The sequence below is a fragment of the Drosophila sechellia genome, chromosome 2R (genome assembly GCF_004382195.2).
Source record: "Drosophila sechellia strain sech25 chromosome 2R, ASM438219v1, whole genome shotgun sequence".
NCBI lineage: Eukaryota > Metazoa > Arthropoda > Insecta > Diptera > Drosophilidae > Drosophila > Drosophila sechellia.
This window is the reverse complement of record NC_045950.1, coordinates 2,012,003-2,072,950: the sequence shown is the minus strand read 5'-3', so window position 1 is coordinate 2,072,950 and position 60,948 is coordinate 2,012,003. Positions and strand designations below refer to the sequence as shown.

Sequence of the window (60,948 nt, the reverse complement as noted above, 5' to 3'; positions counted from 1 at the left end):
TTTGATTAATTTAAACTCGATTTAATTTAATTTTAATGTCCACTTCCTCAGGAACTTCCGCAGCATTCGGGACTACCAATCACGCTAAATTTTCAATAACTTTAACCTCACTTTGGGGTACTACTTAGTTGTTGATTTTTCTTATTAATTTAAATAACCCTCCTGGGGTCCCGGCTTATTGCCGGTTGCGGTCCCGCTGCTGCTGCTTGTCCTTCTCTGCCCCTCGCTAGGAAGGCGCTCCACTAGACGGCCTGGCTTAGTTATCGCCTCTCCTTCTGCACGCCTGTGGCGGCCCCAGTCGAACCTTGTGGTCAGGGCAGTGATGCGGATGCGTAAAAGCTGCCAAGCGAAGACTCTCCTGCCTTTAATTTCTGCTATAATGATATTTACTGTAACAACCAACAGTTCACCTTTTCTCCGAAGTTTACTGATCTGCTGTTGCCCCAGGTGAAACTTGGGGTCTGGCGGCAAGGCTGCTGCGCGATGGCTGCGCCAAGCGACGATCTTTCCGGCTTAAAATTTCTTTTTTTGATGGGAAAACACACGCCGGACTTATCTCGCGCACCGATAATGTCGAAGAAAACTCAGTCCGATAATATTTCTCGCGACAAGAAAATCCTCACGCCCGCAGGTTACGACTTTTCGAAACCCACTTTTCACAACTAGACTCGTCGACTGTTTTATTCGAAAGAAAGCAAACAGGAAACACAAGCCGAGGTGTAGGCCATCGGCGAAAATCACGATCAGCTGAAACCCACTTTTTTCCCGATAACCAAATTATCCCAAACTTTCCGGGTGCAGCTGATAAGGGTTGCATCCCGTCTGGTATATTCCAGCTACTTCATACTGCATCTAGTATGACCTTAAATTGGTGTGTCACAGCTGACCGTAAGCCCCCTATCCATTATTTATCGAGAACTTTATTATCCACTGCTTCAGTCGCCTCTACAAAACCCCCGCTACACTCAGACTAGAGTACTCATGAAGACACCCTAGGCTGAGACCGACTGAAGGCACCTTACTGCCGAATGTCCTTGGCATGATAGGCTCCCACAACTCGTCCTTGGAGGTCTTCCAGCTCGTAATACACGATGCCGATCTTCTTACGAACTCGATATTTTACGAACGTAGTTCCGAACTTGGCGTTATAACCAGTTTGAAAGCAGCTTGGCTTGAAATTACGTCGATTAACTTCTTGTCCCTCGACAAACGATACCAAAAGATTTAATCGTCTAATCAACGAGTACATCAACCCTGTAGTGATCATGTGTTGCCCAAATACCATATAATAAGGACTGGTACCAATGCTAGAATGCACCGCCGATCTCAATGCACAACATATTCGGCTGAGGAATTCATCCCAATCCTTCTGGTAGAGGCGTAGATATGGCCTAATTGCAGCAATTACCGACCGGTTTACACGCTCAGAAGCATTTGGCTGAGGCGAGTGAACAGCGGGCAACGTGTGCCTAACACCTTACTGCTCCATCAGATTCTGGAACGTTCCAGCTCGAAATTGAGTACCGTTGTCTGACAGTATCACTTCGGGGACTCCGAACGTCATAAACAATTCGTTTGCCAGATACTTTATGACGACACTAGAATCGATCTTTTTTACAGGTTTTAAGAACACGTACTTTGAAAAATGATCCAGGACAATGAAGATACCTATGTCGCCGCTCCTTGACATAGGATACGGTCCGAGAGTGAAATTTGGTGATTTAGTACTCTTACAAACCTCACTTGCACTAATATAAGCCCTGTCGTATGAAACGAGACCGGGCCAGAAATAATATCGTCGTATTCTTTCTATGGTTTTGTGAATGCCACCATGCGCAGCCAAAGGACTATCGTGCGCGCGAGCCAGAATCTTCGACACTAATTCTTTGGGGACCCAAAGTTTCCAGGCGTATTCGTCATACATTTGTTCTCCAGTCAGGTGCTCAGCTTTTCTGTATAAAAACCCGTTCTCCACTTAAAGATCAGGAAAATTTGCGGTACTTTCCTTCACGGTCTCTACTAATTTCACGTACTCACTAGACTTGAAAATTTCTGAATCTAAATCAACAATCAAGTTGTCTTGCAAATCCGCAGCGTCCACAATCTCTTCGTTTGCACGAGACAATGTTTTCCGGACGACATTTAAAGAACCCTTACGGTGTTCAATTTCAAACTTGAATCTTTGCAAAGCTAATGCCCATCGCGCCAGTCGCGAAATTAAATCATGAACCCTTACGGTGTTCAATTTCAAACTTGAATCTTTGCAAAGCTAATGCCCATCGCGCCAGTCGCGAATTTAAATCATGATTGGACATTAACCACTTAAGCGACGCATTATATATTATTATTATCTTGAATGGAAGTCCTTCCACGTAAGCTCTGAAGTTCTTGTGAGATACTATAGCGGCCAAGCATTCCTGCTCTATGACTGTGTAATTGCGCTGAGCTGTGTTCAGTTTCTTTGAGACGAAGGCGATAGGACGCTCGTCACCATCTTCAGATACTTGCACCAGCACTGCCCCTACGCCTGACTTACTAGCGTCGCAATGTATTGCAAACGGCTTCGCGAAATCCGTACTACACAGGACCGGAGTTTTACTGAGACACTCTTTGAGCTTGTTGAACGCTTCAATTGCCTCATTCGTTAAAACAAACTTCCGCTTCGTAGTCATTAAGTCAGTCAGTGGTGCAGAAAGTGTAGCGAAGTTTGCGACGAATTTCCGGTACCATCCACACAATCCCATGAAACTGCGCAAACTTTTCAAACTCTTCGGCAATGGAAAATCGCGACTACTTTTCAGGGTCCATCAATCGAGTGAGAGACTAAATGCGTCTTACCTTACCCCTTTCTGACTAAATGAGGGAAAACAATTGATTACATTCGCCAACTTAGCCTTGTCACCTTCGCATAATTCGTGCTGATCCACCACAGTTTGCAGGTTGGGTTCAGGCGACAATATCTCAGCTATTTTCAAATTAGCGGGGAGAAGGGCTTATAATTTCCAAAAGTCTATTCCCAAATAGATATCCTGTTTCAGTGATGGCACGACATAGAATTTCAAAAGTTTTTTGACGTCACCGTATTCCACGTCTATTTTAAGCAGTCTTATTTTTCGTTGAGAACTACCGTCTGCTTCGCAGCTTCTCCTCTTAACGACTTGAACTCCTCGCTTTCCATCGCAGCTTGTATCAACTCTCCTCCAATACAACTAATCGACGCGCCTGAATCCAACAATCCATAAACCAGGCGATTCAATAAGCCAATCGGTAAGAACGGTCGAGGGTCTCGAGGTCCTGTCGGGATAGAACTAATGTAATCCAAACTGGCTTTACGCATTTTTGAGGTTCTTCCAAAACAATTTCAATCGATGATAACTGCTTCTTAGAAAAAATAATAATATAGAAGAAAACTCAGTCCGATAATATTTCTCGCGACAAGAAACTCCTCACGCCCGCAGGTTACGACTTTTTCGACACGCACTTTTCACAACTAGACTCGTCGACTGTTTTATTCGAAAGAAAGCAAACAGGAAACACAAGCCGAGGTGTAGGCCATCGGCGGAAATCACGATCAGCTGAAACCCACTTTTTTTTTCGATAACCGAATAATCCCAAAACATTCCGGGTGCAGCTGATTAGGGTTGCATCCCGTCTGGTATAGTCCAGCTACTTCATACTGCATCTAGTATGACCTTAAATTGGTGTGTCACATCTGACCGCAAGCCCCCTATCGATTATTTATCGAGAACTTTTTTATCCACTGCTTCAGTCGCCTCTACAATTTCGTTTTCCACTTTCATCATCGCTATTGTTGTTACTTTCTCCATCTATTTCTTCACATAGTTTGCGCTTTTTGGCTGAAAAGCCAAACAATAAAAGTTTTAAGAACTTTGTAAAATTAATTCCGCTATTGTAAAATAATAGAGCCAAAACACAAACATTGACTCATACCAACGGCATTAACCATTTACTTATCATAATCGGGGCTGCCTTATTTCAACGCTACATACTTACCAAAAAATTTGCTTATGTCTATTGCTTGTATGTGCTGGGCTTATACAACAAAATGTTTTTATTTCCAGAAATCTTGTCACAATTGACTTGATTTTCAAACACTTTAAGGCTAGCTACGCGGCACTTTTCCAGTCAACGCGCACAAACTCAATACCCAGTAGAAAATTTGCTGCACATTCATCTTCCAACACTGGAAACTCTTAGTGAAAGAACCTAGCAAACAGCTTATTCATCATCCAACACTGGAAACTCTTAGTGAAAGAACCTAGCAAACAGCTTATGTATGGGAAGCAGATCGATAGAAGTGGTGGCAGATTGACTAAGAGATTAAGAACAGTACATAGTGTAAATAAACAACGGGAACTTACGTGATAGGCAGCAAATGATGGACATTCCTTTTAGGTCCAGGGGGTCCCCCCGCCACCCCCTGGTGACATCTTTGCTAAGTGCGCTGCATTTAATGGTCGAACAAGTGATGACCTAGCAAAGGGTCAAAATCCAAATTACTGTGATGCTTGCCTTGTGGTGAGACGAGATGAAATCGTTTATGCGCCAAACTAAAAGTGGCTTGAAAGAACTGATCAAGAGATTTGGCGTACCTAGATTTAGTCAACCCAATGACCTTCTTTCCGCGCTAAAATAACAGTTTAAGCTGCCTAAGGCGAACGCCTCGCAACCACGGGCAAATGATAAACAGGACTCCACACCTGATCAGCTGTCAATCGCAGCAAATCCGCATATGTTGTTAAGATCGGCAGCTAAAAAAGATTCGGAGCAATCCGATTAATCCGCTGTGGTGAAATCCACTGTGATTGCTAAAGATTCCGATTTGTCTGCACTGGTCTCTGTGATTCTACCTGTCCCGATTAGTTTACCACCACAAGTTGGCACTTCCGAAATACAATCTGTAGGGCCAAAACCCCTTACGGGGGTTCCACTAAAGAAACAAATTTTCGTTTCTCGGCTTTCCCCTGAACAAACATAATCTTATGTATTGTCTTATATACAAGACAAAACAAAAGCCGATAATATAATAGTGGAAAAATTTAACTTCTCTTACCATAGGGACATTTAATCTATCAAGAAAACTGTCCCTAATAAGCTTTTTTCGTCCATATGTTCTGGTGATTTTTGGCCGGATAGTATGGTGGTAAAGAGTTCAAAGCTATGATGAAAAATAGGAAAAATGCGCGAATCTTACTATTTCCTATCAAAATGCTAAAGGCTTGCGTAGCAAACTAACCAAATTGTATTTTTATAGCCTTTGCTTTGCATCCCATATAAAGTGTTCACAGAGACTTGGTTAAAGCCGGAGAAACTTAACTCCGAAGTCTTCCCAGGTATGTACACTATATATAGGTATGACCGTCCCTCCAGACGGGGAGGTGGAGTCTTAATTGCGGTTAGATCTACCCTCGTGTCGAAGGAGTTACTTTTTGACGAGCTATCCAATCCATCTTAAATAAACTGTCTGACAGGGACCAATTGGTTTTTCTGGGTGATTTTAATATACCTGAACCAACGTGGTCCCCAGAGAAAAATTTGAATATCCTTCTCCCTTTAGCACAACATGAATTTATTGACGGTTTGCTCGACTTATCGTTATTATATTCAAAACTCTCTTGGTCGACTGTTGGATCTATGTCTTGTAAGAAGTCCTGAAAGTGTATTTCTGTCCAGGGTAGCATTTCTTACTCAACCTGAAGATCCATATCATCCTACTTTCGAGGTGGAAATCGACATAGGTACGGTATTAAAAGTAAATTCAGAGAAATCAACAAATTGTATTTGCAAGGCAAATTTTCGGAGGCTTTGCAATTTTATTGCTGGCTTTAATTGGTCCGAACTTTACTCCTGCAACATAATGCCGGATGCCATTAATATGTTTTATACCGCAATTAAATCATTTTTTGACTCTTGTGTTCCGATTGACTATCCGTAAATCTCTAAACATCCTTGGTTTATTAAAGAGTTTACACACAGATGAGTTTGTTCTTCATGTGAGGTTGGAGGTGATCGTTGAGCTGCAACAAATATTTAAGAAAATACTCAACGAGCTTGATTTTGAGAAAATCGAAAGTGATTCGGCTGAGAAATTACATTCTCATAACGCTTAGGTCCTATATTCAGGGGGAAGATCGCTGCCCTCTTTTGAGTTTCCTTAATTTGCTGGAGGCTATGCTAACTGGTTCAACATGGGTCCACCCAAACGCTTCAAGACGGCCAAGGTAAGGGACAGGGTGCTAGTGGCGCAGCGGAAAGCGGTGTACCGGACCAAATACCGCTGGACAACAGAATAAGCTCATCCGGACCGCGCCAGCAGAATAGGATGCCAAGCATGCCCGGCCACCAGCAGCAGTAGCAATAACAAGGAGAAGTCCTGCACCCACCGCCGCAACAGGCATCCCAAAGCGGCGTTCAATTTCCAGGATTGCCACAAGTAGGACCCGTTGGAATGGTTAAGCCCCCTTACGCCATGCCACAGCCACCTTCACATGTTGTGGGTCAACAAGTGGGCCAGGGGCCACTAAGCGGCATGATGTTTCATATGCCACCGCCGATCCCGGGACAGGCAATGCAATAGCCTTCCATGCATCAACACCCATATCCCCATCAGCAAGCGTAGCACCAGCATCCACGTGGAATCCACCATGCTTGTATTGTACCGAAGAAAGCGGCTCACGAAAGCAGCGGACGCATGGACCGAGTGCACTTGGGTGCTATTGCACCTACACCTTTGTCTTGTACATATCGGATCGATGCAAAATATCCTTCGCTAAACCCATTAAAAACATATCGTTCGAAATCGCTTTATAAACCTCGTCTTTTTATTGCTTTGAAATAGCTAATTAAAATGCTTATCAGCTTAACAAATAATTTCTCATTAGATTAAACTGCCTAGATGGTAGTAGTTCCTATAAATAAACCTTTCCATCTAAAGATTAAAAAACAAATTATAAAAAATTATATCCCTTATTTATAGGAATTCATTTTTCTTAGCTCTAAGTATTTTTTGGCTTTGTTATTTGCGATTTCTTAGATCGAATATAGCGTACAAGAAATGGCACAGAACCTAACGTGATACTTATTCTAGCAGGGGCAAAGACTTTGTGTACAGCATAGGCGACAACAAAGGTGCTCCCCGTTGCCACTTTTTCTAAAATGGCGGATGATGAAATTCCAATCCACTCCAGAGCTGGGACCAAGTTTATCCCACTGTGAAATAGAGCAAGAATAGCATAAAACATGTAATTTAAAATTAGGGTTCCAATTGATTATATTCAGAAAAAGAAAACATAAGGCCAACCAATTTATATGTTAATTATTCTCGATATTCTCTGTTAACTTGTAGAGTAGAAGGGTATACTAAAGGTTATTTGTTGAAAACTATGTAGGTAAAGCTATGTGACCATTTAAAATACGTATAAACTGTATCAAAATCGTTACTTCCCAGCAAAGCTCGGGAATTATACGCCCCATAAAGTCGAGAATAAGCCTGCAGATTACAGTCATTTTCCATTTCCGCGTGCACAGGAATAACCAAACATGTTGAACATGAACCGCCCCTTGATTAGGACACATCTGTTTTTTCGTAGTTAATTATAAGGTTGATTAGCATATTGAGAAGCTAGCCACTCAGCTCCAAAGATAATCGTACCCATAAGTACATATACCTTGCATTTAGAATATCTTTAAACCATTCAAGGTGCGATTTGAAGAATTTTTGGTACACCCGTAGATGTCGACTTAATAAAAAATTACCACTCAATTTAGTGATACCCAAATATTAATTATTCAAGAGCGTAGGCGTGCAAATTTTTGCAGTTTGTGGAAGAGGGCATTTTTTTGAGCATACTTTCGATGCGTTGGCCTCGCAAAAAGTAATCTTTGTTTTTATACGCTTTGTTTAGAGTAAAAGGGTAAAGATTTGTTGAAAAGTATGTAACAGGCAAAAGGAAACTTTTCCGACAATATAAAATATATATATTCTAGATCAGGATCGATAGCCGAGTCGATCTGACCCTGCCCACAAACTGCCCAGAACTGCCTCGACCACACTTTTGCATGTGATGTTTTGTGATATTTTCATATTGTGATATGTCATACTTTTCTTAGTCTTGTAAATTTCTATCGATCTGCCAAAAAGCTTGTATTTTAGCATTCTCTCTTGTTTTTCAGTTTATTGTAGGTGCCTGAATAACGTATAAAAAAACGCTTCCTTTAGTCTTTTAGATATCCCCTTTTGCTCTAAGGTAGATAAAGTAAAGCTTGGAAAACCAGTATTGTAATTTGGACAGCAGTCAAATTGTAGTGCCGCCTTACCTTGATACAAGCACATAGAAACCGCCAAGAGAAATCAGCGAAATTCCTACGTGAAAGGCCACAATAGGCGCTCCATATTCCTTAAATGCCTTCTTCAGCTGCTCACTTTTACTTAGTTTTGCACCTGTACTTGCATTTGTGGAAGAGTTTTGCATAGGCGATTGCGTGCTATAATTTCTTCGATTAAAAAACCCTGTAAAATTAGTTTAAAATATGTGTAGGTGAATGTATGTTTTAAGAATGCATATTGGAAAAACAATAAACACCATTTCATACAAAATATATCTATTTTATTTCAAAATTGTATACCAATTACTCGAATTTAAATGAGGTTCTGTATATTCCATGAAAAGTATCTTACAGATAAAAGAAAAGTGTTTTCGACTTGAATCTCTATCAGGATCGATCTGTCCATGTCCGTCCATATGAAAGTCCGAATATTTATACCTCAAAAAGCTAAAAAAGATGGTATTCGAAAAATACGTTGGGCACGTACGTTCGGTTTTCTTTCAATTTAATAAATTCCTTTGTCCATTTCAATCTTCAGCCCTGAAAGCTTCTATAATAGGATTCCTGAACACTGAAAACCAATCCTTAGAATGAATTCCTGATATATGCAGACATGTAGATGGATTTCTACTTACAATGTTATATATATGCATGTATACATGAAAATATCCATATACGAAAAAATGCTTCGAGTTACATATTTTTATTTTACTCGTTACTTTTTGAACGAAGCTTCTCACCTTGGTCATTCGTTTTAAGAGTAGCATTTTGATCGTAAGTCGCCCAATCCGCTCGCAAGCTATCGCGAAGAGCGCTGTAGTGAGAGCACTGCATGTTTTGCGCTGTAAATTTAAATTCCTGGGACCATTGTCCGCCAGGCATGTTCAGATGAGAAAATTTGTTGAGCCCCCCAAACGGTGTCGGTACATTGCTTTGCATCGCGGAATTAAGACTGATCGACCCGAAACAATCATAGGACTGTACATGTGGATCGTTACAAATATTTGAGTCGCTTGGGACTGCGTGAAAACTGTTGTCAATTGTGATATCAATGCTTGAGATTGGTGCTTGTGCATTAATCACTGTAGACGAAATGTCACGCGAGCGCTGGGGGGAGAATCGAGTTGTTTCCGCAGAGTCCACATTGATTGGAAGGGGAATTGAGGCTTCATTCACATAATTTCCCATTGCGACACTTAAGTGCAATTGTTGAACAGCTTTGTGTGTATGGAAGAGATTAAAATATACAAACATTAATACGAATTCGTATGAATGTACATACATACATATGTACATACTTATAACTATTGCGCATTTAATAACAAGTGTGTGCATATGTATAAATGTACTATATAGGTACAGATATATACATTATCTGTGTACCTGCCTATTTTTGAAGGCGACAAAAAAGGGTACGTTACCTGGACATCTCCTACTATGAAAAAGACAATCACGGAAAGGTCCTTTCAGCAGCGCAAATGTCTTGCCCGTTGTGATGTGCATTTTTGGCAAAGGCAAAATAAAAGTTTATTCCGGTTAAACTAATCAAGCCGAAGAACCCAACTATTATAAGCAATTGCTCTAGACCAATTGGAATTGGGTGCAATAAAAAATATATCGATATTTTTCTTGGAAAAATATTTTTCTATCGGTTTAAATTAATAACGTTTTTTTCGATTTTAAAATTATTTTATTATAACTAACTTCTTAAACATTTATTGTTCGTCTGCACATTTTCTAACTATTCCTGCAAAATAAGTACATTTTTTTAATTTACAAGTTCATATCAGGTCTTTTATGATTTCAGGGCACTCGTTACTTCCCGTGCCAGATGCGTGGCTATCGTATTCATTCATTTCCAAAACAAGATTGTAGTAAAAAATTTTAATATTTTCGGTTTATCTCCCTACAACAAAAGAGTATTTAAAAATATGAAATGTTTTTCCTTTTAAAAGAATATTCAAATGCTTTCATATTTTTGATGAAAACTATATAAATTCACAACGGTTTAGTCCTCTAAAGTCTTTTAAGTTCAAGACCCGGTCGGCGTGGTCAAGAGTGTAGTTCTAATGTACGATGGACCTCCAAAAATCGTTATGGTCTGTACGATATTATTAAGGTGGCTGTTCTCAGCAACGCCGTATATCTCTAGGCCGTATAACAGGCTGGGCGTATATGGACTTGACATTCAAAATGTGTGGCAATTTCGAATACCCAATTGAGGACAATAAAAAGTGTGTCGAAAAGATTTCGGTAGCGAAATTTTAGACTCTTTTTACCGCAGCTTCCCAAAAGTTTAGAGCTACGAAAGTTATGGTTGGTTAATTTTTATCGCTAAGAAAACAGTTCCTTTAATTCTAGTAGTTTGTTCGACGATCCAGTGAAATTCGTTGAGCTGCCGTGGTTTTCCTGCTTCCATATTTTGCATGCTCCTTGAGCAACAGTCTACTTAAGACTTCTAAATTTTTTGTCATCTTTAACTTAATTCTGCTTGTTCTCAACGGTCCTAAGGATATCAAGCAGGACAATTTCGGTCTTATGCGCAGAGATTAGCAAACCGACATTCTCCACCCAGTCGATGCACGAACTAATCACCGTTCCTGGTTTCTTTTTATCCGTTATTGTTCCGGTAACTGTTGTTGGGCTTGCTGGTGCGCTTTAATCCATCGTACTGACAATAGCAATCCAGAGGTATCCAGGTATGCTTTAACCAGCTTGATGATTGCGCATTACTTCTTACTGTCTCATTTTCAGATCTTTTAAAAACAAGTCCGTCCGACAACCTTGCATACTGCGTTGGAGCACGGAGGGGTTCACACAGTTCAAAATTGTACCAGCAATGCCCGCTGATATATTTATACACTTTCCGCGCAACGGCGGAAAAAACATGTCCTCCAAAATCCGGTTTCCAGCTCCTGTTGATAGATCCACCAAAACTTCATTGTGTCCTTTTAAATATTTATTTTCGCTATGGTGGGGACGTGAGAGGCTTACGAAGATCAAACCAATGAAATACGACGAGCTTATGGTATCATATATTATATATAGGCATATTTAGGCTACGTAAAAAATTGAAATCTATGTCTTGTAACAAGGGTGGGCGCAAATATGTTTCTAAAACAAGGTATTCGTTTGATTTTTTTTGTTTGTGATTTTCTATTTAGAATTATATCATGACGAAATAAATTTTAAGTCGAGGTAGATAGAAGAAACGATATTGATAGGACAATATATGCTTAAACTCAACTTGCTCGTTTTTTTAGTTCCTTAGATCACAGCGTTCATAGATAGATGATAGACCGACTTTCAAACGGACATGACAGGATCGACTCGTCTAGTTCTGCTGATCAAGATTATATATACTTTATGGGGTCAGAAATGCTTCCTCTTCATTGTACTTTATGTTACATACTTTTCAAGGAGTTCAATCTTTGGAAAAGGTTATAAAACTAATCACATAGTAGTGCCCTTTCTGCGGCTATCACAAATATAAAAAATTTTACTTTATATAAAAAATTAACTCCATATTAATACAAATGCTAATTTTGTTAATATCTACAGTGCCAAAAGTGTGTAAACTTGGAATTTGTTGTTTATTTTTTTGTATATTTAATATTTTTAATTTGTTTTTTGATTTATAAGTAAAATAAATATTGTTTAATTATATTTCATAAAAAATCCACCTTGGCCGGGATGAATACCGGGGGACCGCTTACTTAGCGCCTCGTGCGCGTTGTATTCCCGTATCCCTCAGAGACTCAGGTTTTATTTATTCCTTTAGACTGCTAATAAAGAATGATCTGTATGAAATTGTATCTCAGTCGTGCCCAAGGAACCTATACAAGAAAAGAAATTTATTGGTTCAAAGAGGAGAAGTGTATATGCAGTAAGCTATGAAAAATGTGGTGGATGTACACTGTGGAACACGTTATTTTCTACTCTATGCCCCGAACGCTCATTTGTTAGTACAGTATGGTTGATTATAGAATTTACTCAGTGTTTACTGTTTTTAATTATAAGCAATTCAAGTTTTGCTCTTGCGTAAGTGCAATTTTTTAAACTGGCTCGTCCAATTGTAGATAAGCCGTTTTATCAGCAAGCAACAGAGAACTTTCCAGGTTATCGAGAACGGTTACAGAACTTATAGCGTACTTTGCAAAGCAGAAAATGAATTCGCGTATTTCATAAGCAACACTATCACGAATTGCTTTCCCTCCTCATTTCAATGTCGCTCCAGACGACTAGGACAGCTCCATCTCCCCTTACAGTGAATCAGGTAGACGTCGATGACTTACTACCTGATCCAACAACATTAAGTCGGAAGGCCAAATCGGATGCAGAAGAGAAGAGGAGTTAAATCTTGTACGAGATAAAAAAAAAAGCTGTGGATAGGTTCATATTAAATCTAATAATAATAATGGTAATAGCCGAATCTATGTACATAATGTCACATAATTCATTTCAAAAATGACTTTATGTAAGAATATTTTTCATTAGAGTATTCAGCTAGCGACGTGTGAATAAGGCAATGATTCGAAACGGGTGGCACCCATTGAGTCCATCAAAAAGCAAAGAAATTTTTCTTTATTTACCTTTTACCCTTTATTTCTCAGACCCGTCACGCTTCCACCCATACAGATTTTAGGCGTACGGGTATAACAACCTCCAAAAATACCTATAAAATAGGATAAAAAGAGCCAAAGATGTTAACATTTTTTTCTTAAAAACTGTAAGTAAAAAATTATTTTCTTGTTGCTCATGATGCTCATTGTTACAAAAAATATTTAGAAATGAAGCTTCACCAAGAAATTTTTAGATGTGAGGGATCATCATAAAAAAAAGGTTCTGCTAACATTTCAAAACATCATCTGATCTTCAATGCTTGATTTGGTGATGTTATTCTGTATTTCTTTTTGATTGAAATGTCTCAATATCAAAATTGATAAGTATAAAATTTAAAATTTTATAAAATTTAACTATAGTAGTAACAATCTTGCGTGAATTTGCTAAACTTCTTAAAACTCCAATCATAAATGTTTTTTGTCTGAATTAAAAATACATTCTATTTACGGAGTACCCCTGATTAATTCTTCTCAGTGGCAATCGAATATAACAAGGGGCACTAAAAATGTGAAGGAAGTCGTTCTTTGGGAATTGTGTATAAGCTATACGCCTAAGCTTATATTTTTAGAATGAACGGTTACTCTTGGCGTAAAATTCTCTGTATATAATTTATTTATTTGCTAACAACATCTAAAAACAATGGAGGATCTTTTAAACGAAGTTGTACCACAAGAAGATTTAGAAGTAAATAGTATAATTTTAGTCTTGATTGTTATAAAATAAATATTTTGCATTTGCTCCAGAGATTCGAAAAAAAGTATCATCACGAACTTGAGTTGGATGGTGAAGTTACCACAGACACAAAGTTTGAGTACGCATTCCTAAATCCAAAAACTTTAAAATATCTCTCAATTCTGAATTTTTAATGACACAATAGGTACGCATTCTGTCTGGTCCGAAGTCGTTACACAAATGACATTAGAAAGGTGACTCACTTATAAAGCGGTTAAAATGTAAATATAATATTTTATTTATAATCCAGGGTATTATGATTTTGGAGGAATTGGCTCGTACGCATCCAGATGGAAGGCGTGACTATATATATTACCTTGCGTTTGGTAATGCTCGTATCAAGGAATATACGTCTGGCTTAAAATACTGCCGAGCTTTCCTTGACATCGAGTCAAATGATCAAGTTCGCTCCCTTGAGGTTAGTAAGATGTACAAACATGTCACACACCTTACACTGAGGAAAGCAGCAATTTCTATATAATGTCCCATAGATTCAAATAATTTTTTGCTCCACTTTTTTGATCACTTATGTATGTACATGATGGTGGTTCCAAGAAACACAATAACAAATGATGAAGCGTGTTAAATGTACACATATAAGAATGAAAAACATATTCGTGTGATCCTCTCTAATGAACAAAAAGTATTAAGAATAATTACTAATTAACTTTACATATTTCAGGAATATATTAAAAAAGAAATCGATAAGGAAGTTGCAAAGGGTATGGTGGTTGCAGGCGGAGCAGCTTTAGTACTTGGCGGAATATTGGGACTTGGCATTGCTATGGCTAGAAAGTAATATATTATACAAAAACGTTTTTAACCGAACAATGTTCTTTTAAAAACAAGCAGTTGATAATTAAATATTTATCATTTAAATTAAATCTACAGTCACTAAATTATTAATGCTATGTGTACATTGTTTATTTTATAGTAAACAAAAACGGGAGAAATAGTAACGTCACCACTATTTACGGAAAATAAAACCTTCTCGAAGGGAGCACATCAAAGATGTTATGAAGTTTAATACTTGAGATACGTTAATTTACTACATCAACATTCTATTTAATCTTTATGTACGGTTAAATCAATAAATTATTCAATTGTTGCTTGTAGATCGATGTGTGCGTTAATTACATATGTTACGGTATAGTGCTATGCCGACTCAGCTAATTTAATTTAACTTGAACAATGTTTAAATCATTTCGTCCGTGGGTTCAATAATTGTTTATTATTATTTTTTTTTTAAATAAGAAAGGACTTTTAAGGTAACTGGCCGTAGTAAATATAATGATCATCGGACTTCCTTTAAGGTGAATCCTATTGTTGTTTTTCGTCTATACATAAAAGAACTTCAAAGGGTTAGTAAATACCGTTTCTTCGTCCCGGTTGGGTACAAAATAATATGATCTCCGTGGGCCCAGAAGACTCTTAACTCCAGTAATCCAAACTGCTCTACTATTTTTAAAGTGAAATTGGGTATTTCGGATATTATTTAAGGCTCGGGATTGCTTTTTTTTTTTTTTTTTAATTCGTTTATTGAACCATTAAGATTAACTATTTACAAAATAACATTATAACATTAAGGAGGGCAAATCCAGGACTCCCCGCAGTATGGCCGTGAAGAATTGCTTCGCGAGGACGATCAGGATTTGCTCACTCGTTGACCCTCCTGGCTCCAGCCTCCACTTCCAGCTGCTGATCAGCTGCGTTAGGTGGAACGTTATTTCGCCATGCTTCCGTACTAGCCACGGCTTGAGGTTGGGTATCAGCTGCTGCGTCCAGCGACCCTTAAGCTCGTTGTTCCACCTGTGCTGCCATGTCTCCAAGGTGTGCTGCCTTGTTTCAGCTCGTATTGCCCTCTTGACGCAGGGGGAGAGGCTTCGACCGTGGGTTTGGTTGAAGACCACTTTGTTTTCCTGCGCTAACAGGTCTAGAGGCGGTATTCCTGCGATCACCAATGCCGCCGCATTGGACACTGTTCTGAAGGCCGACAGTCTGTGGGTAGCATTTAGGCCCTGGGCGTAGCTTTCGGTTCCAAGCGCTTTTGCCCACACGGGGGCGGCATATAGCATGGTCGCTCGGGTGACGCTCGTCAGCAGCCTTCTACTATATATCGCCCCATTTACTCCTGATGCTTTCGAGCTTTCCCGGAACGAAAGCTTGGTGTCTATCATGACTCCCAGGTACTTAATTGCCCGAGAGGAGGACACCGGATGCGGATGATCCTGACTAGGTAGGCTTGGACGCTGAAGCCAATTAGTGCTTCTAGGATCCGGTCCCATCTCGCTGTGTTGAAGGCGTTCCTGATGTCTAGTGTGACCATGAGGCAGTACTCTTTGCTACCCCCCTTCCATCTGGTGCCCTCGATTGCTTGGACCGCTACTTCGACCACTCTGTTGACCGCGTCGACGGTGGACCGCGCTTTCCTGAATCCAAACTGGGACCGTAAGAGGTCACCCGCGTCGGCGATAGCCCTCTCTAGCCGAATGCACTCTAGTTTCTTCAGGAGCTTGCCAGTTCCATCGATGAGGCATATTGGCCGGAACGAAGAAGGCTCCTCGGGTGGCTTTCCTGGTTTTGAGAGGAGCAGCAGCTTTTGAACTTTCCAGCAACTCGGGAAGACTCATTCCGTCAGGCACTTGGTGAATGCCTTCGCAAATAAGTCTGGCTGGAGGTAGAGAGCAAGCCGAAGCGCCCAGATCGGGATGCCTTCGGGCCCGGGGGCCTTGCCGTCCTTTAGCAGTTTTGCCAGATCCAGGATCTCTTCACTGCTGACCGTGGCGTTGGTTTCGACGTGGTCCCCTGTGGCTGGGTCGGCGGGGCGTAACCCATCCATCACAGGGAACAGATGTTCCGCTACACTGCGGAGCATCGGGTCCAGTAGCTTGGCAGTCCTTGAGTACGCCTTCTTGACCACCACCTTGTAGGCACTTCCCCATGGGTCGCTGTCGGCAGAATCGCATAGGTCGAGGAAGCATTTGCGCTTGCTCTCCCTTATAGCTATCTTGAGAGCTTTTCTGCGGGCTCTGTACTCGGATTTACGTTCGGCAAAGGACTCCGCACCTCTCGCGCGTTGGTAGCGACGTCTGGCGGAGAGGCACTCTCGACGAGCCGTCTCTATCTCCTGGTTCCACCAGTAGACAGGGGCTCTTTGTCGACTATGCGTCCTGCTCGTTTACATGCTGACATCGCACGCGGCCTTCAGCCGCCTCATCAGCTCCACTGCCGTCAGCTCGGCTCCTTGTCTGATCGCCGTGGGTAGGAACTGCTCTCGAAATACCTGCGCGTCCAGAGTGTCCGTCTTGTATTTAATCCTGGCTTGGGCTGTTGTCTGGGCTTGGGACGAGGGAGGGCCTGCCCCAAGAGGGCATGGCCAAGTGGTCACTGCCAGTGTAATCCTCGCTGAGTCTCCACCTCGTTATCCTGTACGACGAGCCGCTAGTGAAGGTGAGGTCTATCACAGCCCAGTCTGGCGCGCCTGAACGTGTGCCGGTTTCCATGGTTAAGAAGAGCCAGGTCCAACATCGCGAATGCCTCCAGCACCATCCTGCCTCTCGCGTTGGTGGTTGAGCTGCCCCAGCTCTCTGGCCATGCGTTGAAGTCGCCCGCTATGAGGAACTGGGTGCGGCCTCTAGCATCCGCTGCCAGTCTATCTAGTGCCCGGCTGAATGCGATTAGGGTCAGACTGGGAGCTAGGTATACGCTGTACACCCACCATCTGCCTACCCTAGCCCTAACAAATCCGATGTCCGAAAGAACATCGGTTAATTGCTGGGCTTCTCAGCTGCACCTCCAGATCGCTGCTTTCTTGGTGCGGTCGAAAGCCCAGTCTGGGTTATCCGCCGTCCGGTAGGGCTCGCTGAGTAGCGCAAGCTCCACTCTGCGTTCACGCACCGTCTGCACTAGCAGGTCTTGGGCTGCCGTGCAGTGATTCAGGTTTAGCTGAATCAGACGCATCATTGCAGTGCCTTTGGTGCTCCTTTGCCCGCCAATGGGCACTTCCGGGTGTCTATTTGGTGGTTGGTCGCTTGGCTTCCTCTGCTTGCGCACAAGAAGCACTTAGCTTCGTTATGGCACTCAGCGGCCTTGTGTCCCGCGGTCCCACATCTGAAGCAGCACTGGCTTCTGTCAACGGTGCTTCTGCAGTGGGCCGCTATGTAGCCTTCATACAGACATCTGAAGCATCTTTGGCGTGGCTCCAGCTCCTTGATCAGCTATTGGGACCATCCTACCCTCAGCTTGCCACGCTTGATCAGCGGGTCCGCCAGATTGGCTGGGACTGATATTGAGCAGGGGAAAAAAAGTTGCGACGATGGGAGATATACCGCTCCAGCTCGGTCGCCAGAGCCCCGAGATTATAGTGTGCCGCCTACGCGGGGGGGTTGGCTATTGGTCTGCTCCTTGACTTTTTACACTCTTCTTCTGCCTCTCCTGCTCGATTTATGGATCTGTCTCCGGGTTTCCATGGAATGTTGCCAAGGATAACCGTTGGCCGCCCATTTATGTTTGCTACGCCCGGAGAACAGATCGTTAGGTGATTTCCGTAGCTGCTAGCTTTTGTCAGTGAGAGCACTGAGAAGAAAGCGCCACCTATGCCAGGGAACTCGTGCAGCCGAGCAGCGCTGCCAGACCTAGGAGCTTTTGCGGTTTGCCAGCACTGCTATCCCAGCTGACTGCGTTGTCAGCTGGCGTGACTGGCAAGTGGCAGCCACCACAACAACACACGGGACGAAGAGAAAATAGCGAAGAGAAAGTTGTTTGCTACTCTCACCCTGTCCTGCCCCATGGCCCTGAAGATCGTCGTCGGCGGCCGATCCCTGGACCCTTGGAGCTGTGCCTACTGCTGGTGAGTACGGCCCAAACATTGTGCGTTAGGGACAGCCGCTCCTGTCTCTGTCGGGCCGGCGCGACCCGGAAAATTTAGAGATTTTCCAGGAGCGCAAGCTCGATGCACTTCGGCTCGGGATTGGTGGCTTCTGTCAACGGTGCTTCTGCAGTGGGCCGCTATGTGGCCTTTTTCCAGACATCTGTAGCATCTTTGGCGTGGCTGCAGCTCCTTGATCAGGGATTGGGACCATCCTACCCTCAGCTTGCCACGCTTGACCCGCGGGTTCGCCAGGTTGGCTGGGACTGCTATTACCGCAGTCTTCCCTCTGTACTGCGTTTGCCGGAGGCTCTTGATAGCCACCACTGCTGCAGGGATCTCTGCCTTGGCCTCCAGGGCCCTCTTCAACTCGTCTTCCGTAGTGAGCTCGTCGAGGTCGCGAATCAAGAATATCTTGGATTGAGTTACCGCGCGAAGGCTGGCGCGGTCTCCTAGCACCGCTCCCATGTCCATCTTGAGCTTCTGCGTCAAGTCTTGGGCAGAGGCACGTAGCTCGAGGAGCAGTTTGCCTTTGGCCGTCCTCTTTACCCTTGATATGTTCTCCCTGATGGCCCTGAGCCTAGCGTCCTTGTGACCAGGGACAGCACTTCGCTGTAAGGTAAGCCAGCTGAGGGGGTGATAACCAGCGCATCTGGTCTCTCCCTCGGCGGTCTCTTCTTGCGCGGTCCGGGCGGTTGCTGCAAGCTTGGTTGCGACTTCTTTCCCGCTACAGTGGCTTGGGGCGGAGGCCTTGGTAGGCGCTTGGGTCCCGCAGCCTTCTGGTGGTCTGGTTGCTGGGCTCTCTTCGCAGACAGCGCCGTGCGATCCTTTGGCTTAGGGCTGCCCTTAACGTTGCACGGTTCTTCGAGGCCGGATGGGAGCTTGGGGGTGGTCTGTTGACTAGCATCTGCTTTTGCCGTACGTCCGACCTGCGTTTTCTCCGCTTCCGGCAGCCTAGTGCGCAGCTTTAATTGGAGCTCCTTCAATCTGGCGAATGAGTTCTTCATTGCCAGATTAAGGCTCCTCACCCCGTTATGGTTGACCTTCGACAGAAGGTCGTCCAGGATTGCTCCCATCTCCTCGATTTCTAGCTGGGGGGTCTTGACCCGCTTTGCTAGTTGAGCTCTGGTAGGGGGTGATGTCGCTTCCAATGGTCTCTTGGGGGTGCCATCGCTCAGGTTTTGGGGTGGGGTCCTTAGTACCTTTGACCTTTCCCAAACGCCAAGCTTTCTTTTTCTTTACTTGCACTTGTTGCATTGCTTGGTCCGACGGCCAAGTGTGCCGCCGTCGGGTCGGGGATGGGGGGAATATTGGGTAGGGCCTCCAGAATCCGTGCCCTAGCCTCGGGATTAGCCGAGGGAGTATTTCCACATGTGTGATTACTTGAAGAGTAATCAAGTTGTTTCCAGACATTCTAGTTAATTGTTGCATTTTATACCTCCTGCCAGGTTTGCGGCTTAATACCTATCGCCAGGTTTTAGATTTACTGCCGGCCGATACGTCGCAGACGCAAACCATTCTGCCGGCCAACTTGTCTCAGACGTTGAAGGGTTTTTAATTATGCTGATGCTCGGCTGACAAGAGTACAGGAACAGGACACGTAGCCGCCCACTTTGGGTCAGACGCGCCGTAGGCTTTGGGTGGTGGTGGGGGAGTGAGCAGGGGAAAAAAAGTTGCGACGGTGGGAGATATACCGCTCCAGCTCGGTCGCCAGACCGATGTTAAAACGAATAATTCTGTGATCTGACATTGACTCCTCAGGAGATACGTGCCAGTCGCTTATATGCGAAGCCACTGATCTGCTGGAAAGTGTAATGTCCAGAACCTCAGATCTTACCCTGGTAACTAATGTCGGAACATTGCCGACATTTAGGATTTCTAGATTGTTATTCAAGATAAATTGTAAGAGTGACTCACCTCTTTGATTTACGTCGCTGCTGCCCCATATCACGTGATGTGCATTTGCATCACATCCGATGATGATGGGTGAGTGTGTCCTCTTGCAGTATTCTGCCAGTGCAGTGATTTCGGGCGGTGGGCACGCCTCGTCACCGGCAAAGTATACCGATGCCACCACAGTCTTCTTCGCTGCTCCCACATCTTCTACCACGATCGGTACACAGTCCCGCGTGAGAAATTCTGTAAGTATATACTAATTAATACTTCTACATGCCAGGATACAGGCTCTAGGGCTAGAGGCCCGTTGATCCCAAATTACCTTGGCGTTCTTCACGTACAGTCCTTTTATTCCCTGGTTATACCAGGGTTCCTGTACCAGGGCTAGCCCAAGATGTTGTTTGGTGAACATCCTTGCCAGCACAGCCGAGGCCGCCTTGGCGTGATGGATGTTCACCTGAGTTATCCCTGTACTTCCGGCCATTAGATGATCGGCTCCATCGTCGGCGTTGCTGATCTGGAGATACACAGATCACCATCCACCGGTATCGCTTCTTCCTTACTTAGCAGGTCTAGTTCCATGCCTAGCTCCTGAGAGGATAACGGGGTCTGATCCCCCATCTCGATGATGGTCGCATCAAGATCCTCATCATCCGCCAGATCCTCGCTGGATTCGGAGAGCTTATTGGGCTTCTCCTTCTCCGCGGAGACTGGTGGATTTCGAGGAGTCTCGACCTGTCTTGTGCCGGATTTGATCGCTTTGGCCTTCTTTAGACCACAAACTGAGATGTCTCCAAAACTGAAGCTCAGCTTGTAGTCACTAGAGATAATCTTGGCGCATGAGTTGTCATCAATGCCAAGGCTGAGGAGCGAGCCACCACCCTCATTCTTCCTTGATATGAGACGCCAGTTCTCAGTGTCCAAGTCATTCTGTTTCTTGATCAATTCCATGATCCACTTTGTTGTGTTGTCCCCTGTCCTGGGGCAGAAGATGGTGATGTTGTGTGACGATGGCAGGTCGTCGCCCATCCTTACCTCCAGGGAGACACCGCTCCACTTACTGAGGCTGGGGACTGCTGATTGCAGCCACTCAGCAGTGGTTGCGTTGCGGCAGTCCACTATCAGGTGGCCCACCCTGAAGTGGATTCCTACAAACTTCATTGGAGAATCCCAACCGGAGAGGACTATTTCCTCCAGTAGTGCGTCCTCGAAGAGAGGTTCTCACTGCTGAGGATGACTTTGGGGTACCCCTCTGGTACGACCGCAACCTTAATGGCCCCAGTTTCGGTCGCATATGATGGCTTGCGTACCTCAGTTGCCTTTGCAGCCCTTGAGGTACTTGGGCCATCGAAGGGAGCAGTCAGTGGCCTGCTCTTCTCCACCTTCTGCGGTGTCTTTGCCAGAGACAAAGCTTCCGTAGGTGACTTGCCCTGTTGAAGGTAACGAAGATACCACTTCGTTCTGGCCCCGCTCAGCCCCTTACGGTTAGGGTCACCCCGGGCCCCAGGCTGACCAAGTTGCGGTAAAGGGTTTTTAGCACGTCCCGCTTGGCCGGCTTGGACCACATTCGAGTGACTCGGTGTGGTTGCCCGATACTTCCGTCCCGAAACTGGGCGTGCTTGTGCCGTTGGCGCACTCCGTTTACCACCGAAGTAAGCCACTCTCCGTCAAGGAGACGGTCCGCGTAGTTTCTTGCGACATTTCCCGTAGTCCACGCCTGCGGTATTTTAAAATTATTTGGTCTATTCCTCATAGTACCCACAAGTTGCCGAGAAATAAAAGGTCCGCCCGGGCAGAGATCCGCAGTACCCGGGTAAGGCTAACTAGACCGGGCGGACGCCACTTGCCCGGACTCTCCGTTATCGACTGGGCTAGTTATGTCGGGTCGAATGACACCTTAGTCCGGCCCGGAGGTGTGGAAATTTTTGAGAGTTACCAGCTCCAGCCCAACTACGATTAGCCAGCACTCTTAGCAGAGACATAACCTAACTAAGAGCCCGTTTCCAGCCGCCCTCGCGTGGAGAGTGTAGTTGCACTTCCAGTAGTGTGTCACAATTACGGCGCGTACCACCGTTGGTGGCGCGTTCATCCCCTTGTGATACCTACTGGTGTGGCGGCTCTTTTATGGAACTCTCTTTTATATAGGTAAGACTTTAGAAGCTTATATATGTTTTGAGGCACCAGCCATACTCTATCGAATGCTTGTGCAACGTCTAAGAAGAGAACTGTGCAATATTCACGGTGTTCAAAGGCAGTGCGAATTTCTGTTTTGATGCGGTTAACCTGTTCAATGGCTTGTGAATTGTTGGTGTGATACGATCTCGAACTGAATCCACTCGTTTGTTTAGGCGACTCTTGAGTTCCTTGTAAACAATGCATCCTCGCCAGTTGGTTGTGTGTTTTTTGCCACTTAATTGAACTGTCGTTTTAATTCTTAGGACAGTTTACAGTTGCAAACGACGCAGATGGATTTTAGGATGCAGTACGCTTTGGTGTGGCCATATTCTTGGCAGTTGGTGCACTGCACAGGCTGCCTGCGCTTGTGTGGCTCTTCTACGGTTATTCTTCGGTGCAGTAAACTGTAGCTTATGTATAGGATTTACTTCATTTTTCTTGTTGGCTGACTCGATGGTTCCACTTCGATTTTAAAACGTGGCTGCGGCTCTTTGTTCCTGTTGAGAATGTTAATCAGCGTTTTGGAGTTGAAGTTCTTCTCCTTTAGTGCCGCGATAATTTCGGATGAGTTCACTTATGACTCTATTTCTTTAATGACAACCTGCAATCCTTTGGCACTTTTCAGCTGGTAGGTATAGTAACTCTTCCCAGCTTCGTCCAGGTACTTGGTCACTGATCGGTGGCTAGACTCATCCTGAGTCTGCACTTTCGTTTCTTGTATGTTACCCTTAGTAAGAGGTAAAACATGGAACTTGTTTTCTCCGATAATTGCAGCTAGTTTGTTAACCAGCGCACTTGATGTTTTCTCACGTATATATATATCTGGCGGCTGTATCTTCTTCTGCCCCTGCTCCTGGACTTCGCAGTCAACCAATACTGCAAACCTATTTTATCTTGAGTCGTTGGAGGTGTTGGCTCGATTTATTTTCGGCTGATTACCAGCCTGCTTGTGTTGTGGGCTTAGCTTTCGCTTTATTTGGATGTAGCAATCCAGCCCTGTTTGACAAAGTTTTTTTTTTTGTTTTGGTTCTTGTCCGCTTCTGCTTTCAAGAGTCGATGTGAGTGCTCTTGCTTTCGTTGTTGTTGGTACAGCGGAATTGTACACCGCTGTCGGTTTTGAGCATAGAGTTGATGTTGATGCTGTTGCAGTTGTTATTTATCGCTTATTTTAAAACGATCGATTTGTTCGTTGTCTATTTGTTTTTTAGTTTTACTTTATTATTCCACACACAGAAAATTTTATAGTATATCAATTTAACATTGCCAATAGCGTCTCTTTCGCTTTCGATTTATTTATATATTTTATGTTATTAACTATTTACTTCACTGAACTAAGTGATTTTATACGGAGCTCGATGAAAACACGTCCAGATTTCAAATAATAGATTTCAATTAATATTTAAAAGCTTACTTCATCAGTATATTTATTAGAATTTATCCAAATCATCTTAAAGCAAAGTTCTAAATTACAAAACTCAAGGCCATCAGCGGAAATCATGATCAGCTAAAAGTCACTGCATTTACGATAAACTAGAATCCCAAAGCTAAGATCAAGCTTTGTAATGTTTGTTTATTAGGAGCTTTCAGAGTGTTCTAACATAACAGCTTTAGTCGCCAATACACTCTTCTCTTTCCAACGGACGCACCCAATCAACCTAGCGAGGGATCACTTGTGTTGCCACTGCCACTCTGACGCCCACAAGCCGCCCAAAACTGCCGCGCCCACAATTTTAAAATATGCTCTGATATTTTTCCATAAATTTATTAGTCTTGTAAATTTCTATCGATTTGCCAAAAAAACTTTTTGACACGCCCACTCAAACGCCCTAAAGCAGCCGAACCGGTTAACCCTACACTTTGAATCAATCTTTAAATTTTTTCTCATTTTATTCCCTAATATCTATCAATATCCCACCAGCATGTAACGGGAATCTGACTGAGGTACTATCCGTTACCGCATATCCGTTAACCGCAAGTGGATCTCCGTTGGAATTAGTCTAGGACGACCCAGCACCTCAATCAAGGTCCATCGCAGCGATGAAGATGTCATAAGGTTCGCATAAACCCAGAAAGTTTCTACTTCACTTTCTAATCCATTTCTGATCGGAACACCCATGTCGCACATCGTAAGTCGGCAGCCAATAGTTGTGCAAGTGTCTTAGTTTGTGTATCGAGTATTTATTTATTAGTATTTTATTGTATCGAGTTTAATTGCTAGCCCATAACCATTGAAGTCGAAGATGTCCGTTCATAAAGATGATAGTTATGAAGATTTTAGATTAAAATTTAAATATTTTATATCTAAATTAAATATTAATATCTAAATTAAAGTATGAAATTCGAACTAAGAAACATAGGCGTAACGTAACTTCAGAAGTCATAAAGAAATAAGGTCAAGTCATAGATTAGAGTCAACAGAAGAATAGAATACAATGGAAGAGAATAGAATAGAATTGCATAGAATAGAGTAACCAGAATGCAAGAAGTGTAAGAATTAGTGAAACATTAAAATGTGCAGTTACAGTTTTCTGCGTACGAACGAATAAGTAAGTCTATAAGGTGAAGCGCTTTCATAACCTTTCATAACCAATTTATTAACTGTCTGGCAGTTCAATGTGTAACCAAACTTATGATCAAAGTTTTCACATTTGCAGTCACATTTTGCTATTTAAATTCAACTCTAATGAAGTGAAATAAACCAAATTTTAGTGTTTTATGTATAATGTATAGATAATTAAGAGCAAAGAAAGTCTTACTTTTAATTAACGTAATGTTTTCGCGTATCATATGTAGTAAATAATAAGAGAAAATAATAAAAAAAAATCGTACGGAAGTCGACAACAATTTTAACTCCATGCTAATCCGAGAACTTCCGTAGACCAATTGGATAAAAGAATTGCATAATTAATTTGGAATCGCGATGGCCATGGCAGGGTGAGAAACTATCACCCCCCACTTACATTTTGGGGTGTGCTCTGAGAGAAACTCCCTATATACCCTTTTGCATAGCTATCATTTTAATTTATGTAGATATGAATGCGCACCCAAATGCTGTAACCTCAAAAGAACACCACGACAGTCGCTGACGAGATAGATTCGGATTGAAAGGCGTGCGGGTTTAGCGGCAGGAAAATACAACCAGCTCAACGTTGTTCGTTGCAACTTTGGAGACACAATTAAGCTCTACGGCACGTCAGCTGTGCAATTATATATTGTTATCTATTGTTACCTCTATCGCGCTCGCTATCTATTTTGTACTCTCGCGATTGCAGTGCTTAGATATCTGTTTATGCTGTACAATTTAGTCGCTTATAACTCGATTTCGTACTTTACACATATGCACATCGATTCAGAATCTCGTTCGAGCATACAAAATCAATACACACTAACTCGGTCTGAGTCCATCATTTCTGACTTTTTCTAAGTTCAAAAACTGTAAATACATTTTTCTTATTAGTTAAGGGAATATATGGCTGTTTCCATTCCTAGACTTCTGATTATTATGTAATTTATTTCTTGATATCCCCTCTCAACGTCCAAATATTATAGCTAGTCTCCGAATTAAATTCAGTATAAAACTGCGCTACACCCATAACTTTGATTCAAGGTTCTCTGCTGTTTCTTGTTTTACGATTTTGATAAAGTCGTACGTACCAGTACCAGCCCTTGACTCACAAAAATAAGCGACATGAAGAAATAATTTTTTTAGATGGGAACACTTATCTAATCCTAACAATCCCGAGCCGAGTCGAAAAAAAGTTGCGCTCCTGGAAAATCTCTAAATTTTCCGGGTCGCGCCGGCCCGACAGAGACAGGAGCGGCTGTCCCTAACGCACAATGTTTGGGCCGTACTCACCAGCAGTAGGCACAGCTTCAAGGGTCCAGGGATCGGCCGCCGACGACGATCTTCAGGGCCATGGGGCAGGACAGGGTGAGAGTAGCAAACAACTTTCTCTTCGCTATTTTCTCTTCGTCCCGTGTGTTGTTGTGGTGGCTGCCACTTGCCAGTCACGCCAGCTGACAACGCAGTCAGCTGGGATAGCAGTGCTGGCAAACCGCAAAAGCTCCTAGGTCTGGCAGCGCTGCTCGGCTGCACGAGTTCCCTGGCATAGGTGGCGCTTTCTTCTCAGTGCTCTCACTGACAAAAGCTAGCAGCTACGGAAATCACCTAACGATCTGTTCTCCGGGCGTAGCAAACATAAATGGGCGGCCAACGGTTATCCTTGGCAACATTCCATGGAAACCCGGAGACAGATCCATAAATCGAGCAGGAGAGGCAGAAGAAGAGTGTAAAAAGTCAAGGAGCAGACCAATAGCCAACCCCCCCGCGTAGGCGGCACACTATAATCTCGGGGCTCTGGCGACCGAGCTGGAGCGGTATATCTCCCATCGTCGCAACTTTTTTTCCCCTGCTCAATATCAGTCCCAGCCAATCTGGCGGACCCGCTGATCAAGCGTGGCAAGCTGAGGGTAGGATGGTCCCAATAGCTGATCAAGGAGCTGGAGCCACGCCAAAGATGCTTCAGATGTCTGTATGAAGGCTACATAGCGGCCCACTGCAGAAGCACCGTTGACAGAAGCCAGTGCTGCTTCAGATGTGGGACCGCGGGACACAAGGCCGCTGAGTGCCATAACGAAGCTAAGTGCTTCTTGTGCGCAAGCAGAGGAAGCCAAGCGACCAACCACCAAATAGACACCCGGAAGTGCCCATTGGCGGGCAAAGGAGCACCAAAGGCACTGCAATGATGCGTCTGATTCAGCTAAGCCTGAATCACTGCACGGCAGCCCAAGACCTGCTAGTGCAGACGGTGCGTGAACGCAGAGTGGAGCTTGCGCTACTCAGCGAGCCCTACCGGACGGCGGATAACCCAGACTGGGCTTTCGACCGCACCAAGAAAGCAGCGATCTGGAGGTGCAGCTGAGAAGCCCAGCAATTAACCGATGTTCTTTCGGACATCGGATTTGTTAGGGCTAGGGTAGGCAGATGGTGGGTGTACAGCGTATACCTAGCTCCCAGTCTGACCCTAATCGCATTCAGCCGGGCACTAGATAGACTGGCAGCGGATGCTAGAGGCCGCACCCAGTTCCTCATAGCGGGCGACTTCAACGCATGGCCAGAGAGCTGGGGCAGCTCAACCACCAACGCGAGAGGCAGGATGGTGCTGGAGGCATTCGCGATGTTGGACCTGGCTCTTCTTAACCATGGAAACCGGCACACGTTCAGGCGCGCCAGACTGGGCTGTGATAGACCTCACCTTCACTAGCGGCTCGTCGTACAGGATAACGAGGTGGAGACTCAGCGAGGATTACACTGGCAGTGACCACTTGGCCATGCCCTCTTGGGGCAGGCCCTCCCTCGTCCCAAGCCCAGACAACAGCCCAAGCCAGGATTAAATACAAGACGGACACTCTGGACGCGCAGGTATTTCGAGAGCAGTTCCTACCCACGGCGATCAGACAAGGAGCCGAGCTGACGGCAGTGGAGCTGATGAGGCGGCTGAAGGCCGCGTGCGATGTCAGCATGTAAACGAGCAGGACGCATAGTCGACAAAGAGCCCCTGTCTACTGGTGGAACCAGGAGATAGAGACGGCTCGTCGAGAGTGCCTCTCCGCCAGACGTCGCTACCAACGCGCGAGAGGTGCGGAGTCCTTTGCCGAACGTAAATCCGAGTACAGAGCCCGCAGAAAAGCTCTCAAGATAGCTATAAGGGAGAGCAAGCGCAAATGCTTCCTCGACCTATGCGATTCTGCCGACAGCGACCCATGGGGAAGTGCCTACAAGGTGGTGGTCAAGAAGGCGTACTCAAGGACTGCCAAGCTACTGGACCCGATGCTCCGCAGTGTAGCGGAACATCTGTTCCCTGTGATGGATGGGTTACGCCCCGCCGACCCAGCCACAGGGGACCACGTCGAAACCAACGCCACGGTCAGCAGTGAAGAGATCCTGGATCTGGCAAAACTGCTAAAGGACGGCAAGGCCCCCGGGGCCCGAAGGCATCCCGATCTGGGCGCTTCGGCTTGCTCTCTACCTCCAGCCAGACTTATTTGCGAAGGCATTCACCAAGTGCCTGACGGAATGAGTCTTCGCGAGTTGCTGGAAAGTTCAAAAGCTGCTGCTCCTCTCAAAACCAGGAAAGCCACCCGAGGAGCCTTCTTCGTTCCGGCCAATATGCCTCATCGATGGAACTGGCAAGCTCCTGAAGAAACTAGAGTGCATTCGGCTAGAGAGGGCTATCGCCGACGCGGGTGACCTCTTACGGTCCCAGTTTGGATTCAGGAAAGCGCGGTCCACCGTCGACGCGGTCAACAGAGTGGTCGAAGTAGCGGTCCAAGCAATCGAGGGCACCAGATGGAAGGGGGGTAGCAAAGAGTACTGCCTCATGGTCACACTAGACATCAGGAACGCCTTCAACACAGCGAGATGGGACCGGATCCTAGAAGCACTAATTGGCTTCAGCGTCCCAACCTACCTAGTCAGGATCATCTATTTTTCTGAACACTGTGGAACACCATGTACGACGGGATACTTCGCCTACCGCTGGTCGGGCGGAGCGAGATCGTAGGCTTCGCGGACGACGTGGCCTTGTTCGTTGTTGACAAGCATCCCGGCAAGGCCGAGGAAAGGTGTAACCAAAACATCAGTGCCATTGAACATTGGCTCAGTTCAATGGGGCTAGAACTGGCGCCGGAGAAGACTGAGGCTGTCCTGATTAGCTCAAGGAATGCAGTGGAGACGGCCACTGTCGAAGTAGGTGTCCTCCTCTCGGGCAATTAAGTACCTGGGAGTCATGATAGCCACCAAGCTTTCGTTCCGGGAACACCTAGCCTACGCTAGCTCGAAAGCAGCAGGAGTAAATCGGGCGCTATCAACCATAATGTTGAACATCCGAGGCCTAAAACAGGCGAGTAGAAGGCTGCTGAAGAGCCGCCCCCGTGTGGGCAAAAGCGCTTGGAACCGAAAGCTACGCTCAGGGCCTAAATGCTACCCACAGACTGTCGGCCTTCAGAACAGTGTCCAACGCGGCGGCATTGGTGATCGCAGGAATACCGCCTCTAGACCTGTTAGCGCAGGAAAACAAAGTGGTCTTCAACCAAACCCACGGTCGAAGCCTCTCCCCCTGCCCTGAGGGCAATACGAGCTGAAGCAAGGCAGCACACACTGGAGACATGGCAGCACAGGTGGAACCACGAGCTTAACGGTCGCTGGACGCAGCAGCTGATACCCAACCTCAAGCCGTGGCTAGTACGGAAGCATGGCGAAATAACGTTCCACCTAACGCAGCTGATCAGCGGGCACGGTTGCTTTCGCAGCTACCTGAAGCGCTTTGGATACGAGGAGGCGGATGATTGCCCATGGTGTGGAAGTGGACGGAGCGAAACAGCTGAGCACGTTCTCTTCTCGTGCGATAAATACGCTAGGAAACGGAGCTCTCTGGAAACCGTACTTGGCAGCAGACTGAATGCGGACAACCTAGTCCCATTCATGCTGCAGGGGGAGGCGGAATGGCAAGAGGTCAACAGCTTCGCCGCAGCGATAACCACCGAGCTCAGAAGAGCCGAGAGATCCTGGAGGGTCCACGAGTGACCAAATCCTGATCGTCCTCGCGAAGCAATGCTTCACGGCCATACCGCGGGGAGTCCTGGATTTGCCCTCCCTAATGTTATATTGAAAATAGTTAAATAGTTAATCTTAATGGTTCAATAAACGAATTAAAAAAAAAAAAAACCCTTGGTAATGAACCACACGCGCATCACACAATCCGATAACGTAACATACTTAGGTATTCATCTGGACAAGCGGCTCACCTGGCGGAAACACATGGAGGCCAAGAAGACGCACTTTAGACTAAAAGCAAGTGATTTACAGTGGCTTATAAATGTTCGCTCTCCCCTAAGCTTGGAGTACAAAGTCCTTTTATATAACTCCGTTTTAAAACTCATATGGACCTATGGCTCCGAGCTATGGGGCAACGCATCGAGAAGCAACATCGACATAGTACAGCGAGCACAGTCTAGGATTCTGAGAATCATTACTGGAGCTCCATGGTATCTTCGAAACGAGAATATATACAGAGACTTACAAATAAAACAATAGCAGAGAAGAAAGTAAAATACAATGTAAAACTAGCCTCACATCCAAATCCTCTTGCAAGAAAACTTATTCGAGTATGCAGCCAAAGCCGACTGCACCGGAACGACCAACCAGCCCTGCGTTAAATTTGTTAGGCCACATAGCACAAATCATTTAAAAAAATTATATTTAGTTAGTTTCAAATAAGATTTCAAAACTTATTGTTAGTCTCTTAAGTAAAAGGAAAGATTCAATAAATAAGCAAATCATGGAAAAAAAAATTGAAATCTAGCCAAATTTACTCGCAACATAACATATAAATATAATAATAAAAAAGATAAAGTGCTCCCCACGTTTGGGGCCTTAGTGAGTTTTTCTTCTTTAAGACTCGCGAATTATTATTTTCAATCCTTTCTCTAAAATTTTCCGTTTCAGTTTCATACATCCGAAATTTTTGTGTTCAGAATTAGTTGTGGAGTCCATGTCAAGTTAATACAGGTATTGCTGACTGGCCGTTTAAGTTTATTAAATGAAATTAGATATATGAAATATTAAATGAATTAAATATGATCACGCGAACAGACGCTGCGCGACGGCTTGCTCTTCGACGACGACTGAGCGAACACACATTAGCATGGCCATCTGTTCTCCCGGGTTACCACCGTACTTGACAGGCAGTCGGCTTCCTGACATATCGTAGCGACCTCGCACGAATCGTTAAGATATTTATCTGCTGGGTTGTCCTCATCATCGGTGTCATCTAATGGTATCTTGCACCACGGCTTGAGTTTATCGGACGCATACACGGATTTATAGTGTCGCTGAGTTCGTTGGGCCAAATATTGGCCAAATATTCGACCAAATATTGATCATGTGGTAGTTTCTTTGCGATGATAAACGGGCCTTTATAACGAGGCTCGAGTTTACGTGAAGTGCCTGTACTACCTGGTTCTTTTTCGGCCAAAACTAAATCTCATTCGCTGTAAACCGTCGGCTTGGCGTGTTTGGCATCGTAACGTTTCTTAGCTTCTGCTCGATATTCGTCAATTCGTGTTGCAGTATCGGTACGAAGCTATTGCAACTCTTCGGTAGTCAGCACTTGGTCATCAGTACATTGCAACGCTTTTACTACGGAGTTCTTCAACGTGTCTCGTGGCTCATAACAATATAATAGCTAAAATGGAGAACGATTAGTAGTCTTGTTGGTCATCGTGTTAATGCTCCACTGGATTTGGTACAGTTTCTCATCCTAGCGCTTCTCATTCTCAACAGTAGGCAATAGCATTGATAGGATTATGCGGTTAGTGCGTTCGGCATGTCCATTTGCTCGCGGGGTGCGAACAGCATTAAGTACATGCTTGACATTATGTCCTCGACAGAATCTTTCGAAATCTTTTGACGTAAAAGCAGTTCCTTGGTCGGTCACGATTCTTTCAGGCATTCCAACGTAGCTGCAATGAATGATCGTAAACTCGAATGATCGTAAACTTGGTAAATGCATCAACGATTACCAGGGTATGCTCATTACGCCTAGAACTTCTCGGAAAAGGTCCTAGATGATCAATGTGTACCGTAGCGAACGGTACTGGCTTGATGTTATCGTAATGGTATTGCTCGTTGCTTATACAGGGAACAACCTACGCATGAATTAATGTATCCTTTAACATTATTTCGCATACGGGGGAACCAGAATTGATTTATAATTCGGCTGATTGTTTTGTCGGTGCTCATATTTCCTGCGTTGTCGTGACATTCTACAAGAATGCTATAGCGTAATTGCTTGGGTACAACCCAAAGGTGCTTGTTGTTATGTTTGCGATATAAGCGATCAAGTTCAAGGATATACTCATCGTTCTCAGTGATCTTCTTAGCGATCATTTCGCTAGTAATTCGTTTTATTTTCTCGTTCTGCAATTGTACAGCAAACAACCAATCGGCTTCATCAATGACGGTCTTGAATATCTTTAGGTCAGCTTCTTCCATTTCACGCGAATTTTCATATGGTGCTCGGCTTAAGGCATCGACGTGTTCCATACGCGTACCTGAGCGATGCAGTATCTCAATATCGAATTCTTTGATGCGTAGCCACCATCTGGCAATTCGGGGTATCAGCTCCCGTTTCTCCATCGTCGTTCTTAACGCATTACAATCAGAAATGACTCGAATTTGTTTCCCATAGACATAATACTTGAAACGTTCGAGTGACTCGACAACACCCAAAGCTTCTAGCTCGTAGCTTGATCGGCTATAATAGGCTACTGGCTTTAACTGATCATGTTCCTTTTGCAATAGAACTCCGGCTAAACCAACAGAACTAGCATCAGTATGTATTTCGTGTTCTGCGCTGACGTCGTACCTAATAAGAACAGGCTTCGAAATAAGGCGTTGTTTAAGTTCATTGAATGCGTCATCCTGCTGTGGTTCCCATTTAAACGGCTGGTCTTTGCGTAGAAGCTTGCGTAAGGGCTCGGAAATAATGGCGTATCCGGGGATAAACTTTCTAAAGTATCCGCTAAGCCCTAGGTATTTTCGTTCATCCGAACGTTCCTTAGACGTGGAAACTCAGCAATGGCATTGATTTTGACTTCACCTGGACTTATCCCGGTTGCGTGCAGCTGGTGCCCCAAGAATGAAATTGTCTGCTAGTACAATTCGCACTTGTCAACGTTCAGGGTGAGGCCAAATTCTCGTAGCACTTGCAGTATACGTTAAAGTTTCTCATACATCTCGGTAAATGAATGGCTGCCAATTAATATGTCGTCCATATAATGCAGCATATCTCCCCCTCGGACACGTTTCTGTATCTCAGCCATCAATCGATTAAAAGCCGCCGGTGCGTTCTTTAACCCAAATGGCATTCGTTTGAATTCATACAATCCGTCGGTTGTAATGAATGCAGTAAATTTGCGACTCTCAGGTGATACTAGAATCTGATAATATCCGCTGTTCAAATCCAACGTAGAAAAGAATTTGAATCGTTTCGCTTCTTGTAAACGTTCTTCAATGTTTGGCACAGGAAAGTTTTCTTCCTCGATCAACTTGTACAGACGTCGGTAGTCAACACACAGTCGATCGCCTCCGTTCTTCTTTTTAATCAAAACTACTGGGCTCGCATACTCAGATGTTGATTTGGCAATAATATCGTGTTGGAGGAGCTCGTCAATCATAGCGTTCACAACGTCCCGCTTAGGTTCAGGAATTCGGTATGGCGCTTGGGCCACTGCTTGTTTATCTTCTACTTCAATTTCAGCTTCGACCACATTAGTTTTTTTCAATTCCTTTAAGGCAAGAGGAAAAGACATCAGCATACTCTTCTAGTAAGTTCTGCATGCGTGTCTTATCGTCATTACTGTCGATATTAGAAAGAAGAATAGTAATTTTCTTGAAGTGAGATACTTGCTGTGTTGCTCGTTTGCTCTTAAAAGTCATCATTCCGTTCTCAAACTTCAGCGTAAGATTTGGGTTAACAAGGATATCCTGGCCGATAAGAAAATCTTGCTGTACGATTTTGTCTTCGGCTATATACATCAGTGCTTCGGTGACAGTATTATCGATGATCAGTTCGATGATGATTGCTTCGTTTAGAATGCGTAGTGCACCACAAATACCATGAATTTGCATTGCACACTTGCATCGTTTGGCGTCGAGTTGTTGTACTACAGTCTCACGAACCATGCTAGCTTGGCTACCTGTGTCAATAAACGCAGTATACGGTTTCGATTGGACGATGATGGTTTTGTAGAAACACTTATCTTGATTCGTTGCCCCAAGGCGTCGTGTACTCGCTTCGGGTTTAACGCAGTTACCGTCGTTGGGGTGTACTTTATTACACGTAGTACGTCGGTGTCGTTTCGGTGGTTGTGGGCATTTGTTCGAAAAATGACCTGGTTCGCCGCAATTAAAGCATTTTAATTTATCGTTTGTTGTTGCAGACTCGTGTTGTTTAGATTTCGGTTCATCGTTCTTCGATACTGGATCGTATTTTGGCAGTTGAAGCCTACCTCGGTTGACAAAATACTCGTCAATGACGTCACGCATCTGTTTCATCGTTGCAAATTTTGTGGTCACAATGCTCTGTTGAAGCTCTCGGTGCTTTAACCCAGTTCGGGCATATCGAATAATAGCAGACTCGCTTAAATTGTAACGATTTCCAAGGGCTGACATGCGAAAGCAGCACTCCTTGATAGTTTCCTTCTGTCGGCGAACAGCATTTGACATTATGTAGTGAGTCTCGGCTTCGTCGGGTGTGGAACCGAACTCATCTCTAATACCATTCGAAAATTCGCTCCAGGTGGTGTGTAAAACTGGAAACGCATCTAGCCACATTCTGGCAGCGCCCTTTAGTCGAGTATAAATGGCAAGCAAGAGAAGTTTTTCGTCCCAATGATAGGCATCTATCACTCGATTAATGCGATCAATAAATTGATCCACAGAGATACCATTCTCATCCGTTGGATCATACTCTGGCAGGGTATTAGCGATTTCCTTGACCGATGCATGTCGTGTAATCGTGCTAGTGTGTACGATTTTAGCTGTTGGACTCGGTGGTACAGGTATTACGTTGTCTGCAGCCGCCTTGCACCTTGCGTTGCATTTGTAGCAGCAATTTGCGAACTAATAAAATTTGCCATCATCTCACGAAGTTGGCTTATCTCGGCCTGAAGTTGTGCTACCACCGGCATTTCGTCAGTATCTTCATTCGCGAAAGAAACACAAAACTCGATTTCGTCAGACTTTCCGTGGGTTGAACTAATTGATCTCGCGATCCAGTTGTGGGCAACTCTCGTTCCCGCAACAGGAACTTTAACTGATCGACTTTCAGTTCTGTAATTTTCATTTTATTTTATGTCTTATTTAACATCGCGTAATTGTATTTGTATATACCGAATTGCGGTCGTGTTTACGTTTCGTTGCGGAAATATTTTCGCAGGCTTACGTTAGCGTTGCGTTTGCGTGTTTGTTTTTGCACGGTTACGTTGCGATTCGTTCGTTCTTGCGTTGCGTTACGATGTCTTTATGCCCGCCACTTGTATGCCTATACCGTTTGTATGAAATACCGCTTGTATTTTCACACCGCTTGCAGACAAATACATATATTAATTATCAACACACTGATAGATACAACGCTTTGCATCTACGTACATATGTTTCAATCGTAACTAAGTTCCGTTATTCTTTGCCAACGCGTTCGCTACTGTCTGTCTTTGCTCATGATCATCCCACTTCTGAACTGTAAGGAGGAATGGCTTTAGGAGTGGTGCGGCAATGAGATTGAGCAAATATAAGTTTATTAAATGAAATTAGATATATGAATTATTAAATGAATTAAATATGATCACGCGTACAGACGCTGCGTGACGGCTTGCTCTTCGACGACGACTGAGCGAACACACATTAGCATGGCCATCTGTTCTCCCGGGTTACCACCGTATTTGACAGGCAAGGTTGCCATATCCTTACACAAAGATTTTCCTAAGTGTAGCAAACGGAAAGCCAATTTTTTCTGGGGAAATCAGACTAACAAATAACTTCGGCTTATTTCTCTCCTAGTTTAAGCTACTTCCTTGAGCTAACTAAACTCTTTCCTGAAAACAAGAAAAAAAGAAATCATCAATGATGACATGACTGGTAGCACTCTAGAGAGATGCCAGATCCTCAAATGGTTAACGATTTTCTTCTTCTTCACCATTCTTCAAAAAGAATAGGTTGGAGTACTCTTGCAGAGGAAGAATGCACGGTCCAAGACTTCACTTATAATACCGATTGTTTTTGTTTTTAAAATATAGTCTAACAAATGGAATATAATGAATTTTAAGCTAAAAAAAATAGACAGCTCTATGAAAGGAGAACATCAAGCAAAGAGTTCAGTTACTTGTTTGTTGTTACTAGTTTGTTTGTTATTTTATTTGTAGGGGTACTATAAGTCCTCTTATTTAAATAAAACACAAACGCAGGAGTTGGCCTCTTTGGTTTATTTGGTACTTCACGTGTTCAACTTTATCATTCGACTGACTCCCTCTCCGTTTGCGATCTACCTCTATGCTTATTGCTACAGAGCCGATGTTGCGAAACAGAGAGAATGCCACCCGAAAGCGAACAATGACTTAATGTTTATATACTTAATGTTTATATACTATGTTGCTATACTGAACTTATGTATGTGTACCTCTAGACTACTACAATTCGACCATCCTGACATTTAAGATCACATGATCTTGTCAAAATTTTCAACTATTACATTGTTCTTAGTCGATATTTGTTAAAATTTTTTTTTTCACTTTTCTTATCTTTAATTATACAAATTTACTTTCTACTCCCTATCCAATGTTTAATATTTTGACTATTCCAGACACCTTGATATGGATTTCGCGCCAATTGAAAACCTTCAACATCTTTAATTAAAAGCTATCATTTTTCAATACCTTCTCTATTACATATGGACCCTTATGTTTAGGTATTAGCTATCTTGCAACTCCTCCTGTACTATCGAAATTCTTAACCATAATGTAATCTCATACTTTGTACTGCGTACATTCTTTTTTCTTATTATTATATATTTTTTCATTTTCCCTCTGTGTTTTTAATTGCGATTCCGATCCTTTTCTTCTAATTTCTTTCAAGTCTCTAATTTCACTAACATTATCTAACTCTTCTAATTTTTGTCTTAATTCATCAATAACTTTTCCCTTTTGTTCAATTCCAAACAACATCTTGCTGGGAGATTGCGCTACACTTCTTTGATTTTGGTATTATTCAGAGAAAATTCTACGTCTTCAATAACTGCATCCCAATGCAATCCCTTTTCAATGTTTGTTATTTAGCTATCATAGGCCCTACTATTCTATTGACTCTTTCTACCTGTCCATCGGCCTGGGGTGAACCTGTCGCTATCTTTATGTGTTCTGGAAAGTGTAATGTCCAGAACCTCAGATCTTACCCTGGTAACAAATGTCGGAACATTGCCGACATTTAGGATTTCTAGATTGTTATTCAAGATAAATTCTAAGAGTGACTCACCTCTTTGATTTACGTCGCTGCTGCCCCATATCACGTGATGTGCATTTGCATCACATCCGATGATGATGGGTGAGTGTGTCCTCTTGCAGTATTCTGCCAGTGCAGTGATTTCGGGCGGTGGGCACGCCTCGTCACCGGCAAAGTATACCGATGTCACCACAGTCTTCTTCGCTGCTCCCACATCTTCTACCACGATCGGTACACAGTCCCGCGTGAGAAATTCTGTAAGTATATACTAATTAATACTTCTACATGCCAGGATACAGGCTCTAGGGCTAGAGGCCCGTTGATCCCAAATTACCTTGGCGTTCTTCACGTACAGTCCTTTTATTCCCTGGTTATACCAGGGTTCCTGTACAAGGGCTAGCCCAAGATGTTGTTTGGTGAACATCCAGCCAGCACAGCCGAGGCCGCCTTGGCGTGATGGATGTTCACCTGAGCTATCCCTGTACTTCCGACCATTAGATGATCGGCTCCATCGTCGGCGTTGCTGATCTGGAGATACCCAGATCACCATCCACCGGTATCGCTTCTTCCTTACTTAGCAGGTCTAGTTCCATGCCTAGCTCCTGAGAGGATAACGGGGTCTGATCCCCCATCTCGATGATGGTCGCATCAAGATCCTCATCATCCGCCAGATCCTCGCTGGATTCGGAGAGCTTAATGGGCTTCTCCTTCTCCGCGGAGACTGGTGGATTTCGAGGAGTCTCGACCTGTCTTGTGCCGGATTTGATCGCTTTGGCCTTCTTTAGACCACAAACTGAGATGTCTCCAAAACTGAAGCTCAGCTTGTAGTCACTAGAGATAATCTTGGCGCATGAGTTGTCATCAATGCCAAGGCTGAGGAGCGAGCCACCACCCTCATTCTTCCTTGATATGAGACGCCAGTTCTCAGTGTCCAAGTCATTCTGTTTCTTGATCAATTCCATGATCCACTTTGTTGTGTTGTCCCCTGTCCTGGGGCAGAAGATGGTGATGTTGTGTGACGATGGCAGGTCGTCGCCCATCCTTACCTCCAGGGAGACACCGCTCCACTTACTGAGGCTGGGGACTGCTGATTGCAGCCACTCAGCAGTGGTTGCGTTGCGGCAGTCCACTATCAGGTGGCCCACCCTGAAGTGGATTCCTACAAACTTCATTGGAGAATCCCAACCGGAGAGGACTATTTCCTCCAGTAGTGCGTCCTCGAAGAGAGGTTCTCACTGCTGAGGATGACTTTGGGGTACCCCTCTGGTACGACCGCAACCTTAATGGCCCCAGTTTCGGTCGCATATGATGGCTTGCGTACCTCAGTTGCCTTTGCAGCCCTTGAGGTACTTGGGCCATCGAAGGGAGCAGTCAGTGGCCTGCTCTTCTACACCTTCTGCGGTGTCTTTGCCAGAGACAAAGCTTCCGTAGGTGACTTGCCCTGTTGAAGGTAACGAAGATACCACTTCGTTCTGGCCCCGCTCAGCCCCTTACGGTTAGGGTCACCCCGGGCCCCAGGCTGACCAAGTTGCGGTAAAGGGTTTTTAGCACGTCCCGCTTGGCCGGCTTGGACCACATTCGAGTGACTCGGTGTGGTTGCCCGATACTTCCGTCCCGCAACTGGGCGTGCTTGTGCCGTTGGCGCACTCCGTTTACCACCGAAGTAAGCCACTCTCCGTCAAGGAGACGGTCCGCGTAGTTTCTTGCGACATTTCCCGCAGTCCAGGCCTGCGGTATTTTAAAATTATTTGGTCTATTGCTCATAGTACCCACAAGTTGCAGAGAAATAAAAGGTCCGCCCGGGCAGAGATCCGCAGTACCCGGGTAAGGCTAACTAGACCGGGCGGACGCCACTTGCCCGGACTCTCCGTTATCGACTGGGCTAGTTATGTCGGGTCGAATGACACCTTAGTCCGGCCCGGAGGTGTGGAAATTTTTGAGAGTTACCAGCTCCAGCCCAACTACGATTAGCCAGCACTCTTAGCAGAGACATGACCTAACTAAGAGCCCGTTTCCAGCCGCCCTCGCGTGGAGAGTGTAGTTGCACTTCCAGTAGTGTGTCACAATTACGGCGCGTACCACCGTTGGTGGCGCGTTGATCCCCTTGTGATACCTACTGGTGTGGCGGCTCTTTTATGGAACTCTCTTTTATATAGGTAAGACTTTAGAAGCTTATATATGTTTTGAGGCACCAGCCATACTCTATCGAATGCTTGTGCAACGTCTAAGAAGAGAACTGTGCAATATTCACGGTGTTCAAAGGCAGTGCGAATTTCTGTTTTGATGCGGTTAACCTGTTCAATGGCTTGTGAATTGTTGGTGTGATACGATCTCGAACTGAATCCACTCGTTTGTTTAGGCGACTCTTGAGTTCCTTGTAAACAATGCATCCTCGCCAGTTGGTTGTGTGTTTTTTGCCACTTAATTGAACTGTCGTTTTAATTCTTAGGACAGTTTACAGTTGCAAACGACGCAGATGGATTTTAGGATGCAGTACGCTTTGGTGTGGCCATATTCTTGGCAGTTGGTGCACTGCACAGGCTGCCTGCGCTTGTGTGGCTCTTCTACGGTTATTCTTCGGTGCAGTAAACTGTAGCTTATGTATAGGATTTACTTCATTTTTCTTGTTGGCTGACTCGATGGTTCCACTTCGATTTTAAAACGTGGCTGCGGCTCTTTGTTCCTGTTGAGAATGTTAATCAGCGTTTTGGAGTTGAAGTTCTTCTCCTTTAGTGCCGCGATAATTTCGGATGAGTTCACTTATGACTCTATTTCTTTAATGACAACCTGCAATCCTTTGGCACTTTTCAGCTGGTAGGTATAGTAACTCTTCCCAGCTTCGTCCAGGTACTTGGTCACTGATCGGTGGCTAGACTCATCCTGAGTCTGCACTTTCGTTTCTTGTATGTTACCCTTAGTAAGAGGTAAAACATGGAACTTGTTTTCTCCGATAATTGCAGCTAGTTTGTTAACCAGCGCACTTGATGTTTTCTCACGTATATATATATCTGGCGGCTGTATCTTCTTCTGCCCCTGCTCCTGGACTTCGCAGTCAACCAATACTGCAAACCTATTTTATCTTGAGTCGTTGGAGGTGTTGGCTCGATTTATTTTCGGCTGATTACCAGCCTGCTTGTGTTGTGGGCTTAGCTTTCGCTTTATTTGGATGTAGCAATCCAGCCCTGTTTGACAAAGTTTTTTTTTTTGTTTTGGTTCTTGTCCGCTTCTGCTTTCAAGAGTCGATGTGAGTGCTCTTGCTTTCGTTGTTGTTGGTACAGCGGAATTGTACACCGCTGTCGGTTTTGAGCATAGAGTTGATGTTGATGCTGTTGCAGTTGTTATTTATCGCTTATTTTAAAACGATCGATTTGTTCGTTGTCTATTTGTTTTTTAGTTTTACTTTATTATTCCACACACAGAAAATTTTATAGTATATCAATTTAACATTGCCAATAGCGTCTCTTTCGCTTTCGATTTATTTATATATTTTATGTTATTAACTATTTACTTCACTGAACTAAGTGATTTTATACGGAGCTCGATGAAAACACGTCCAGATTTCAAATAATAGATTTCAATTAATATTTAAAAGCTTACTTCATCAGTATATTTATTAGAATTTATCCAAATCATCTTAAAGCAAAGTTCTAAATTACAAAACTCAAGGCCATCAGCGGAAATCATGATCAGCTAAAAGTCACTGCATTTACGATAAACTAGAATCCCAAAGCTAAGATCAAGCTTTGTAATGTTTGTTTATTAGGAGCTTTCAGAGTGTTCTAACATAACAGCTTTAGTCGCCAATACACTCTTCTCTTTCCAACGGACGCACCCAATCAACCTAGCGAGGGATCACTTGTGTTGCCACTGCCACTCTGACGCCCACAAGCCGCCCAAAACTGCCGCGCCCACAATTTTAAAATATGCTCTGATATTTTTCCATAAATTTATTAGTCTTGTAAATTTCTATCGATTTGCCAAAAAAACTTTTTGACACGCCCACTCAAACGCCCTAAAGCAGCCGAACCGGTTAACCCTACACTTTGAATCAATCTTTAAATTTTTTCTCATTTTATTCCCTAATATCTATCAATATCCCACCAGCATGTAACGGGAATCTGACTGAGGTACTATCCGTTACCGCATATCCGTTAACCGCAAGTGGATCTCCGTTGGAATTAGTCTAGGACGACCCAGCACCTCAATCAAGGTCCATCGGAGCGATGAAGATGTCATAAGGTTCGCATAAACCCAGAAAGTTTCTACTTCACTTTCTAATCCATTTCTGATCGGAACACCCATGTCGCCAATCGTAAGTCGGCAGCCAATAGTTGTGCAAGTGTCTTAGTTTGTGTATCGAGTATTTATTTATTAGTATTTTATTGTATCGACTTTAATTGCTAGCCCATAACCATTGAAGTCGAAGATGTCCGTTCATAAAGATGATAGTTATGAAGATTTTAGATTAAAATTTAAATATTTTATATCTAAATTAAATATTAATATCTAAATTAAAGTATGAAATTCCAACTAAGAAACATAGGCGTAACGTAACTTCAGAAGTCATAAAGAAATAAGGTCAAGTCATAGATTAGAGTCAACAGAAGAATAGAATACAATGGAAGAGAATAGAATAGAATTGCATAGAATAGAGTAACCAGAATGCAAGAAGTGTAAGAATTAGTGAAACATTAAAATGTGCAGTTACAGTTTTCTGCGTACGAACGAATAAGTAAGTCTATAAGGTGAAGCGCTTTCATAACCTTTCATAACCAATTTATTAACTGTCTGGCAGTTCAATGTATAACCAAACTTATGATCAAAGTTTTCACATTTGCAGTCACATTTTGCTATTTGAATTCAACTCTAATGAAGTGAAATAAACCAAATTTTAGTGTTTTATGTATAATGTATAGATAATTAAGAGCAAAGAAAGTCTTACTTTTAATTAACGTAATGTTTTCGCGTATCATATGTAGTAAATAATAAGAGAAAATAATAAAAAAAAATCGTACGGAAGTCGACAACAATTTTAACTCCATGCTAATCCGAGAACTTCCGTAGACCAATTGGATAAAAGAATTGCATAATTAATTTGGAATCGCGATGGCCATGGCAGGGTGAGAAACTATCACCCCCCACTTACATTTTGGGGTGTGCTCTGAGAGAAACTCCCTATATACCCTTTTGCATAGCTATCATTTTAATTTATGTAGATATGAATGCGCACCCAAATGCTGTAACCTCAAAAGAACACCACGACAGTCGCTGACGAGATAGATTCGGATTGAAAGGCGTGCGGGTTTAGCGGCAGGAAAATACAACCAGCTCAACGTTGTTCGTTGCAACTTTGGAGACACAATTAAGCTCTACGGCACGTCAGCTGTGCAATTATATATTGTTATCTATTGTTACCTCTATCGCGCTCGCTATCTATTTTGTACTCTCGCGATTGCAGTGCTTAGATATCTGTTTATGCTGTACAATTTAGTCGCTTATAACTCGATTTCGTACTTTACACATATGCACATCGATTCAGAATCTCGTTCGAGCATACAAAATCAATACACACTAACTCGGTCTGAGTCCATCATTTCTGACTTTTTCTAAGTTCAAAAACTGTAAATACATTTTTCTTATTAGTTAAGGGAATATATGGCTGTTTCCATTCCTAGACTTCTGATTATTATGTAATTTATTTCTTGATATCCCCTCTCAACGTCCAAATATTATAGCTAGTCTCCGAATTAAATTCAGTATAAAACTGCGCTACACCCATAACTTTGATTCAAGGTTCTCTGCTGTTTCTTGTTTTACGATTTTGATAAAGTCGTACGTACCAGTACCAGCCCTTGACTCACAAAAATAAGCGACATGAAGAAATAATTTTTTTAGATGGGAACACTTATCTAATCCTAACAATCCCGAGCCGAGTCGAAAAAAAGTTGCGCTCCTGGAAAATCTCTAAATTTTCCGGGTCGCGCCGGCCCGACAGAGACAGGAGCGGCTGTCCCTAACGCACAATGTTTGGGCCGTACTCACCAGCAGTAGGCACAGCTCCAAGGGTCCAGGGATCGGCCGCCGACGACGATCTTCAGGGCCATGGGGCAGGACAGGGTGAGAGTAGCAAACAACTTTCTCTTCGCTATTTTCTCTTCGTCCCGTGTGTTGTTGTGGTGGCTGCCACTTGCCAGTCACGCCAGCTGACAACGCAGTCAGCTGGGATAGCAGTGCTGGCAAACCGCAAAAGCTCCCAGGTCTGGCAGCGCTGCTCGGCTGCACGAGTTCCCTGGCATAGGTGGCGCTTTCTTCTCAGTGCTCTCACTGACAAAAGCTAGCAGCTACGGAAATCACCTAACGATCTGTTCTCCGGGCGTAGCAAACATAAATGGGCGGCCAACGGTTATCCTTGGCAACATTCCATGGAAACCCGGAGACAGATCCATAAATCGAGCAGGAGAGGCAGAAGAAGAGTGTAAAAAGTCAAGGAGCAGACCAATAGCCAACCCCCCCGCGAAGGCGGCACACTATAATCTCGGGGCTCTGGCGACCGAGCTGGAGCGGTATATCTCCCATCGTCGCAACTTTTTTTCCCCTGCTCAATATCAGTCCCAGCCAATCTGGCGGACCCGCTGATCAAGCGTGGCAAGCTGAGGGTAGGATGGTCCCAATAGCTGATCAAGGAGCTGGAGCCACGCCAAAGATGCTTCAGATGTCTGTATGAAGGCTACATAGCGGCCCACTGCAGAAGCACCGTTAACAGAAGCCAGTGCTGCTTCAGATGTGGGACCGCGGGACACAAGGCCGCTGAGTGCCATAACGAAGCTAAGTGCTTCTTGTGCGCAAGCAGAGGAAGCCAAGCGACCAACCACCAAATAGACACCCGGAAGTGCCCATTGGCGGGCAAAGGAGCACCAAAGGCACTGCAATGATGCGTCTGATTCAGCTAAACCTGAATCACTGCACGGCAACCCAAGACCTGCTAGTGCAGACGGTGCGTGAACGCAGAGTGGAGCTTGCGCTACTCAGCGAGCCCTACCGGACGGCGGATAACCAAGACTGGGCTTTCGACCGCACCAAGAAAGCAGCGATCTGGAGGTGCAGCTGAGAAGCCCAGCAATTAACCGATGTTCTTTCGGACATCGGATTTGTTAGGGCTAGGGTAGGCAGATGGTGGGTGTACAGCGTATACCTAGCTCCCAGTCTGACCCTAATCGCATTCAGCCGGGCACTAGATAGACTGGCAGCGGATGCTAGAGGCCGCACCCAGTTCCTCATAGCGGGCGACTTCAACGCATGGCCAGAGAGCTGGGGCAGCTCAACCACCAACGCGAGAGGCAGGATGGTGCTGGAGGCATTCGCGATGTTGGACCTGGCTCTTCTTAACCATGGAAACCGGCACACGTTCAGGCGCGCCAGACTGGGCTGTGATAGACCTCACCTTCACTAGCGGCTCGTCGTACAGGATAACGAGGTGGAGACTCAGCGAGGATTACACTGGCAGTGACCACTTGGCCATGCCCTCTTGGGGCAGGCCCTCCCTCGTCCCAAGCCCAGACAACAGCCCAAGCCAGGATTAAATACAAGACGGACACTCTGGACGCGCAGGTATTTCGAGAGCAGTTCCTACCCACGGCGATCAGACAAGGAGCCGAGCTGACGGCAGTGGAGCTGATGAGGCGGCTGAAGGCCGCGTGCGATGTCAGCATGTAAACGAGCAGGACGCATAGTCGACAAAGAGCCCCTGTCTACTGGTGGAACCAGGAGATAGAGACGGCTCGTCGAGAGTGCCTCTCCGCCAGACGTCGCTACCAACGCGCGAGAGGTGCGGAGTCCTTTGCCGAACGTAAATCCGAGTACAGAGCCCGCAGAAAAGCTCTCAAGATAGCTATAAGGGAGAGCAAGCGCAAATGCTTCCTCGACCTATGCGATTCTGCCGACAGCGACCCATGGGGAAGTGCCTACAAGGTGGTGGTCAAGAAGGCGTACTCAAGGACTGCCAAGCTACTGGACCCGATGCTCCGCAGTGTAGCGGAACATCTGTTCCCTGTGATGGATGGGTTACGCCCCGCCGACCCAGCCACAGGGGACCACGTCGAAACCAACGCCACGGTCAGCAGTGAAGAGATCCTGGATCTGGCAAAACTGCTAAAGGACGGCAAGGCCCCCGGGCCCGAAGGCATCCCGATCTGGGCGCTTCGGCTTGCTCTCTACCTCCAGCCAGACTTATTTGCGAAGGCATTCACCAAGTGCCTGACGGAATGAGTCTTCCCGAGTTGTTGGAAAGTTCAAAAGCTGCTGCTCCTCTCAAAACCAGGAAAGCCACCCGAGGAGCCTTCTTCGTTCCGGCCAATATGCCTCATCGATGGAACTGGCAAGCTCCTGAAGAAACTAGAGTGCATTCGGCTAGAGAGGGCTATCGCCGACGCGGGTGACCTCTTACGGTCCCAGTTTGGATTCAGGAAAGCGCGGTCCACCGTCGACGCGGTCAACAGAGTGGTCGAAGTAGCGGTCCAAGCAATCGAGGGCACCAGATGGAAGGGGGGTAGCAAAGAGTACTGCCTCATGGTCACACTAGACATCAGGAACGCCTTCAACACAGCGAGATGGGACCGGATCCTAGAAGCACTAATTGGCTTCAGCGTCCCAACCTACCTAGTCAGGATCATCTATTTTTCTGAACACTGTGGAACACCATGTACGACGGGATACTTCGCCTACCGCTGGTCGGGCGGAGCGAGATCGTAGGCTTCGCGGACGACGTGGCCTTGTTCGTTGTTGACAAGCATCCCGGCAAGGCCGAGGAAAGGTGTAACCAAAACATCAGTGCCATTGAACATTGGCTCAGTTCAATGGGGCTAGAACTGGCGCCGGAGAAGACTGAGGCTGTCCTGATTAGCTCAAGGAATGCAGTGGAGACGGCCACTGTCGAAGTAGGTGTCCTCCTCTCGGGCAATTAAGTACCTGGGAGTCATGATAGCCACCAAGCTTTCGTTCCGGGAACACCTAGCCTACTCTAGCTCGAAAGCAGCAGGAGTAAATCGGGCGCTATCAACCATAATGTTGAACATCCGAGGCCTAAAACAGGCGAGTAGAAGGCTGCTGAAGAGCCGCCCCCGTGTGGGCAAAAGCGCTTGGAACCGAAAGCTACGCTCAGGGCCTAAATGCTACCCACAGACTGTCGGCCTTCAGAACAGTGTCCAACGCGGCGGCATTGGTGATCGCAGGAATACCGCCTCTAGACCTGTTAGCGCAGGAAAACAAAGTGGTCTTCAACCAAACCCACGGTCGAAGCCTCTCCCCCTGCCCTGAGGGCAATACGAGCTGAAGCAAGGCAGCACACACTGGAGACATGGCAGCACAGGTGGAACCACGAGCTTAACGGTCGCTGGACGCAGCAGCTGATACCCAACCTCAAGCCGTGGCTAGTACGGAAGCATGGCGAAATAACGTTCCACCTAACGCAGCTGATCAGCGGGCACGGTTGCTTTCGCAGCTACCTGAAGCGCTTTGGATACGAGGAGGCGGATGATTGCCCATGGTGTGGAAGTGGACGGAGCGAAACAGCTGAGCACGTTCTCTTCTCGTGCGATAAATACGCTAGGAAACGGAGCTCTCTGGAAACCGTACTTGGCAGCAGACTGAATGCGGACAACCTAGTCCCATTCATGCTGCAGGGGGAGGCGGAATGGCAAGAGGTCAACAGCTTCGCCGCAGCGATAACCACCGAGCTCAGAAGAGCCGAGAGATCCTGGAGGGTCCACGAGTGACCAAATCCTGATCGTCCTCGCGAAGCAATGCTTCACGGCCATACCGCGGGGAGTCCTGGATTTGCCCTCCCTAATGTTATATTGAAAATAGTTAAATAGTTAATCTTAATGGTTCAATAAACGAATTAAAAAAAAAAAAAAACCCTTGGTAATGAACCACACGCGCATCCCACAATCCGATAAAGTAACATACTTAGGTATTCATCTGGACAAGCGGCTCACCTGGCGGAAACACATGGAGGCCAAGAAGACGCACTTTAGACTAAAAGCAAGTGATTTACAGTGGCTTATAAATGTTCGCTCTCCCCTAAGCTTGGAGTACAAAGTCCTTTTATATAACTCCGTTTTAAAACTCATATGGACCTATGGCTCCGAGCTATGGGGCAACGCATCGAGAAGCAACATCGACATAGTACAGCGAGCACAGTCTAGGATTCTGAGAATCATTACTGGAGCTCCATGGTATCTTCGAAACGAGAATATATACAGAGACTTACAAATAAAACTTGTCATTGAGACAATAGCAGAGAAGAAAGTAAAATACAATGTAAAACTAGCCTCACATCCAAATCCTCTTGCAAGAAAACTTATTCGAGTATGCAGCCAAAGCCGACTGCACCGGAACGACCAACCAGCCCTGCGTTAAATTTGTTAGGCCACATAGCACAAATCATTTAAAAAAATTATATTTAGTTAGTTTCAAATAAGATTTCAAAACTTATTGTTAGTCTCTTAAGTAAAAGGAAAGATTCAATAAATAAGCAAATCATGGAAAAAAAAATTGAAATCTAGCCAAATTTACTCGCAACATAACATATAAATATAATAATAAAAAAGATAAAGTGCTCCCCACGTTTGGGGCCTTAGTGAGTTTTTCTTCTTTAAGACTCGCGAATTATTATTTTCAATCCTTTCTCTAAAATTTTCCGTTTCAGTTTCATACATCCGAAATTTTTGTGTTCAGAATTAGTTGTGGAGTCCATGTCAAGTTAATACAGGTATTGCTGACTGGCCGTTTAAGTTTATTAAATGAAATTAGATATATGAAATATTAAATGAATTAAATATGATCACGCGAACAGACGCTGCGCGACGGCTTGCTCTTCGACGACGACTGAGCGAACACACATTAGCATGGTCATCTGTTCTCCCGGGTTACCACCGTACTTGACAGGCAGTCGGCTTCCTGACATATCGTAGCGACCTCGCACGAATCGTTAAGATATTTATCTGCTGGGTTGTCCTCATCATCGGTGTCATCTAATGGTATCTTGCACCACGGCTTGAGTTTATCGGACGCATACACGGATTTATAGTGTCGCTGAGTTCGTTGGGCCAAATATTGGCCAAATATTCGACCAAATATTGATCATGTGGTAGTTTCTTTGCGATGATAAACGGGCCTTTATAACGAGGCTCGAGTTTACGTGAAGTGCCTGTACTACCTGGTTCTTTTTCGGCCAAAACTAAATCTCATTCGCTGTAAACCGTCGGCTTGGCGTGTTTGGCATCGTAACGTTTCTTAGCTTCTGCTCGATATTCGTCAATTCGTGTTGCAGTATCGGTACGAAGCTATTGCAACTCTTCGGTAGTCAGCACTTGGTCATCAGTACATTGCAACGCTTTTACTACGGAGTTCTTCAACGTGTCTCGTGGCTCATAACAATATAATAGCTAAAATGGAGAACGATTAGTAGTCTTGTTGGTCATCGTGTTAATGCTCCACTGGATTTGGTACAGTTTCTCATCCTAGCGCTTCTCATTCTCAACAGTAGGCAATAGCATTGATAGGATTATGCGGTTAGTGCGTTCGGCATGTCCATTTGCTCGCGGGGTGCGAACAGCATTAAGTACATGCTTGACATTATGTCCTCGACAGAATCTTTCGAAATCTTTTGACGTAAAAGCAGTTCCTTGGTCGGTCACGATTCTTTCAGGCATTCCAACGTAGCTGCAATGAATGATCGTAAACTCGAATGATCGTAAACTTGGTAAATGCATCAACGATTACCAGGGTATGCTCATTACGCCTAGAACTTCTCGGAAAAGGTCCTAGATGATCAATGTGTACCGTAGCGAACGGTACTGGCTTGATGTTATCGTAATGGTATTGCTCGTTGCTTATACAGGGAACAACCTACGCATGAATTAATGTATCCTTTAACATTATTTCGCATACGGGGGAACCAGAATTGATTTATAATTCGGCTGATTGTTTTGTCGGTGCTCATATTTCCTGCGTTGTCGTGACATTCTACAAGAATGCTATAGCGTAATTGCTTGGGTACAACCCAAAGGTGCTTGTTGTTATGTTTGCGATATAAGCGATCAAGTTCAAGGATATACTCATCGTTCTCAGTGATCTTCTTAGCGATCATTTCGCTAGTAATTCGTTTTATTTTCTCGTTCTGCAATTGTACAGCAAACAACCAATCGGCTTCATCAATGACGGTCTTGAATATCTTTAGGTCAGCTTCTTCCATTTCACGCGAATTTTCATATGGTGCTCGGCTTAAGGCATCGACGTGTTCCATACGCGTACCTGAGCGATGCAGTATCTCAATATCGAATTCTTTGATGCGTAGCCACCATCTGGCAATTCGGGGTATCAGCTCCCGTTTCTCCATCGTCGTTCTTAACGCATTACAATCAGAAATGACTCGAATTTGTTTCCCATAGACATAATACTTGAAACGTTCGAGTGACTCGACAACACCCAAAGCTTCTAGCTCGTAGCTTGATCGGCTATAATAGGCTACTGGCTTTAACTGATCATGTTCCTTTTGCAATAGAACTCCGGCTAAACCAACAGAACTAGCATCAGTATGTATTTCGTGTTCTGCGCTGACGTCGTACCTAATAAGAACAGGCTTCGAAATAAGGCGTTGTTTAAGTTCATTGAATGCGTCATCCTGCTGTGGTTCCCATTTAAACGGCTGGTCTTTGCGTAGAAGCTTGCGTAAGGGCTCGGAAATAATGGCGTATCCGGGGATAAACTTTCTAAAGTATCCGCTAAGCCCTAGGTATTTTCGTTCATCCGAACGTTCCTTAGACGTGGAAACTCAGCAATGGCATTGATTTTGACTTCACCTGGACTTATCCCGGTTGCGTGCAGCTGGTGCCCCAAGAATGAAATTGTCTGCTAGTACAATTCGCACTTGTCAACGTTCAGGGTGAGGCCAAATTCTCGTAGCACTTGCAGTATACGTTAAAGTTTCTCATACATCTCGGTAAATGAATGGCTGCCAATTAATATGTCGTCCATATAATGCAGCATATCTCCCCCTCGGACACGTTTCTGTATCTCAGCCATCAATCGATTAAAAGCCGCCGGTGCGTTCTTTAACCCAAATGGCATTCGTTTGAATTCATACAATCCGTCGGTTGTAATGAATGCAGTAAATTTGCGACTCTCAGGTGATACTAGAATCTGATAATATCCGCTGTTCAAATCCAACGTAGAAAAGAATTTGAATCGTTTCGCTTCTTGTAAACGTTCTTCAATGTTTGGCACAGGAAAGTTTTCTTCCTCGATCAACTTGTACAGACGTCGGTAGTCAACACACAGTCGATCGCCTCCGTTCTTCTTTTTAATCAAAACTACTGGGCTCGCATACTCAGATGTTGATTTGGCAATAATATCGTGTTGGAGGAGCTCGTCAATCATAGCGTTCACAACGTCCCGCTTAGGTTCAGGAATTCGGTATGGCGCTTGGGCCACTGCTTGTTTATCTTCTACTTCAATTTCAGCTTCGACCACATTAGTTTTTTTCAATTCCCTTAAGGCAAGAGGAAAAGACATCAGCATACTCTTCTAGTAAGTTCTGCATGCGTGTCTTATCGTCATTACTGTCGATATTAGAAAGAAGAATAGTAATTTTCTTGAAGTGAGATACTTGCTGTGTTGCTCGTTTGCTCTTAAAAGTCATCATTCCGTTCTCAAACTTCAGCGTAAGATTTGGGTTAACAAGGATATCCTGGCCGATAAGAAAATCTTGCTGTACGATTTTGTCTTCGGCTATATACATCAGTGCTTCGGTGACAGTATTATCGATGATCAGTTCGATGATGATTGCTTCGTTTAGAATGCGTAGTGCACCACAAATACCATGAATTTGCATTGCACACTTGCATCGTTTGGCGTCGAGTTGTTGTACTACAGTCTCACGAACCATGCTAGCTTGGCTACCTGTGTCAATAAACGCAGTATACGGTTTCGATTGGACGATGATGGTTTTGTAGAAACACTTATCTTGATTCGTTGCCCCAAGGCGTCGTGTACTCGCTTCGGGTTTAACGCAGTTACCGTCGTTGGGGTGTACTTTATTACACGTAGTACGTCGGTGTCGTTTCGGTGGTTGTGGGCATTTGTTCGAAAAATGACCTGGTTCGCCGCAATTAAAGCATTTTAATTTATCGTTTGTTGTTGCAGACTCGTGTTGTTTAGATTTCGGTTCATCGTTCTTCGATACTGGATCGTATTTTGGCAGTTGAAGCCTACCTCGGTTGACAAAATACTCGTCAATGACGTCACGCATCTGTTTCATCGTTGCAAATTTTGTGGTCACAATGCTCTGTTGAAGCTCTCGGTGCTTTAACCCAGTTCGGGCATATCGAATAATAGCAGACTCGCTTAAATTGTAACGATTTCCAAGGGCTGACATGCGAAAGCAGCACTCCTTGATAGTTTCCTTCTGTCGGCGAACAGCATTTGACATTATGTAGTGAGTCTCGGCTTCGTCGGGTGTGGAATCGAACTCATCTCTAATACCATTCGAAAATTCGCTCCAGGTGGTGTGTAAAACTGGAAACGCATCTAGCCACATTCTAGCAGCGCCCTTTAGTCGAGTATAAATGGCAAGCAAGAGAAGTTTTTCGTCCCAATGATAGGCATCTATCACTCGATTAATGCGATCAATAAATTGATCCACAGAGATACCATTCTCATCCGTTGGATCATACTCTGGCAGAGTATTAGCGATTTCCTTGACCGATGCATGTCGTGTAATCGTGCTAGTGTGTACGATTTTAGCTGTTGGACTCGGTGGTACAGGTATTACGTTGTCTGCAGCCACCTTGCACCTTGCGTTGCATTTGTAGCAGCAATTTGCGAACTAATAAAATTTGCCATCATCTCACGAAGTTGGCTTATCTCGGCCTGAAGTTGTGCTACCACCGGCATTTCGTCAGTATCTTCATTCGCGAAAGAAACACGAAACTCGATTTCGTCAGACTTTCCGTGGGTTGAACTAATTGATCTCGCGATCCAGTTGTGGGCAACTCTCGTTCCCGCAACAGGAACTTTAACTGATCGACTTTCAGTTCTGTAATTTTCATTTTATTTTATGTCTTATTTAACATCGCGTAATTGTATTTGTATATACCGAATTGCGGTCGTGTTTACGTTTCGTTGCGGAAATATTTTCGCAGGCTTACGTTAGCGTTGCGTTTGCGTGTTTGTTTTTGCACGGTTACGTTGCGATTCGTTCGTTCTTGCGTTGCGTTACGATGTCTTTATGCCCGCCACTTGTATGCCTATACCGTTTGTATGAAATACCGCTTGTATTTTCACACCGCTTGCAGACAAATACATATATTAATTATCAACACACTGATAGATACAACGCTTTGCATCTACGTACATATGTTTCAATCGTAACTAAGTTCCGTTATTCTTTGCCAACGCGTTCGCTACTGTCTGTCTTTGCTCATGATCATCCCACTTCTGAACTGTAAGGAGGAATGGCTTTAGGAGTGGTGCGGCAATGAGATTGAGCAAATATAAGTTTATTAAATGAAATTAGATATATGAATTATTAAATGAATTAAATATGATCACGCGTACAGACGCTGCGTGACGGCTTGCTCTTCGACGACGACTGAGCGAACACACATTAGCATGGCCATCTGTTCTCCCGGGTTACCAACGTATTTGACAGGCAAGGTTGCCATATCCTTACACAAAGATTTTCCTAAGTGTAGCAAACGGAAAGCCAATTTTTTCTGGGGAAATCAGACTAACAAATAACTTCGGCTTATTTCTCTCCTAGTTTAAGCTACTTCCTTGAGCTAACTAAACTCTTTCCTGAAAACAAGAAAAAAAGAAATCATCAATGATGACATGACTGGTAGCACTCTAGAGAGATGCCAGATCCTCAAATGGTTAACGATTTTCTTCTTCTTCACCATTCTTCAAAAAGAATAGGTTGGAGTACTCTTGCAGAGGAAGAATGCACGGTCCAAGACTTCACTTATAATACCGATTGTTTTTGTTTTTAAAATATAGTCTAACAAATGGAATATAATGAATTTTAAGCTAAAAATAATAGACAGCTCTATGAAAGGAGAACATCAAGCAAAGAGTTCAGTTACTTGTTTGTTGTTACTAGTTTGTTTGTTATTTTATTTGTAGGGGTACTATAAGTCCTCTTATTTAAATAAAACACAAACGCAGGAGTTGGCCTCTTTGGTTTATTTGGTACTTCACGTGTTCAACTTTATCATTCGACTGACTCCCTCTCCGTTTGCGATCTACCTCTATGCTTATTGCTACAGAGCCGATGTTGCGAAACAGAGAGAATGCCACCCGAAAGCGAACAATGACTTAATGTTTATATACTTAATGTTTATATACTATGTTGCTATACTGAACTTATGTATGTGTACCTCTAGACTACTACAATTCGACCATCCTGACATTTAAGATCACATGATCTTGTCAAAATTTTCAACTATTACATTGTTCTTAGTCGATATTTGTTAAAATTTTTTTTTTCACTTTTCTTATCTTTAATTATACAAATTTACTTTCTACTCCCTATCCAATGTTTAATATTTTGACTACTCCAGACACCTTGATATGGATTTCGCGCCAATTGAAAACCTTCAACATCTTTAATTAAAAGCTATCATTTTTCAATACCTTCTCTATTACATATGGACCCTTATGTTTAGGTATTAGCTATCTTGCAACTCCTCCTGTACTATCGAAATTCTTAACCATAATGTAATCTCATACTTTGTACTGCGTACATTCTTTTTTCTTATTATTATATATTTTTTCATTTTCCCTCTGTGTTTTTAATTGCGATTCCGATCCTTTTCTTCTAATTTCTTTCAAGTCTCTAATTTCACTAACATTATCTAACTCTTCTAATTTTTGTCTTAATTCATCAATAACTTTTCCCTTTTGTTCAATTCCAAACAACATCTTGCTGGGAGATTGCGCTACACTTCTTTGATTTGGTATTATTCAGAGAAAATTCTACGTCTTCAATAACTGCATCCCAATGCAATCCCTTTTCAATGTTTGTTATTTAGCTATCATAGGCCCTACTATTCTATTGACTCTTTCTACCTGTCCATCGGCCTGGGGTGAACCTGTCGCTATCTTTATGTGTTCTGGAAAGTGTAATGTCCAGAACCTCAGATCTTACCCTGGTAACAAATGTCGGAACATTGCCGACATTTAGGATTTCTAGATTGTTATTCAAGATAAATTCTAAGAGTGACTCACCTCTTTGATTTACGTCGCTGCTGCCCCATATCACGTGATGTGCATTTGCATCACATCCGATGATGATGGGTGAGTGTGTCCTCTTGCAGTATTCTGCCAGTGCAGTGATTTCGGGCGGTGGGCACGCCTCGTCACCGGCAAAGTATACCGATGCCACCACAGTCTTCTTCGCTGCTCCCACATCTTCTACCACGATCGGTACACAGTCCCGCGTGAGAAATTCTGTAAGTATATACTAATTAATACTTCTACATGCCAGGATACAGGCTCTAGGGCTAGAGGCCCGTTGATCCCAAATTACCTTGGCGTTCTTCACGTACAGTCCTTTTATTCCCTGGTTATACCAGGGTTCCTGTACAAGGGCTAGCCCAAGATGTTGTTTGGTGAACATCCAGCCAGCACAGCCGAGGCCGCCTTGGCGTGATGGATGTTCACCTGAGCTATCCCTGTACTTCCGACCATTAGATGATCGGCTCCATCGTCGGCGTTGCTGATCTGGAGATACCCAGATCACCATCCACCGGTATCGCTTCTTCCTTACTTAGCAGGTCTAGTTCCATGCCTAGCTCCTGAGAGGATAACGGGGTCTGATCCCCCATCTCGATGATGGTCGCATCAAGATCCTCATCATCCGCCAGATCCTCGCTGGATTCGGAGAGCTTATTGGGCTTCTCCTTCTCCGCGGAGACTGGTGGATTTCGAGGAGTCTCGACCTGTCTTGTGCCGGATTTGATCGCTTTGGCCTTCTTTAGACCACAAACTGAGATGTCTCCAAAACTGAAGCTCAGCTTGTAGTCACTAGAGATAATCTTGGCGCATGAGTTGTCATCAATGCCAAGGCTGAGGAGCGAGCCACCACCCTCATTCTTCCTTGATATGAGACGCCAGTTCTCAGTGTCCAAGTCATTCTGTTTCTTGATCAATTCCATGATCCACTTTGTTGTGTTGTCCCCTGTCCTGGGGCAGAAGATGGTGATGTTGTGTGACGATGGCAGGTCGTCGCCCATCCTTACCTCCAGGGAGACACCGCTCCACTTACTGAGGCTGGGGACTGCTGATTGCAGCCACTCAGCAGTGGTTGCGTTGCGGCAGTCCACTATCAGGTGGCCCACCCTGAAGTGGATTCCTACAAACTTCATTGGAGAATCCCAACCGGAGAGGACTATTTCCTCCAGTAGTGCGTCCTCGAAGAGAGGTTCTCACTGCTGAGGATGACTTTGGGGTACCCCTCTGGTACGACCGCAACCTTAATGGCCCCAGTTTCGGTCGCATATGATGGCTTGCGTATCTCAGTTGCCTTTGCAGCCCTTGAGGTACTTGGGCCATCGAAGGGAGCAGTCAGTGGCCTGCTCTTCTCCACCTTCTGCGGTGTCTTTGCCAGAGACAAAGCTTCCGTAGGTGACTTGCCCTGTTGAAGGTAACGAAGATACCACTTCGTTCTGGCCCCGCTCAGCCCCTTACGGTTAGGGTCACCCCGGGCCCCAGGCTGACCAAGTTGCGGTAAAGGGTTTTTAGCACGTCCCGCTTGGCCGGCTTGGACCACATTCGAGTGACTCGGTGTGGTTGCCCGATACTTCCGTCCCGCAACTGGGCGTGCTTGTGCCGTTGGCGCACTCCGTTTACCACCAAAGTAAGCCACTCTCCGTCAAGGAGACGGTCCGCGTAGTTTCTTGCGACATTTCCCGCAGTCCAGGCCTGCGGTATTTTAAAATTATTTGGTCTATTGCTCATAGTACCCACAAGTTGCAGAGAAATAAAAGGTCCGCCCGGGCAGAGATCCGCAGTACCCGGGTAAGGCTAACTAGACCGGGCGGACGCCACTTGCCCGGACTCTCCGTTATCGACTGGGCTAGTTATGTCGGGTCGAATGACACCTTAGTCCGGCCCGGAGGTGTGGAAATTTTTGAGAGTTACCAGCTCCAGCCCAACTACGATTAGCCAGCACTCTTAGCAGAGACATAACCTAACTAAGAGCCCGTTTCCAGCCGCCCTCGCGTGGAGAGTGTAGTTGCACTTCCAGTAGTGTGTCACAATTACGGCGCGTACCACCGTTGGTGGCGCGTTCATCCCCTTGTGATACCTACTGGTGTGGCGGCTCTTTTATGGAACTCTCTTTTATATAGGTAAGACTTTAGAAGCTTATATATGTTTTGAGGCACCAGCCATACTCTATCGAATGCTTGTGCAACGTCTAAGAAGAGAACTGTGCAATATTCACGGTGTTCAAAGGCAGTGCGAATTTCTGTTTTGATGCGGTTAACCTGTTCAATGGCTTGTGAATTGTTGGTGTGATACGATCTCGAACTGAATCCACTCGTTTGTTTAGGCGACTCTTGAGTTCCTTGTAAACAATGCATCCTCGCCAGTTGGTTGTGTGTTTTTTGCCACTTAATTGAACTGTCGTTTTAATTCTTAGGACAGTTTACAGTTGCAAACGACGCAGATGGATTTTAGGATGCAGTACGCTTTGGTGTGGCCATATTCTTGGCAGTTGGTGCACTGCACAGGCTGCCTGCGCTTGTGTGGCTCTTCTACGGTTATTCTTCGGTGCAGTAAACTGTAGCTTATGTATAGGATTTACTTCATTTTTCTTGTTGGCTGACTCGATGGTTCCACTTCGATTTTAAAACGTGGCTGCGGCTCTTTGTTCCTGTTGAGAATGTTAATCAGCGTTTTGGAGTTGAAGTTCTTCTCCTTTAGTGCCGCGATAATTTCGGATGAGTTCACTTATGACTCTATTTCTTTAATGACAACCTGCAATCCTTTGGCACTTTTCAGCTGGTAGGTATAGTAACTCTTCCCAGCTTCGTCCAGGTACTTGGTCACTGATCGGTGGCTAGACTCATCCTGAGTCTGCACTTTCGTTTCTTGTATGTTACCCTTAGTAAGAGGTAAAACATGGAACTTGTTTTCTCCGATAATTGCAGCTAGTTTGTTAACCAGCGCACTTGATGTTTTCTCACGTATATATATATCTGGCGGCTGTATCTTCTTCTGCCCCTGCTCCTGGACTTCGCAGTCAACCAATACTGCAAACCTATTTTATCTTGAGTCGTTGGAGGTGTTGGCTCGATTTATTTTCGGCTGATTACCAGCCTGCTTGTGTTGTGGGCTTAGCTTTCGCTTTATTTGGATGTAGCAATCCAGCCCTGTTTGACAAAGTTTTTTTTTTTGTTTTGGTTCTTGTCCGCTTCTGCTTTCAAGAGTCGATGTGAGTGCTCTTGCTTTCGTTGTTGTTGGTACAGCGGAATTGTACACCGCTGTCGGTTTTGAGCATAGAGTTGATGTTGATGCTGTTGCAGTTGTTATTTATCGCTTATTTTAAAACGATCGATTTGTTCGTTGTCTATTTGTTTTTTAGTTTTACTTTATTATTCCACACACAGAAAATTTTATAGTATATCAATTTAACATTGCCAATAGCGTCTCTTTCGCTTTCGATTTATTTATATATTTTATGTTATTAACTATTTACTTCACTGAACTAAGTGATTTTATACGGAGCTCGATGAAAACACGTCCAGATTTCAAATAATAGATTTCAATTAATATTTAAAAGCTTACTTCATCAGTATATTTATTAGAATTTATCCAAATCATCTTAAAGCAAAGTTCTAAATTACAAAACTCAAGGCCATCAGCGGAAATCATGATCAGCTAAAAGTCACTGCATTTACGATAAACTAGAATCCCAAAGCTAAGATCAAGCTTTGTAATGTTTGTTTATTAGGAGCTTTCAGAGTGTTCTAACATAACAGCTTTAGTCGCCAATACACTCTTCTCTTTCCAACGGACGCACCCAATCAACCTAGCGAGGGATCACTTGTGTTGCCACTGCCACTCTGACGCCCACAAGCCGCCCAAAACTGCCGCGCCCACAATTTTAAAATATGCTCTGATATTTTTCCATAAATTTATTAGTCTTGTAAATTTCTATCGATTTGCCAAAAAAACTTTTTGACACGCCCACTCAAACGCCCTAAAGCAGCCGAACCGGTTAACCCTACACTTTGAATCAATCTTTAAATTTTTTCTCATTTTATTCCCTAATATCTATCAATATCCCACCAGCATGTAACGGGAATCTGACTGAGGTACTATCCGTTACCGCATATCCGTTAACCGCAAGTGGATCTCCGTTGGAATTAGTCTAGGACGACCCAGCACCTCAATCAAGGTCCATCGGAGCGATGAAGATGTCATAAGGTTCGCATAAACCCAGAAAGTTTCTACTTCACTTTCTAATCCATTTCTGATCGGAACACCCATGTCGCCAATCGTAAGTCGGCAGCCAATAGTTGTGCAAGTGTCTTAGTTTGTGTATCGAGTATTTATTTATTAGTATTTTATTGTATCGACTTTAATTGCTAGCCCATAACCATTGAAGTCGAAGATGTCCGTTCATAAAGATGATAGTTATGAAGATTTTAGATTAAAATTTAAATATTTTATATCTAAATTAAATATTAATATCTAAATTAAAGTATGAAATTCGAACTAAGAAACATAGGCGTAACGTAACTTCAGAAGTCATAAAGAAATAAGGTCAAGTCATAGATTAGAGTCAACAGAAGAATAGAATACAATGGAAGAGAATAGAATAGAATTGCATAGAATAGAGTAACCAGAATGCAAGAAGTGTAAGAATTAGTGAAACATTAAAATGTGCAGTTACAGTTTTCTGCGTACGAACGAATAAGTAAGTCTATAAGGTGAAGCGCTTTCATAACCTTTCATAACCAATTTATTAACTGTCTGGCAGTTCAATGTATAACCAAACTTATGATCAAAGTTTTCACATTTGCAGTCACATTTTGCTATTTGAATTCAACTCTAATGAAGTGAAATAAACCAAATTTTAGTGTTTTATGTATAATGTATAGATAATTAAGAGCAAAGAAAGTCTTACTTTTAATTAACGTAATGTTTTCGCGTATCATATGTAGTAAATAATAAGAGAAAATAATAAAAAAAAATCGTACGGAAGTCGACAACAATTTTAACTCCATGCTAATCCGAGAACTTCCGTAGACCAATTGGATAAAAGAATTGCATAATTAATTTGGAATCGCGATGGCCATGGCAGGGTGAGAAACTATCACCCCCCACTTACATTTTGGGGTGTGCTCTGAGAGAAACTCCCTATATACCCTTTTGCATAGCTATCATTTTAATTTATATAGATATGAATGCGCACCCAAACGCTGTAACCTCAAAAGAACACCACGACAGTCGCTGACGAGATAGATTCGGATTGAAAGGCGTGCGGGTTTTAGCGGCAGGAAAATACAACCAGCTCAACGTTGTTCGTTGCTACTTTGGAGACACAATTAAGCTCTACGGCACGTCAGCTGTGCAATTATATATTGTTATCTATTGTTACCTCTATCGCGCTCGCTATCTATTTTGTACTCTCGCGATTGCAGTGCTTAGATATCTGTTTATGCTGTACAATTTAGTCGCTTATAACTCGATTTCGTACTTTACACATATGCACATCGATTCAGAATCTCGTTCGAGCATACAAAATCAATACACACTAACTCGGTCTGAGTCCATCATTTCTGACTTTTTCTAAGTTCAAAAACTGTAAATACATTTTTCTTATTAGTTAAGGGAATATATGGCTGTTTCCATTCCTAGACTTCTGATTATTATGTAATTTATTTCTTGATATCCCCTCTCAACGTCCAAATATTATAGCTAGTCTCCGAATTAAATTCAGTATAAAACTGCGCTACACCCATAACTTTGATTCAAGGTTCTCTGCTGTTTCTTGTTTTACGATTTTGATAAAGTCGTACGTACCAGTACCAGCCCTTGACTCACAAAAATAAGCGACATGAAGAAATAATTTTTTTAGATGGGAACACTTATCTAATCCTAACAATCCCGAGCCGAGTCGAAAAAAAGTTGCGCTCCTGGAAAATCTCTAAATTTTCCGGGTCGCGCCGGCCCGACAGAGACA

The 60,948-nt window shown here is 44.0% G+C and overlaps 2 protein-coding genes across 4 annotated transcripts; one reads left to right on the top strand and one right to left on the bottom strand.

Annotated features, from left to right (window-relative positions):
• Positions 1 to 6,820: 6,820 nt before the first annotated feature.
• Positions 6,821 to 9,925, bottom strand: LOC116800465. Of its 3 annotated transcripts, XM_032715611.1 has the most exons (4): positions 9,768 to 9,925; positions 9,087 to 9,563; positions 8,338 to 8,530; positions 6,821 to 7,230 (listed from the first exon to the last, which is right to left on the bottom strand). In XM_032715611.1, the coding sequence occupies exons 1-4, from the start codon at positions 9,847 to 9,849 to the stop codon at positions 7,017 to 7,019; spliced, it is 966 nt and encodes a 321-aa protein (XP_032571502.1). In that variant the 5' UTR covers positions 9,850 to 9,925; the 3' UTR covers positions 6,821 to 7,016. The 3 variants fall into 3 exon arrangements, 2 of the variants coding, with proteins under 2 accessions (XP_032571502.1, XP_032571503.1); XM_032715612.1 differs by lacking the exon at positions 8,338 to 8,530 and having other exon boundaries at positions 7,143 to 7,230; positions 9,768 to 9,923; XR_004361417.1 differs by lacking the exons at positions 6,821 to 7,230; positions 8,338 to 8,530 and adding an exon at positions 8,611 to 8,917 and having other exon boundaries at positions 8,982 to 9,563; positions 9,768 to 9,923.
• A 3,616-nt stretch (positions 9,926 to 13,541) lies between these two features.
• LOC6619115 (mitochondrial fission 1 protein) lies at positions 13,542 to 14,711 on the top strand. The gene is made up of 6 exons (XM_032716228.1): positions 13,542 to 13,653; positions 13,713 to 13,780; positions 13,847 to 13,895; positions 13,952 to 14,119; positions 14,384 to 14,496; positions 14,636 to 14,711. Exons 1-6 carry the CDS (start codon positions 13,609 to 13,611, stop codon positions 14,655 to 14,657), a joined length of 465 nt encoding a protein of 154 aa, XP_032572119.1. The 5' UTR covers positions 13,542 to 13,608; the 3' UTR covers positions 14,658 to 14,711.
• The last annotated feature ends 46,237 nt before the right edge of the window (positions 14,712 to 60,948 follow it).

What these genes read in the sequence shown, in the direction of transcription:
- LOC116800465 (XM_032715611.1), bottom strand. Translation starts at nt 9,849, where the DNA reads ATGCACATCACAACGGGCAAGACATTTGCGCTGCTGAAAGGACCTTTC. An exon ending in TCTTAAAACGAATGACCAAG is followed by an intron (nt 8,531 to 9,086) that starts GTGAGAAGCTTC and finishes CTAATTTTACAG; the next exon opens with GGTTTTTTAATCGAAGAAAT. An exon ending in TTCTATGTGCTTGTATCAAG is followed by an intron (nt 7,231 to 8,337) that starts GTAAGGCGGCAC and finishes TCTATTTCACAG; the next exon opens with TGGGATAAACTTGGTCCCAG.
- LOC6619115 (XM_032716228.1), top strand. Translation starts at nt 13,609, where the DNA reads ATGGAGGATCTTTTAAACGAAGTTGTACCACAAGAAGATTTAGAA. An exon ending in ACACAAATGACATTAGAAAG is followed by an intron (nt 13,896 to 13,951) that starts GTGACTCACTTA and finishes TTTATAATCCAG; the next exon opens with GGTATTATGATTTTGGAGGA. An exon ending in GGCATTGCTATGGCTAGAAA is followed by an intron (nt 14,497 to 14,635) that starts GTAATATATTAT and finishes TTTATTTTATAG; the next exon opens with TAAACAAAAACGGGAGAAAT.